The 72,089-nt window shown below is 43.5% G+C and overlaps 2 protein-coding genes across 2 annotated transcripts; one reads left to right on the top strand and one right to left on the bottom strand.

Annotated features, from left to right (window-relative positions):
• The first annotated feature begins 30,569 nt into the window (after window positions 1-30,569).
• On the top strand, window positions 30,570-32,657 carry LOC133910563 (heat stress transcription factor B-4d-like). The gene is made up of 2 exons (XM_062352915.1): window positions 30,570-30,973; window positions 32,040-32,657. The coding sequence occupies exons 1-2, from the start codon at window positions 30,710-30,712 to the stop codon at window positions 32,655-32,657; spliced, it is 882 nt and encodes a 293-aa protein (XP_062208899.1). The 5' UTR covers window positions 30,570-30,709.
• Window positions 32,658-39,599: 6,942 nt separating this feature from the next.
• On the bottom strand, window positions 39,600-50,863 carry LOC133912574 (calcium/calmodulin-dependent serine/threonine-protein kinase 1). The gene is made up of 11 exons (XM_062355390.1): window positions 49,742-50,863; window positions 48,020-48,150; window positions 42,424-42,465; window positions 42,214-42,322; window positions 41,897-41,975; window positions 41,506-41,802; window positions 41,318-41,430; window positions 40,733-40,840; window positions 40,598-40,660; window positions 40,343-40,510; window positions 39,600-40,272 (listed from the first exon to the last, which is right to left on the bottom strand). The coding sequence occupies exons 1-11, from the start codon at window positions 50,261-50,263 to the stop codon at window positions 40,135-40,137; spliced, it is 1,770 nt and encodes a 589-aa protein (XP_062211374.1). The 5' UTR covers window positions 50,264-50,863; the 3' UTR covers window positions 39,600-40,134.
• Window positions 50,864-72,089: the final 21,226 nt, after the last annotated feature.

The raw sequence follows: 72,089 nt of genomic DNA, 5'->3' as shown, positions 1-72,089 counted from the left end.
AACGCAACTGGTGGTTTTGTTGAAAACACGATAGATGTACTCATTTGATCCATAACCAAGAAGAAAACCTTCATCAACCTTTGGTGCAAACTTAGAGCTTTTGGGTTTCTTGTTAAGTATGATACACTTAATCCCCAAAACTCTAAAGTATGACACATTGGGTTTGTTACTGGTTAGAAACTCGTAAGGCGTCTTCTTCAAGATCTTGTGAAGGTAGAGGCGATTGATTGCATGACATGCCATGTTGACCGCTTCCGCCCAAAATTGATATGATGCCCTGTATTTATCAAGCATTGTCCTTGCTGCTTCAATGAGAGTTCGGTTCTTTCTCTCAACAGCACCATTTTGTTGAGAAGAGCATGGAGCCGAAAACTCATTCTTGATTCCTTCATCATCAAGAAGCTCTTCAATGTTTGCGTTATTGAACTCAGTCCCGTTGTCACTCCTCATTTTCTTGATCTTCACATCAAACTCATTTTGAGATCTTGCAAATTTCTTGAATATGCCTTGTACTTTACTTTTGTCATGCAAAAGGAATACCCAAGTGAAACGAGAATAGTCATCAATAATTACAAAATCGTATTTGTTACCGCCAATGCCTATATAAGCGACATGTCCGAAGAGGTCCATGTGAAGAGCTCCAATGGTCTTGTAGTTGTCATCATGTTCTTGGTGGGGTGTGGTACTCCAACTTGCTTCCTGGCTTGACATGCACTACAAACTCGATTTTTCTCAAAAAAACATTTGTTAGTCCTACGATGTGATCGCCCTTTTGAAGTTTGGCCAAGTTCCTCATCCTAACATGAGCTAGCTGGCGATGCCAAAGTCAACCCATGCTAGATTTTGCCATAAGACAAGTCTCAAGCTTTACTCTATCAGTTGTGAAATCAACAAGATAGAGCTTGCCCTTCAAATGACCTGTAATGCAACAGAGGAATTCTTCCTTCTAAAGACAGTCACACCCTCATTCGTAAAGAGACAATTGTAACCTATTTCACAAAGTTGTGCAATGGACAACAAGTTGTAACTCAACAAATGTACCGATAAAACATTTGAAATTGAATGATTGTTTGAGATAGCAATCTTACCAAGACCTAGTACCTCTCCCTTACCATTATCACCAACTACAATGCTTTCTTGAGAACCATGATTTGGTTGAAAGGAGGTGAACATATTCTTCTCCCCAGTTATGTGATTTGTGCATCCACTATTAATCACCCAACTTGATCCACCGGAGGAGTAGTCCTTCAAAACAAAGTTAAACTCTTATTTTAGGTACCCAAATGGATTTGAGTCCTTTAACGTTAGTCATTATAACTTTGGGAACCCACACATTCCTTTTGATCAAACTTTTCTTTGTGTGAGCCCCAACATACTTGGCAATCACTTTACCACGGTGATCCCAAGTCAACACGTAATCGGCCTTGAAATTGTCTTGAGATGCATGCCCCTTTGTTCTGTTTGCTTTGGATGCATTAGCTTTGGTTGGCTTCACTTGAGGCACCGTGCCCTTGGATGGCTTTACTTGATGCACCTTGTCCATCACTTCACCAATGGTCTCACCCTTGGTGAACTTAAGGCACTCTCACCCCTTGATGATGAACCTCTCATTGGTCATGGCCTTGTATGGATTAAGACCAAGTCCATGCTTGATCTTGGGATCTCTTCCATTCTCGTACCGCATCGTGGCCTTAGGCTTGAGCTCTCCTTCATACACATTCCTCACAATGCCACTAAGCCCCTTGATCTCTTTCTCCAAAGCTTGCACTTTTTCAAGGTTAGCAGAACACACATTTATATCAACTTTATGGCACCTAGCACAACCTTTTCTAGTGGAGGCACTAGAGGGATTGATTGCTTTAGAATTGGAGGGGGCGTTATTACAAAGAGCGTCAAATTGTACTTAAAGTGCCTTGTACTTTGTCATCTAAACATGAGAAATTCTCTTGAAGTATTTCATTGGAACCCTTTAAATTGGCAATACAGTCATTGGCCAAAGCAAGTTCTTTGGTCAATTTCTCAACCCTCTTCTTCTCTTCGGCTAGAGACTTCTCTAGAGCAAGGTTTCTCTCCTTTTCAAGGATGAGCAAGTCCTCTTTCTTCTCTAGAAGCTCATCCTTCCTATCTAATTTCTCCATTAGCCTCATTATCTTGGTGAAAGTATTTTTACCTAGCCCTTTTTTATGTTTTATTCAAGACTAGTCTCATAATCACTATCACTACTACTTTCACTATCACTAGGAGAAGGTTTGAATTTTGGGTTGTACCTTCTTCCCTTTTGCCACAAGGCAAGTAGGAGTGTAGTGGTCGTCGTCATCAGAGAGGTTGGTGAAGAGACATGGTTGTGAGGGTGCTTTGTGTACGGCGATGTTGGCAACACCCTCATCTTCGGATTCAGAGCTCTCCTCATTTGAATCCCACTCCTCACCAATGTGAGCTTGGCCGAATACTTCTTGTTGTAGTCCTTGCTCTTCTCTGTCTTGTAGTTCTTGTCCTTCTTATAGCTCTTTTCTTTCTTCTCATCCTTGTCCTTGCTATGCGGGCAATCAGCAATGAAATGACTAAATTCACCACAATTGCAACACGCCCTCTTGGACTTTCTTGTCTTGGACTTGTCTCTATTTACCTTCTTGTAGCTCTTCATCTTCATAAGCTTCTTGAAGTTTATCATGAACAAAGAAAACTCTTCATCATCTTTGGAGTTCTCTTCTTCACTTGATGATTTCTCAACCACTTCCTTGGCTTTGCTTGATTTGCTAGTTTTGCTTGAGTTGCTAGTCTTGAGAGCCATTCTTTTGTTGGTGCTTGTACCTTGAGGAACTTCTCCCAATGCTCTAAGTGCGTCCTGCTCCATGAGCTCATGATGAAGCAATCTACCAAGAACTTCATTTGGTGTGTACTTCTTGAAATCTTTCTTCTCCCGGATCATTGTAGCAAGTGTTATGTTCGAGAAAAGGCTCTAAGCAATATCGTCACCACTTTGTAATCATTCCAATCCTCACTACCTAGAGCTCTAATCTTATTGACAAGGATCATTAGTCTATCAAACTTCATTTGGTGTGTACCTCTTGAAATCTTTGTTCTCCCATATCATTGTAGCAAGTGTTATGTTCTTAGGAGAAAAGGCTCTAAGCAATCTCCTCACTACTTTGTGATCATTCCAATCCTCACTACGTAGAGCTCTAATCTTGTTGAAAAGGATCATTAGTCTATCAAACATCTCTTGAGTGGACTCTTCCTTGAGCATGACAAATCTTTCTAGCTCACCCTCCAATAACTCAATCTTCCCTTCTCTAACCTTGCTTGTGCCTTCATGAGATACTTGGAGCACATCCCAAATATCCTTAGCTACTTCAAGACCATCCACCTTATTGAATTCCTCGGGGCTCAAAGCACTAAGAAGCACACTTGCAGCTTGAGCATTGTGATGTATGGCTTGCTCTTGATCGGGTGTAAGCTCATCGTCCTCGGGAAAGTCAACACCTACACACACAGTTGTCCAAAGACTAGGGTGGAGTGAGATTATATGCATCTCTATTTGGTATGCCCACTTGGCATACTGCGTTCCATCAAAGAACGACACTTTGCCCATGTTCACCAGAATGAAGTGCGAATAAGAATGTATATGCTCATAATTGAAAGGAACTTTGTCAAACCGTCATTTTGAGCGGCGCTCAAAAAGCTTCTTGGATATCTTCTTTGATGCGACATTGGACTGTTCACCTTCCAAGCTTGAGCTATCGGAAGACACGGGTGTAGCCTTAGCTTCCTCGAACACATATTCTCCCTTGTCGTCCTTGGGCCGCCATGATCCTCTTGACATCCTATCTCCCAAGGTCGACATCTTGATTCTCCAAGTGGTTAAGCCAAATCATGGAGATTAGGAGGCTCTGATACTAATTAAAAAAGATCTGATGTCGCCTAGATGGGGGGTGAATAGGTGTAACCTGAAAATTATTACAAAATAAATGCAAGGGATCAGCAACATACGGACAATCGGCATATTTTTCCAGAACCTGTGGATACTTCGAAGTTTTCAGAGAAAAATCAGACTGATGCCTATGCAACTCAACGTGGATCAAATACATGAATTACCCAGTACCAGTGGATGTATTCCAACCTATTTGACCAAGTACTCTATTAGCTCCTTCTTTCTTGGTGACAAGGATGATATTTTGTAGAATTGAGCATGTTCAGATTATTGTTACATTGGCTGTGGAAAGCGTGGATCATTGCCATTAATTCTTGCTTGATAATGTCCCAGCATGATATGAAGAAAGACACTGTGAAGCTGTTTGGCCCCGGGACCTTGTCCTTAGGCATCTATTTGAGGGCAGCGAGGACCTCATGCTGTGTGAAGGGGTCAGCTAGGTGTGTCAGGTTCGTCGAGGGAATGTCAAGCATTTCCTAGCCGATGTCTAAATCTCTCTGTTGTGGGGCTTCTACTACCGAAGTTTTCTTGGACAAGTTCCATTTTCTCTTCATGAGAGGTCGCCCAACTATTTTATTTTTTAAGCTTTGTGATGAAGTTCTTTCTCCTCCTTGAGTTGATTTTTCAAGTGTTTTTTTATATTTGCATCCCCACCCTAAAGTTTGTTATGCGTGAAGCTTGCTATTTACGCACACACTCTAGAATGGCAAGACCTAGAACCCTATTCTTCAAGTTAGCTCTAAGTTCCATTTACTCATAAGTCAGTGTTCTACTCTCTTGAGCAATGTCGAGCCAGAGTATAATTTCTTGGGCCATGTGGAATTGAATCTTGGTTCTCAACACAAAAGTTTTGCTACATTCTCACAATTTCTTTGATGTGGTGATGAGCCTATGGTTCAACCTAACCCCATCCTTGAAACCCATCATACGTAGCAAGAAATTCTTAAACTTGAAGTGTTTCAGCCACGATCGGTTGCGTTGATTTGATAGGAGTAGAGGGCAGTGGTCAGAGAGTGATGAAGCAAGCGCATGTAGGATGTGTGAGTCAAAAGCAAGGTCCCATGTCTCATTGCCGAATACTCTATCTAGTCTCACCAGAGTTGGGTTCTCCCTCTTGTTAATCCAAGTAAACTTTCGATTTTGGAGATAGATCTCCTTCAGCCTACAATGGTTAAGCGTGTCATGAAACTGATTCATACTTCGATGGTCTAGGTTTGTGTTGTTCTTGTCATGTGCTCTATATATGAGGTTGAAGTGTCCCAGGATGAGCCACTTTTCCCCTATCGGCGACATTATGCTTCGAATTTCGTCAAGGAAGGCCGGCTTATCGCGATAGCGTGACAGGCCGTAGATTGTGGTTAGGATGAAGGATGTGTCAGTTTCTTTGACTATCGCTTTAGCTGAAATGGAGTTTTCTTTCCAGTAAATGTTTGAGATATCGATGTACCTATCATTCCGTAGTAGCAAAATTCCCCCACGCGTCCCATTGGCCGGTAGGAACGCAAAATTTTTCAGACGGAACCCCCCCCCCCACCATGTAGTATGCAAGCACTTGATCTATGTTACTCATTTTTGTTTCCTGGAGACATGCTATGTGGCAATTTATTGAGGCAAGGCACTCGTGCACTACATCTCTTCTTGCCTTCTTGTTGAGGTCCCTTACATTCCAGCAAATTATGTCTAGCTGCGGGCTTAACATGGAGAAAAGGTGATTAAACTGCATTTGGCTCCCCTATGGTGAGGGGCTCAGTTCGAGTGCTGAGGTGGTGAAGTTAGAGACCACTGCGAGCTCCATGTGACGGAAGGCCTCCTAGACCTACTGCACTGAAGGAGCCGCCGAAGAGTCCTTCCTCAGCCACACGTTGAGTGAAAGAGTCATAGTTCCCATGTTGACGAACTAGGTTTCATTCCTCTTGTAGGACAACAGAAGTGCAATAGCGATGAGAAGCCTGTTTTCCAGGTGACAGGCTTTGCCAATGTACTCATCCACGTCCTTTATCCATCGTAGCTTAGATTCCTGCATATCACTGAGCCAAGATTGCACAGGTAACATAGAGTCACACACTGAAGAATGGACTTGTTCACACAACATGTGTTGGAGGTTAGCTCGAAGAGCCGCAGCCTGGGTAGAGAGTAGTTGCTGCAGTTTGGCTAATTCCTTGGCCCTGAGCTCCACCATCGAAGGTAGCTTAAATCTGAAGTTCATCGGGAGTGTGTGCGTGGGTTCGACCATGACATCATGCTATTGGCGTAACCCATGGCAGCCCCCATTATGGTACCTTCTCCGTGGGGAGCATGTACACTCCCTGTGTGGCCTATTGTGACCACCTTCGCCATGGTGATTGTAGTGGTGCTCAGTTTGGCTGTCACTGCCAAAATGGCATCATCTGAGTCCTCACGGCAGCGTTGATGCCGGAGATGGCGCGTGTGGTCGTCCCCATTACCTTGCCCACCGTGTGCACGATCAACGCGTTCCTCGTGGTCACAACTCCCGTCTCGAGCCTCCCGTTCATCACGGGCAGTGTGGTCATCATCAAACTCATCGCGGGGAGGTGCAGGGTGTTTGTACACCTGGTCAGACCCCTACTCTCCATCTCGCTTGCCCCTAAACCAGGTAAAGGTATGTGGAGTGGGTGGGTGATGGAGGATCTCAGTGCCCTTGGAGGATCACGGTTGATGGAGGAGTTGGTGTAGTCCTCAAGTAGGTCCAAGTGCATGAGCACCTGGTACTTGGTGTTGTATTGCCACTCTCCGCCTGGACAACAGTGACCTAGACGAAGGAGGAAGGGTTGCCCAGCACCCTGTGTGTGAAAAGCAACCACATTATCTTGGGGGTGGCACTAGGGTTGGCCATCCATGCACACAGGTTGATGATGTTGGTATCGATGGGCTGGGTCATATTAGTCTTGATGTATTGCAGAGAGCAAGTGAGGCCGATGAGCTTCTCAACGATGTCTAGGGACCAAGCATGTATCAGGAACCCCTCCAAGCAGAGGCAGACCCTGAAGAACATTGTTGTGCCAAAAGCCTTGGCTAGGCTACTCCAATGTCGTAGTTGTAGCTCGACGCCATTCTACTTGATTCGTCATTGCCGAAACGCAGCCTCACAGTGCTTCTTCTTCTAGAACTTGATGAGGAAGGCGCCTGAGCTATGGGTGGAGATGGTGACCTCCCCACGGTGGAGGTGGAACTTGTTAAAGATTGCCTCCTCAACCAGGCCTGCGCCATTGCCTGGAGGGAGGCTGGACGCCCACAGAGCAAGGGTAGTTCCCTCCCACTCCTTGATCTCTTGCTCGATGTCGAAGGAGGTGGGGATGATGTAGGTGTCCTCGTCTGGTCACGTGTTGTGGTCACCGAGCACCATCATGGTTGGAGGAGTGCATTCGCTTGCCAAAGCTAAGGAGGTGCGCTAGGGCGGGGAGTGGTGAGCGTGGGCATGCCGAGCTTCCGTCGAGGGGCGCTAGAGCCATCCCTTGGTGTGATGTAGCACCGTAGGCTCTTGTTCCCTGTGAGAGGGACGATGAGCATGGGCGGGGTGGCCAGCGTTGATGGAGCGGTAGGCACAACTTTGTTCTCGATGCCACAAGCGATGACACTGAAAATACCGCATCGGGTCGTTGCAGGCGGCAGAATGATGGTCGGTAGGAAAGCACTTGAAGCAGCGCCCCCTTGTGCTCGTGGAAGAGGGAGAATGCGCTAGGATGGTGCCATTGCTGGGGACTTCAATGCGAGTGAGCGGCATGCCCTGGTCACCCATCGCGTCGAAGTGAAGAGCGGTGTAGCTCCCATCTTGAATGCACCCCTTCCACTACCAATAACGGTCTTTGACATGGATCCAACTCGGATTCTGCTTGGAGCTCGCCCTCCCACTAGCTAGGTGGTGTGGCAGCGCCTGGAACGAAACTGGGTCATGGCGATGTGACCGTGTGCCGTAGGATAGTCATGCATGACCATTGGAATAGTTAATGTGACTTCCTCTCAGTCGTTGGGGAGGAACAGTAATGACCTAGTGCATGCGAGGATGTTTAGGTTGGTGTGGGTGATTGAAAGCGGGAGGGAGATGTCGCTTGACCACATCGGTGTAGGAGGGGGCGGAGAAGCCATTGATTCAGGCGTGGGTGGGACCACGAGGTCATCCTCGAACTCCAGCGGACGTGTTTTGGGCGGTGGCTGTGGCAAGTCGACTGGGTAGGGGTGTGGTTCTGGAGAGGATTGGGTGGGTTGTAGCTGAAAAGATAATGATGTCACCTAGAGGGGTGAATAGGTGTTTTTACAAAAATTCATCTCCTTTTACCATTGGTCTAAACTTGCAGCAGAAAATAAACTAACGGATTTTTCACAAGTAAAAATCCTAAATATGCTAGGCTCAACTAGTGCACAATCACCTTAAATAAGTGTAAAAATTACAATCATAAGCATCAAGCACACGAGTTAGTCCATAAAACTTTATTGACAATGACATACATTTAGTTGATCTCGATAAGTAATTTAGCATTCACGTTTATCAACAATCTTATATGAGCTTTTCTTTAATCTTGATGCATATGTCTCCTTCATGCATCACCTATGGAACAATTTACTAACAAACTCAAAAATATTGTTAGTATATAGGTATTATCATTAATTACTAAAACCATACATAAGAACTAGATACACTTTTAGTAGCTCGGAAGGGCCTGAGAAGCGCTAGATCTGGGGGCTAGGGGAGGTCGTGGTTGGGGGCGGGCATTAGAGGAGCTTGAACCGGGGTTGTCCTGGTGACAGTGGGTGCAGGCGCAGGGGTGGGGGTGGGTTCGGCGGTGGGTCGCTCTTTCTTTCTCATTTTCTTACTCTGATTATCCCATCATTTATTGTTTCTTTACCCATAAGGCCATAACCTTGCTTAAGCGGTAAAGGTGACTGGATGATCAACCTCTGCTTGAATCTCCTCAATGAAACCATGCCTTTAAATGTTCCATTTGTTCTAGAAGTATCTAAGAGTAGGAGCATAATTAAACTTCAGTAGGATCTATCAACAGAAGATCACCTTTTAGAGTAATCTTCATGGTTCGGACCCTTTCTCTGTTATCTTTAATGCAATGACATATAATTCTCCCACATGTTCGAGAAAAAAAGTAATCTGCAGAGTTTAATGTGTCGTGTGAGTGTCAGGTGCTTGATTGAATTATAATTTTATATCAGTATTTTTTCCCTGTTACAGAGACACTGTAGCTTCTGTAGAAAAGAGGTCAATGCTGAAGCCTTAACATGATTGGTTTCAGGAAGAACTTGCACCACTTTATGCAGAGCCATCCGCAACTCCACGTTCCACACCACATATATAGGGCCAGTAAAAAGGAGAAAATAAATACTGGCGTACAGACCCGTATATATACTCGCTTAATATAAGGCGATGGAATTGGGTGGTTGTTCTGATGAAAACTTAGTTCTCTTCTGAAAGTATCATGTATGCTAATTGTGTGGCATGAAGGAACAGTTTAGCGTTTAATAATGTTACTTTTCTCTGAATGCTCTCTTCTCTGATCTCTAACTTGTAATGGATTTTAACGTTGACTTGCAGGCTTGCAGTAGGGCACTAGGGTTTCGAAGATATAATGTCTAGCTCAGTTGAGCTACAGCTGGCCGGTGAGCAACTTACAGTTACCTTTTGTTACTCCTTTCTAGGCTTGTACTTGCTAATTGCTATCCTAGGATCTTAGCATATTCAGTAGTCGGCTCAAACTTTGTTTCCATTATTTGTTTATAGAGAGAACTTTTTTTTTTCGGAGAGAGGCAATTCAGTTTCTCACTAGAAATGATGTATCTTCCGTTTAAGTGGTCTGACCTCGTTAATTGAATATGCATGATGATATAAAGCCTCAATATACTGATACAAGATGATTGTGTATCTGTGCTGATATGATTGAGGTGTCACTATTGGTTCATCTGCAAGGCTCCTGTCGTCACACATAATATGATGTCCTTTGTTTATTAAAGCAGAAACATCTAAATCTAGTGCTCAGACTCTCTCTCCCAGCATCAGAGAGAGAGCAGGTCATGCACATGTTGGGTGTGTAAGAGTTTGGAAAGGAGTAGTGGTGGTAAATTCACATCTTAACACCTCCTTTATGAGCACAGACTTTTTTTATCAGGTCTCCTTTTGAACCCTGACCCACGCCCGTCACTCAGAGGGAAAGATTGAAATATGAGCTACACGTTTTTCTGTTTTTTTTTCAAACTTCCTCTCCATGAAATATGATGCAAATGATATTATTTTTGAAAAAAAAAATTCACAAAAGGTCTTAGAATTGTTTCTAGTTTTTTTTAAATTTTTTTTTGTGATTTTGTTTAAATTGTTTTTGAATTTTGGAGGTGTTTTTGCAACAAAACCAAATCTTTTGGGGGGTTTTTGCAACAAAACAATTTTTAGGGAGGAAAGTCAAAATCCAAGTGACTTTGTAGGTGTTTTTTTGCATTTTTCCCTAAAATAAAAGAAAGTTACTACAAGATGAAAACAGGAAAAAACAACCGGAAAAAACTAAAGTGAGGACAATCTGTCGCTCTTGGGCTTCCTTCACCTCACCATTGATGCCATGTCGTCGCCGCCTATATGTGAGAAAAGCACTGTCAATCTCCTCTTTAGCTCTTAAGTCTACTTGCAACTGGTTTAAAATTTTCCCTGGAAAATTTTCTGAAAAGTTTTCCTTGGCTAAGCATCATCCTCACCTCTGAAACGCCTTTTCTCCGGCTTTTTTCCTGCATGAAAGCTATAAAGCTACTGATGATGAAAATGAATGTTTAACGAATTGTACGACAATTAAAAAAAAGACCAGACCTTATGCACGGATTTCCCTAAGCGGCAGAGTGACAGTAGATGCACATTTATATGTTGAAAATTATAAAGGTGAATCAGCTGTAAGCTGTTGTCTGAAATAACATGTTACTGTTACCAAATGGCTAATGATTATGAACTGCATTTACTCTCATAAAAGATGAGTTTTTTTAATAGTATTATTTTATTAAAAAATTACAGAAATAATAGTTAAATTCACAAAATTGCAATAATAGGTATTTGTCAGCACGCGGAGTATCGACAAAGGACCTATCGGTACTCCGAATGCTAACAACCTATGTGGCACTGGGCCCATGGGCCTATAGGCATGTGAAATCCATGTGCTGACAGGCCCGTAGGTAGACATTGATATGTGTGTCGATCTAGTTGCTAGCCGACAGGCCTGTCAGTACGTGGAATACCGACAAGAATGTCGGTGATTGGAATACCGACAGTCACCACGTGCTGACATGTTAGTCTCTTTTTATTTGGTATTTAATAATAATTTGTGAAATATCAATGAGATACCGCTAGAACTCAGTGTACACCCTATAGAAGAATTCATACTCTTTCAAAAATATCAACTACTACTACACAGAGCCTGAGGCAATAAGGCGCGCAGATGTTTCCTAATGAGGCTGAGGCTAATGGCATCACAAAGTGGTTTATTTTTTTCCATTTTTGGTTCGATGTGATTTTATCAACATTTCTTGATTTAGTTGATCTAAAATTGTGTGAGTAATTTTTGAGTGAAGTAACGTTGGGAGAATACAAAATATAATTTTACGAACAATAGTAGTTGGGAAGTATAATTATCATAGAACCCTGTACCAAAATTACATACGATGATAACTATAAAGAGATGATGACAACAAACGTTGGTATGTATGGTACGTATAAAGACTAACCTAATAGCGCGCCACTACTAATCCTAACATGCCTTAGAAAATAAAAATATATTGTGTTACATTATATGCTCTTTATCGAGTGAACCTCGGATATTTGCCCTTTCTCAGGGCATCGGGGTCCGCCACCTTAGCTTGATGGACCCTCTCCCGCTTTCTTTCCCTCTCTGCTTTTTGTGCTTCAGCTGCATATGGTCCTCTGCTGCATTCCTCATGTGCTCCTCCTCCTGATGCTTCAGCCTTAGTTCCTCATGCTATTGCTCATACTCTCCGTGTTCGTACGTTTCATTCCTCCATCGCATGCTCATGTCGACCCACCGTTTCTGGTGCTCATTTTGCTCCATGTCGAGCCATTTCATGAAGTCACATATAGGTGGAGGAGACTTGACAAATGAAAAAAGAGGGAAGATTAGTAAGACAGTGCATAAAATTGTATGAAAAATACCACATGAGTGATGTATGTCGCTATATCAGTGGGTACTCATATGGTCCATATCAAGGCTTGTCATATTGTTAGTTGGCACACATTAAGAAACGTAGGAGGTGTCCTGGGACTCGTGAAACCTACTAGGGTCGCCATGAAGCACATCGGTGGTTCGACCCCTTGGTGGATAAAAATTCCCCAATATTTCTTTGGTGGGCTTAGTGGAGCTGAGGAAGACATTGCAGTTGAGAGAGCTGAGAAAGGAGTGGTGTATCCATGGTTGAGGGTGGGATTCTTTATGGTTGTTGGAGGCTGATGAATGGACTGAGTGCAAGGGCATGACTGGGATATAGAGTATGGATTTCCTATGAAAGCTGGAAAAATTACGACATTGATGCTTGGTAGAGATTCTAGATGGATGATTGTGGGTTCCAGTATTGGATTGACCCATGCATAGAACCACACATTCAAGAATACATTCGTCACCTTCACGTCGTCATCGAGGAACTAAAGGAACAATTACGCTAAGAGAGAGCCAGAAACGTCAGAAGAAGCTATATCCCCCTCGCATGACAGGTTGGAGGAACAACTAGGAGTAATATCGATGTGTTCTAGCGGTTGGCAGAGGATTTGATTTTGTATTTGACGTGAGCTATTTTTCATTCCCTAATGCATGTTAGGTTAAGCACTGGTATGCCACTATGTGTATCGTATATGCCATCGTATGTTTGGTCGACATGCTTATTATGATTTTTATGAAATGGTCGTTGTACGAGTCAATCTCTGCACATGGAATGATGAAGAAAATAAGTTAGCATCGATAAACCGTGACATACGTAACGTTGTATTTTGTTTGCATGGTAATAGTGGTAGGGTTCGTAAAGCGAATGGTTTTGATGTGGAAAGTTGGAAGCCATTGATTTATTGCATGACAGGACGACACACAGATACGTTCAAAAGCGGATAAGATTGTACAATGCTACGCTTTAGGATGGAATGAAAACATGGGTAATAAAACCATGACGTACTGGTAACATAGTACGGCATAAACTTCCTACATGACATGCCAACCAGCTAATAGAAAGAACATAAACATGGCCATGGTCATGTTTATGACGTACGTGGTTGCTGGAGTATGTCAAGGGGTCATGCGAAGGGTGCCGAGGGAAGGCAGCATCTAGAGGGGTGGTAGGATTGGGCCGCATCGCCTACGTCGATAGAGATGCCCCCGCTATCTGTGATGGGCCCTCCTCGTTAACTGGCAACACCAACCAGTCGTCCGTGATGGACTGCAACAAGCCAAACATTGCGTCGAAGGAGCCTAGAACTGTTGCATGCTACAAGTATGTCAAATGCCATGCATCACATTATAGTTGATATGAAAGATACTATGTTGAGTGATAACATTGATAGTGATGAATCTGGAATTGAAGCACCCGAGCGGAAACCTGGAGTTGGCATGTATTGCACTGGTGCTGGTTGAGATGACGAGGCTACTTTCATGTGGAAGCATGGCGGTGTAGCCAGTGGGTGTAACGGTGACCTCGTTTGTGTGGTAGGCTCAACGACGTTTGGTTACCTCTGGCATGAAGCACGTCGAAGCCCGTCTAAGTAACACTATGACAACCGACGCAGATCGGCCATTAGCTCGCCCGGGTCAACCCGCTATGGGACTGACTCCCAACGGTCCACGAAGCCTAGTAGCTCCATGCTAATGTCCCTGCACGTGTCCTTCTGCAATGCCCGATAGAACACAATTAATAATAAGAATGAAAGTTAGTATAATCTAACAAGCGTCACGTACCATTGTGTGGTACGCCACAGCCAGTTGCATAACGAATGTGTCAGTGACCTCCAGCTCGTGCTGTTGTGGCTCCGGAGGCACTGGGATGCACCTAACTCGTGTCACCTCATGGAACTAGTGCAAGTACGTGTCCTCCGTCCTAAGGTCGTAAGGCCTGTTGGGGACGTGGACGTGTGCAGCTGCGTTCGCCCACTCGTCAACCCATGTTTGCATCTTACCCCTCCAAGTTACATCATACGTGATGCCCTGACCCTTCCTCGTCATCCTGTAAGACGAAGTTACGATTACAAAACTAAAAACATAATTAGTAAAGAACCTGTAATGACAAATACTTACAAGTGAGTGTTCTCCGTCGGTCGCCATGGCAAGGGGGAATCCTGGTGACACACGAACTGCCTGAACACTCTGTCTAGTTAGTAGGGCTCGACCATGACACCGAAGACAAGCTGCTAGCTCGTGAGCTAGAGGTCAAGGTCCCTGTGGCACAACTCAAAAAGGCCAAGAGGTGCCTACGTCGTGAGAGAGACATGGTCGTAAAGGGTCCAATGCACCTTGTCCCTCTGTAGCTAGTCAGATGCGGCAATGAACTAAGGGTACGAAGAGTGTGATATCGCCGTCGCCCATGTCGGCTGCATGATAAATAAAAGTGTTAGGCATATAAGAGTCATGAAAGAACTATACTGAAAGAAATATGTTAACTTGTATTACTTACGTCGTTCTTGCAGCTGAGCGAACCCATCACCGGGCCGTCCACTGTGTCGTTCAGGACAAACTCATTAGAGAAGAAGAAAGAATCATCGTACGAGCTCAGGTGTGGGCGTGCTATATCAAAGCGGTAGTAAGACCATAGAGTCAGGAGCAACGGACAACCTGTGATCCCCCCGGAGTCACTCCTGCTGTTGTAGGCCTCGCACAATGCCCAGTACATCTGTGCTAGTACCACGGAGCCCCAACTATACTGAGGGACCTGCTCCCGGGGGCCATCTGCAATCTGCTGCGCGAAGAAGACGAAGCGCTTGTTGATGATGTTCGCGTGAGTGCTGGTGAAGAGGACCCACCCGAACAGCCACAACAGGTACACCTCTAGGTGCCATCACACTCTCCAGTCCTCTAACTCTAGCGTTAGGCGGTCCGCCCGGAACTACAAGACCTAAGCCTTTGATGGACTGTGGGCGAGTCGAAGCCCACCTGCTCAGGCTACTAACCCTCAGGGATGACTCCGTTGAACCTAGCAAGGAGCTCGTCCCTCCACCCGACGTGCAAGTGGTCCCTCCACCTAGTCAGAGAAACACTTAACTCCCCTTCTACCCTTCCTTCTCCTGGTCACACTCTACGACTCAAGTGGTAAAGGTTCTAGGCCTTTGGGCTCCTCCTCCCTTGGTACAACTGGTTTCTTCAAAACTTCATCCACGTGCTTACCAGTTAGTTTATCCAGCTTTTCCTACAGTGCATCAAACTTCTTCCTTTGGTTTTGTTTGCATAGCTTTCTAAAAAGATCAATCAACCTAATGTTCTCCGAATTGTTTATAGAAGTTTGCTCCAAGATGTTGCATGCACTAACAGCTACGCAGATTTGGCCATGTCAATACCCCGTCTGCACGTTAGGACGATCATGGAGTACACACACGTTAGGTATGTTACCAACAACACCTCTCTTAAGCTACTACAAAAACCACAACCAACTATCTGTAGACTCATGTTCGACGAATGCAAAAGCCAAAGGCAAAACCTAGTTCTCACCATCTACCCTAATAGTTGTGCGTATATGTCCCTTCTATTTGCCTGTGAGGAATGTCCCGTCCATGCACATCACTGGCCAGCAGTGATAGAATGCCTCGATCACATAGCCGAATGACCAGAACGCCCACAGAAGGACTCGTTCTCCAACCTAATTGTTGAAATCGTGAGTAGCAATGCAAGTGCCTGGGTTTCTTTCCTGAATAACCTCTAGCAGTGAAGGTAAGTTGTGGTATGATTCCTTATATGTACCAAACCTGTTCTCTAACACCTTCTGTTTCACTCTCCATGGTATGCCATGTGAAATCTCGTACCCAAATCTGGTGTTGATAGCATGCATAACTCCAAATGGAGACACACTAGTCTTCTTCACAATCTCTCGGTACATCATATTTGCAACATAATCAGCGCTAATGTTCCTGCGTGCGCGCAGAGGTCAGCTCAAGTTGCAAGTATGCAGCTCAACAATAGACGCTAACCATACTGTGTCACACCTCGGCAAGAATCCATAAACTCGCCAAGAGCAACCTTCAGCGAAACATTTGACGTCGCATGTCCGAGGATTAGATATTACTACCTTGAACTTCATATTCTCCGAGAAACACCATCTCTTCACGACATGTTGCAGATGGTTCTTGTCATGAAATATCTAGAATTAGTTACTATGATGGAATCATACTCCCATGCCGACTCGTGTCCATCGTTCACCATCAACTTCTCCAATGCAAAATTCGTCCGTTCTTCGAGGATTCCTTCAACTGAGTCCACAGATGTGAGAAACTCGTCGTTATCTGCCTTCATCTGGTCCACTACTGCCTCATCCCTCTCTCCCTAATTAGCATGCATCATGGCTTGATTTCTTCCCCGTTGTTATGTTTTTCTCTTATAGTCTATATCTCAACCGGTGCACTAGTCTGCAGGGGTACCTGCGAAATCACACTCTCTTGCACTTCCTCATGAACAACATTTTCACCAACAGCTTCTACGGTGCTAGGTCCGGCTTCTGTTGATCCAACATCGCTCGTTTCTACAAGGATGCAATGGGAAAACCCCCCATTTCAACCCCACTGACACAAATTTTTGCTATTGCTTCGAACATGTAACCTCCAAGAGCTCCCACTGCCAGTCGGTTTCTCGACGCCATGGAATCAAAACCTTCATCATCAATCGCTGTTGTGTCGGACTAAGTTGCAGCAGATTATATGGCCAACCTAACACTTGGGACTGCCAAATCTCTCCTGGACTATGCATATTTGTGTCCACATACTGAAAGTTACTCAGATCCACCCCATTGTCACACTGCATGACATATCTAGGGCCGTAAAAAATCATAAACCCTACTATGGTTGACATACCTGATTCAACAACCATATTATACTCCTTCAGTTTAAATAATTATAATTAACATATAACAGCTACGACCACAAAATCTATTCAACATCATCACTTGTACTCTACACAACCATCAAATATCACCGCTAATATACTCTTTCTGTTCACATTATACTATTCTAAATGTATTGCTGTAAAAAAATTACTCCATTTCTATTCTAAATTTCCTACAACTATAAACTATTCATACTATATATTCATAACAATTCGATTTCAAACTAGTCTAGAATATTTAACTATTGCAAAATTCCTAACTATCCATGGTCTATGCTACATTATCTATTGTACACGTATCTACTATACTATATTGTCTACCTATAACTAATTTCTAAACTATACCTACTCTATTCTAAATTTTATATTCTTATTTTTCTAAATTATCTACTCTATTCAACATTTCTCTAATATTTTCTAACTATTTTCCTACTATTTTTCTAATTATTTCTAATTTTCCTAACTATTCCTAATTTCTAACTATTTTTTCTAAATCACCTATTGGTTTTCTAACTATTTCATATCCTACATTTTTTCTTAACCTCTAATTTTTCTAACTACTCCTACATTTCAAATTAGTCCTAACTATTTCTTTTAAAAAAAGAAAACAAAACTTACCGCCGCTGCTCGTCGGCCGTCGGCCCGGCCTACTCGTCTTCGCCGCCCACCACTGCCCGCTCGTTGCCACCTTCCGCTTGTCGCCACACGAATGCTTGCACGTGGGAGACAAATCAATGACCGTAGAATATATAAAGGTTTGTCGGTACGCGAGGACTAACTTGGCACATGCCAGCATTCTGCTTGCCAACAGGTCATGACGCGTCACCTGTCGGCACGAGGAATGCCGGCAAGCTACTACGCTCAACGAAAAGCCTACGTGGCACACCCGTTTAGCCGGGCCCATAACTTGTCGGTATATCGCATGCCGACAGGCCCCGGGACCAGTGCCACGTAGGCTGTGGGCATTCGGAGTACCGACAGGTCTCTTTTCGGTACTCAGCGTGCCGACAGATACCTATTCTTGCAATTTTGTGAATTTAGCTATTATTTTTTGCAATTTTCCAATAAAATAATATTATTTAAAAAAAATTCCATAAAAGACAATCATTGATAAATGCTTTAATATGTATGGAAAATGTAACAAAAGATGGAATTTGCTCGTGCAAAACATAACTTTGCACAGTTACAGGGTGCTGTGCGCCAAGATGGATTGATGGTGGTTCTAGTTGCTAACATCTTGCTGGTTTCTTAGCCTTTAGCCAAATATTGCTGCTGCATTCTTGTCACCACTTTCGCATCTCGTCCGAAGATATATTTCTGCAATGGTAAATATACATACATACAGGCCATATTGGGAATACTTTCTATCTTATTCGAGTTTAGCATAACTGAAGGACATCTTTGTAGCAGTGACGGAGCTTAACTAAAATTTCAAGAGGGGCTAAAGAACAAAGAAAATAGAAAACTATATAAGTGATAAATCATAATACTAACATATGGTATAATTATAGCCATCAAAGAGTAATACATTAAAATTTCCCATACTTGGATTGAAAATACATATTCCAATGATTTTAATAGAAATAACTCTAAAATTGGAGTAATATATATACCAGCATGGCTGCATATTCAGTGCTAATTTGTTTTTTGCCAAAATGTGTGTGTGAGGGGCGGGGCGGGGGGGGGGGGGCTACGGCCCCTGTTGGCCGACCTGAAGCTCCGTCACTGCTTTGTAGGGAGTAGGAACCGACGTTGTTTGCTGAGAAAATATGTCCCAGCTGGTGGGTACACAATAAAAGGACCTCTATTTAATCCAATTGTCACGAGGTTGCATGTACAAGAGTGGCAACAGTGCTAACATCCAACAGTACTTGCAGCTCTTGTCCATGCATGCGGTAACATGCATCAACAGTAGTGTATATTCACATGAGCTCAATTCTTGGTCTACCTAGCTAGTTTTTCATACTGTATTTGCGTAGGGCCTTATGCTATTCCTTGTATCTTTCTCATTCTAATGATCATCAATGGCTTGTCGTTTCTATCCAACCAGGGTTCCAAAAACAGCCACTTACCCGCAGTTTTTGTTACCTTGTAAAAGCCCCTCCGATTTCACCCACTAACCCCTCTATTCAAAATACCGTCTCTAGTTTATGCCCCCCAAACTTCAAATGTGCAAAAGAAAACATTTCAAAATATTCAAAATTCAAAAAGTCAGAAAAGGGGCAGTTTTTTCCCATAACAGTGGCCATGTTGTTGCTTTATATTATAAGAAGTTGCACGAAGCAAAGAATGCTTAGGTGATCTCATATACAAACCCTCTTCCAACAGAAAATCTGATGCAACTGAGTCCAATGATCTCGATGGAACCGACCATAGCTGTCAGATACTCTTGTCCAAAAAGCTGGGTTTTTTGTAATGTGGCATGCCTGATGACACCAGATTTTTTTTTTTTTGTCCTGATCGATACGTAAAAGAACAGATTATGCTTTCCCTTTTATCTCGTATGTAATACAATGATCTTCATCTCATCATTTTTTTTTTGTGTTTTTATATGATCGAGCTAGTCAAAGAGATCTGGACCTGCCCATTAGCCACAAATGCAGTGGGCCACATGTGGGATGGGGAAAGGTCATGTGATGTACTCATAAAATGTCTCTGCAAACACATCATGGAAGCAGCTTTGTCATATATGGTACTGAATCTTCCAAGATATTCAAATACCAAAGCCAATCACCACGTCACACAAAAGCAAATCGTTTAATTATTGCAAATATATGATTGTACGTTAAATCTGTCTCCGCCCACACTGCAGGCCATATCTCGTCTAGTTTCTGGCCCTCAAAAGCTAATTCTAATAAGCAGCTAGATAATGTAGGACATTAGCTGTTGGACTTAATCCTAGTCGTGGGTCTCTGGAACTCGATTGTAGTCTAGAAGTCCTAGTCGTAACTTGGAAGGTTCGTTCGTGCGGTGTGCACCGGAGTAGTTAGAGTTTGAGTCGGAGTCGGATCGCGCGATGACACGATTCAGTTTAGGATTTGAAGTTACCATGTCGCTATAAATATGAGTTGTAATATCTAGTTTCTATATGCAAGACACGTAGTCGTGCAAGTTGTAAGATAATAGAGTAAAAAAAAATTCTTTAGAGAAAGCTTTCGCTTGTGGTTGTTCTCGTCGAGTATTTGTCTTTGCGTTCTTACCGAGAGGCTCGCGTGGTCGAGCAAGGTGCTGGTCGTGAGACTGGTCGTTCTATCAAAGTAATCGTACTCGACTAGCTTCTCGTGCGATTTAGGCGTGTATACGGATTGGAGGCGTGATCGCTCTCTCGTACTCGCGGATCACCGGGACTACTCGTGGTTGGATTTTGCTGGTCGCTCGCGTGATAAACAATCATGGGCTGGTCGTCCGTGTGATCGTGCGCATGATCCTATGTGTCGGCGAGACCCAGCATCTGGTATCAGAGCCGAAAAGGCGCAACACTAACTCGTAAAGATATCGATCGTTCCTCAGGGCAAGGCGGCGCAGGAGAGCGGCGGTGGGCCGTTCCTATACCTATAGTTGACAGCAACAAACTACACGAGCTAGGTGATTCACGTGCAGGCGATGATGGAGGATCAAGGTGTTTGGGAGGCAGTCGAGCCAGCGGTCGGTGTGGCCATCGATGAGAAGAAGGACAAGAAGGCGAGGTCATATCTCTTCCAACCTCTCCTAGAGGATCTCCTGATGCAGGTGGCAAGGAAGAAAACTGCAAAGGAGGTTTGGGACTGTCTCAAGACAAGGTTCGTAGGCACGGATCACATCGAGAACGCAAGACTGCAGACGTTGAAGAGCAACTTCAATGCTATGCACATGCAGGAGGGAGAGATGCTGGACCAGTACACCAGAAAGCTCAACGCCATATCTATCAGATACGCCAATCTGGGGGAGATGCTCGACGACGCTGCATTGGTTAAAAAGTTGTTCGACACCGTGTCGGATCAATTACTGAGTGTGATCGCCGGGATCGAGCAGTTATATGACCTCAACAAGATGCAGCCGTGGGGCGGCTAAAGGCGTTTGAAGAATGTGCTTGCCCGCACGTATCCAGCAGCAATAGCACCAGCGATGGCCAGCTCCTTCAAACTCAGGCTGAGTGGAAGGTACGACAGAAGAAGGATGGCAGCGACTCCTCATCGAGCAACAAGGGAAAATCCCACCATGCTGCAGATAGCAGCAACCCCGGTCGAGGTGGTCATGGACGCGTTAGAGGTCGTGGCAGAGGTAGTCGTGGCGGTACGTCACACAATGACGAGGAGAGCGGCTCGAGCAGCGGTCGCTGCAACAAGAGCCACATCAAGTGCTACAACTGCTACAAGATGGGGCACTACGCGAACGAGTGCAAGGCACCAAAGAAGAAGGAGGAAGAGAAAGGCGAGACACATCTCACATGTACTGATGACATCGAGCTAGCCTTACTGCTCGCAGTGTCAGAGGAGTCAGTACCACGACTACAGCAGAGGCGGGATGCCGTGTTGCTGAATGAGGAGAAGTTGAAGCTAGAACTGCGCGACATAATGGAGTGAGGCTCCAGCTCTGAGGTCTGGTACCTGGACAATGGGGCTAGTAATCACATGACCGGTGACAAACAGAAGTTCAGAGAGCTGAACAAAGGTGTCACTAGCAAGGTGAAGTTCGGGGATGGCTCCATGGTACATATCATGAGGTTAGGGTCTATCGTGTTCAGCTGCAAGAATGGTAATAAATGGCAGTTGCAAGAGGTTTACTACATTCCAAGACTGTGCAGCAATATCTTCAGCCTTGGATAATTTACTGAAATTGGACACAAGGTGATAATGGATGCTGAACATCTACGAGTGTATGATAATAGTCCTGCACGGTTGCTGATGAAAGTGAGGCGAACTCCAAATCGCCTCTACAAGATCGAGTTGCATCAAGCAACACCGGTGTGTCTCTTAACCAGCCTTCAAGACCGGGCGTGGCTTTGGCATGCGAGGCCTGGACATGTCAACTTCGTAGCTATGAAGCTACTTGTTGACAAAGAGATGGCGGCGGGCGTGCTGCCGATCACACACCCGAATCAGTTATGTCAAGGGTGTTTGCTGGCACATGCTACATGCTAATCTTTGCGGGCCGATCACACCTTCGACTCTCGCCGGTAGCAGCTATTTCATGTTAATTGTTGATGACTTAACTCAGTGGATGTGGGTGTATGTGATCAAGTCAAAGGACCAAGCCTACTCTGTGTTTAGAAAATTCAAGTTGCAGGCCGAGAATATGAACGGGCAGCGCATCAAGACATTGAGGACTGATTACAATGGGGAATTTTTCTCTGCTAAGTTGACCCAGCTATGTGAGGAGGCCAGGATCAAGCGGCACCTCACCACGCCGTACACACCACAACAAAACGGCATGGTGGAGCGGAGGAATAGGACCGTGATGGCAATGGTGAGGTCCCTCCTCAAGAGCATGAGCGTGCTTGGAAGATTTTGGGGTGAGGTGGTGCGGCACGTGGTGTATCTGCTGAAGCACTTGCCGATGAAGATGCTAGATGATTGCACTCCGTTCAAGGCTTGGAACGAAAGGAAGACGCATTTGGCGCACCTTCATGTGTTCGGCTGCACTGCACACACGAAGGTAACAACGCCACACTTGAAGAAGCTCGACGACCGAAGCCAGCCGATGGTGTATATTGGTGTCGAGGACGGTTGCAAGGCGCATCATCTCTTTGATCCAAGGTACGAGAAAATTCATGTAAGTCATGATGTTAAATTTGATGAAAGCGTGGAGTGGAGCTGGTGTACAGGTGCAGGTGGCTGGGAGCCATCTGATTTTGATGTTGAGGAGGCGATTAGCACTGAGCCGGCAATGGGTGGCACTGTGCCATTTGCGGGTGGTCCAGCAAGTGTGCCTACGCCCGCAGCATATGGTGATCTAGCTCCTTCATTGACTCTGCTGGTCGGCGAGGTGACACTGAAAGGGCCAGCAACCAGGACACGTGCTGTGGCACGCATGATAGCCACCTCTCCAACAACCCCCACCACTCCAGTGGTGCTGTCGGCACTTGAATCGCTAGTGGATGATCGGGCCACACTGCTGTCGAGCGGGAGCAAGAACACAGATGAAAGGCATGTTCATTACAAGAACATTGATGACATCATGAGAGATGCTCCAAGTGTGAACCTTGATGAAGACTTGGAAGCAGAGGCCATGCTCGTGGAGACGGATGAGCCATCCTCCTACCACGAGGCTACTGGACTGTTGGTCTGGGAGGATGCCATGGCCAAGGAGACCGAGTCCGTAAAGAAGAATAACACATGGACTCTCATGGTGTTGCCAACTGGTCACAAACCAATTAGGCTCAAATGGGTTTACAAACTAAAAAAGAACTCAGATGGAGATATGATCAAGCACAAGGCAAGGTTGGTTGTGAAGGGATATATGCAGCGGCAATGAATTGATTTCAAAGAAGTGTTTGAGCCAATGGCTAGGCTGGACACCGTGCATGTCATCCTTGCTATTGTAGCCAACCGAGGTTGGCAGGTTCATCATCTTGATGTCAAGTCAGCGTTCTTAATGGAGAGCTCGAAGAAGAAGTATATGTGGCTCAGCTGGAGGGATTTATAGTGAAGAACAAAGAGCATCTTGTGCTCGAACTCAGCAAGGCATTGTATGGACTTCGGCAGGCGCCACGGGCATGAAATATATGACTTGACAGGAGCTTGAAACGAATTATTTTCAGCAAATGTACACATGATCATGCCGTATATACAAGAGGAACAGGTCAGGCTGGAATCATTGTCATAGTATATGTTGATGATCTCATTGTGATTGGCGAAAGTCCAGAAGATATCATAGGATTCATGCAGCAGATGATGAGTGAGTTCGAGATGATCGATCTCAGATTGCTTAATTACTATCTTGGGATTAAGGTAGTGCAAGAAGATGGGTGAATTTATTTTACTTTTGAACTTGAGTTTAGGAATACCGTACTATTAAGAGGGATGCATTTTGATAGTCTTGCTAGTGCCTCAGTGCTCAAAGTATCTTTTTAGAACCAAATTTGAGAGACGTAATCACTCACGGACACTGGGAAAAAAGGGAAGATTGTCTGAGCCCAGAGTCTCCGGGTTAGCCCGGATACTCCGGATTCTGTTAGTGTTCCGGAGTCTCCGAGTAAGACCCCGAAATAAGGTCTCTGTCTGGCTTAAAGTCTGAGCCCGGAGTCTCCGGGTTAGCTCGGATACTCCGGACTTTGTTCGTGTCCCGGAGTCTCCGAGTGAGACTCCGAGAGAGAGTCTCTCTCTTGCTTAAAAGCCTAAGCCCGGAGTTTCCGGGTTAGCCCGGATACTCCAGATGCTGTCAGTATCCCGAAGTCTCTGAGTGAGACTCCGAGAAAGAGTCTCTGTCTGTCGAAGGTGCTAAAGCCGGAGTCTCCGAGTTGGTCCGGAGTCTCCGAGTCCTGATGCTTCTGGACCCTCCGGGCATCCTCCAGACTGATTTGTTGGCTGTTTTCTCAAGTGTTACCCAGAGTCTCCGAGTGAACCCGGATACTCCGGGTCAGTCTAACGGCTAGTTTCTGATAGGGTAGGTGCGTGTGTTTCTGTGCTACCCGAAGTCTCCGGGTGAACCCGGATACTCCGGGTCTGTCTGAAAAGCACTGTAATGTCTAGTTTTTTAGGGAAGGGTATAAATACCTCTTCTCCCCCTCCATTCAATGCTGCTGAGCTACCTGCGAACAAACCTTCTTAAGAGCATTCAATAACCCTCCCAAACCCCTCTAGTGCTTGATCTTAGCAAGATTTGAGAGTTAGGGTTTGGGGAGTAAAATCTAGAGCAAGAGAGCAAAAAGCAAATCTTTGAGCATTTGAGTTCTTGCTAAGCTGTGATTTGCATTCTTTACTCTTGAAGCTTCGTGCTTCTAGACGGCAAGAAGTCACCCGTATCACCCAATCTTTGTGGAGTGCCACGGGAAGTTTGTATTATCCGTGATTTGAGTAAGAACTCTAGCTCGATCTTTGTGGTCGCTTGGGTGAGGATAGGGTTGAAAAAGACCTGACTCTTTGTGAGCTCCTCAACGGAGATGTAGGCACTTCTTTGTGAGGTGGTCGAACTTCGGGAACAAATCTTGTCTCCATTTACTTTCTTGCACTTTACTCGTTCAAATTGATATTTGGGGATTTGCCACAATATTGTTACTTGTGAGTATTTGAGTGCAGGTTGTTGTTGAAAAGGAGCTTATAGAGCCTATGGTAACTCATAGACCAAATTAGACTTGCTTAGATTTACTTTGATTTTGAGTTACTGTATAGTCCGGATAATCCAGATGAACTCGAATACTCCGAAACCTGAAGTATCTGGATTGAGCTAGAGTTTTCGGACACTGTCTGATCCGCTGCAAAGTTTTAATTTTCAGAAATGACTATTCACCCCCTCTAGTCAACATCAAGTACTTTCAAGATGATCAACCGCATTCTGAGGTACGTCAAAGGTACACTAGGTCATGGTCTGCAGGTCTCTTGAGTCTCCTCCCATGACCTCATCTTATACTCCCACGTCGACTGGGTCGGTTGCCCTGACACTCGCAAGTCTACATTCGGCTACTACATCTTCCTCAGTGACAATGTGATCTCATGGTCCTCCAAGCATCAGCACACTATCTCCTGCTCCAGTGCTATAACTGAGTACCACAGAGTCTCCAGCGCCATCGAGCGAAGCTTGCTGGTTACGCCAACTCCTCGCCAAGCTTCGTCGTTAGTTAACCAAGGCAACCGTTGTCTACTGTGACAACATCAGTACGGTGTACCTCTCCACGAACCCAGTCTAACATCAATGAACAAAACATGTGGAGATCGACCTGCAGTTTTTTCGTGAGTGGGTTGCACTGGATGACGTACGCATTCTACATGTTCCGACGACTCTCCAGTATGCAGACATCTTCACCAAGGGCCTGCCCACTGCGGTGTTCCAGGATTTTTGCTCCAGTCTCAACATCCGTGAGGCTCCCAGTTGACACTACAGGAGGGTGTTGGAATATATTGCGCCACATTAGCACTGGCTATGCCTCCTGATTTCTCTTCCCTCGTGGGTATTGTTGCCGGATTATGGTTGTTGGAGTCTGATTGTATAGCTTACAGATAAATTGATTTAAAATATAGATAAACTAGTTTATTTATATCTTAGAGATAGACTTGGAGTTAGAGATAAACTCCTTTTGTACATTGTACTATATATACCCCTAGTGCTACACATGCATAATCAAGCTCGAGATTATTCCCCTACTTTCAGTCTTTCAAAAAGGTTTGAAGAATAGGAATGCATAATCTCAAAATGTTGGTTCCTTTTAATTTGTTGTAGTTATTTATCTTGACATATTAGTGGCAACCAGCAAATCAACTATACTTATACAAACTTCTGATGAACTCGCACTACTATAGAATATGGCTACACTTCCGGTTCCAAAACGCCCGTTACTGTTGGTTTTGGAACCGGTAGTGGGCAAGTGGTAGTGATAGTCTGAGCACTATCACTGCCAGGTTTCCTACTAGCAGTGTCGCCCTTTTTGAGAAACAAAAAAAAATCTAAGGTGCCCGCTCGGCCTCCGCGCTAGCTCTGGCGTACCCCGCCCGACGGTTTCATCCATGATTCACATCATCGATAAGCACATCCATGAACACAACACAAGCACAGTAGTTTCATCCATGATTCACATCATCGATAAGCACATCCACAAACACGGTGAAAGCACTCATATCAGAACCAGATGAACTCAAACGTAAATACAAGACTGCGAAAGCACTAAGATTTGTCCACTTCAACTACATCACAGATCCATCACAGCTACTACATATGAACGATGCTAACAAACTCCTAAACTCGAAAGCCATTACGCAAAGAAGACAAGCAAGAAACCTTGCAAGTAGACAACTTTTCACCACCACTTCACTCCAAGGCATCGACGATGCGGCTGACGAGCGTGTCCAGGAGCTACCGTTGTGTGTCAAGGTGCCAGAGCGCCATCTCCATCCGCATCCTCTGTGTCTCCCTCGTGGCCTCCATCCTCCTCTCCACCGCCGAGGAGCTGGAGGATGCCCCTGTAGATGCACCCGAATCCTCCCTCGCCGACCACGAGCGCCATGGAGCTCCTGGAGCTCGAACTCGTGCAATCCATGCCCGCTCACCCCCCCCCCTCTGATTGAACAACTCCAGGATGCTACACACAGACGAGGCCGAGCCCGAACCCGAGGACCCGCTCGTGGCTAGCCTCGCACTCAAGGCCTCAGAGGAGCTCGTAGCGTAGGCCGATGACGTGCTCGAGGCGACGCCGACTGCCATAGACACGTTCGAGCGCGTGTCGATGGAGACGGTAGAGACCCAGATTGAGAGACTTGAGTGCAGAGAGACGAGTGGATGAGGAAGGAGATGGAGTGGATAAGAGACTTGAGTGCAGAGAGAAAATATCAGCCGGATGTACGTGAGTCAAAGCCTAGTTGAAACAAAATTTTGGGTCTATTCCTATCATCACTGCCGATAGTGATGACCCTTATCACTGCCGGTTTACAAGCTACAATCGCATTTTTTTACACAGCTTATGAACCGTCAGTGATGTCCCATCACTATGAGCCCATTAGAAACCGACAGTGATAGACCGGCATATAAAACCGATTTTGTAGTAGTGTAGTGTTAATTCCAACTAATATGTTTGATGCTGCTGATATGTAGTACTAATGATCTTAGACATGACATGCATGCTCAACTAAACTCTATTGGCTAGAGAGCACAAATGTACCATACTGGTATAGTTTGAATATCATCAAGATGGATTAATGGATATCGTAGTATTATAATTAAGAATGATTCATTACAGCAAAATAGATGTATGACGAGATATATACTTTTATGGACATTACGTGCAAACCAGTGAAATGTGAGTCTTGGAAATGAAATCAACAAGTTTGTTTGCAGCATGTCAATTGGAAATTCTTGTGAGAAGTTTTAGTTTAGTAAGGTATCCCAAAAAACATGTATATAGAAACCTATCTTTTTTTGGTCTCTTCATTGGTTAAAATTACTTCAGTAGGAAAACAAATTGATAGCTCATGCATTCTTGTGTGCTGAATTTTTTACTCACACTATGTTGTTTTGTACTTCTGTTTAAGCATAAGCATGGAGCTAACTCTGAAGCTATCTCTCAAAAAACTCCTGGAGCTGAGGGGGAGAGGTAATATCTTTATTATTAGCAACTTCTTTTATTTAAAGAAATAATAACAACATAGGCATGCAACATATTTATTGGTGAATTGATTGAAGTCGTGTTTAGAAATCTTAATAGCCCTGCACTACCCTAGCTAGCTATTAGAATTCAAAGAAAGCTATTGGAATTCGATCTGAGACTGTTGGTACGGTACGTCATATATATATATATATATCTAGAGCGCATGATGACAAGCGTCAGTTACCAATCAGGTCATCACCTTAAGTTATTGTTCATACCTACGTAGAAGAAGACATGTAATAAAAATGTTTGAACCATTAGTTCTAGTAGTATTAGTGTTGTCGTACTGTACTAGTGTTGTCCTGAACTGATAATCCATCTGTACGGTTATCGATAATTAATATGTTTTATATTCGTGCATGTATCCTGAAAAACTTCTCGATAGATCGACCCGGCCTGTATGTATCTCATCTCTGGATCGATCAATCCTGTTTGAAAACTTCTCGATCCATCGATCCATAGGGTCTTACAGGCGGCTACTTATGCATATTATACATGTTCATGTATCTTCGTGTCTATTTATCTAGTATGGTATAGTTCATATATATAGAAGCGGTTTAATAATATGATTTGATATTTATAGAGATTATTATAGTGATCGGTTCAATGGGATATTGTTGGATCTAGTTAAATGCATAAGAGTAATCGAACTGATCAGGTGCTCTCTGACCAGACAACTAGTGACCACAACCAACGACAAGTGATTAGTGACCATGACCAGTGACCACGATTAGCGACCAGTGACTAGTGACCAAGACCAGTGACTACGACCAGCGACCAACGATCACGGTGATCTCCGACCACTATATGTTTCAACAGTTGGTCTCTTGACGGATGTAAGAGCTGATCAGATTCAAGTACATGGATACATTGATCAATTAGTCGATAAGCAGGTAATCAGATCGAGAAGGTGGTATGCGAGCAGGATCAAGTATGAGCTGAATCCAAAAAGGTCGAACCATATTAAAGGATATTCGGGCAGATATATGGGAGTTTACATGATTAAATAGAAAATATGTATTAGTTATAGAAAGTTTCGATATCAGATGGCATACCCGAATCATATCTGTAGGTCTTGTTTGGTTTGAATTAGAAGTTCTAATCTCTTACAGCTAAGACATACCGCCCTTTAAATATGAGATGATCATAGTCGATTGAAAATAATGATCCAATCGATCAAATACAATTTACATTACCTTTCAAGTTTATTTCTTTTGCCTAGCTCCTATAGTCTCGTTTTCTTTTCTAATTTATATTGCTACTTGTTCTGATAAGTCACTAGTCATCCACGCTCCGATAAGATCCCTTGTAAATATAGGTGACGATAAGGATCTAACAATATAGGGTCACAATTAAAATATCCTAGATGCAGCTTATCAGATATTACACACGACTACTATTTGATGCAGCATCTTTTCGCATCAACCGCACGCTGGTGTTGTGCACATGCACAGATATCCATGCATATGCATGCATAATGATGAGAGAGAGAAAGGAGAAAGTGAGACAGACTAGCTTGAGATAGAAGAGGTCCAGACAGTTAGGGATGGAAACGGATCGGATACGCACGGAATCGAATTCGGATAGTACGATTTACCACATTTTAATCTGAATACGAATACGGATCCGGATATCTTCGAATACGAATACGAATCGGATAGTTCGAATACGAATCCGCATTCGGATATCTACTCGATCTTCGAAATTCAGGTTAGAAATTTAAATTTTTGAAAAAATTTGACTGAAATTTGATAAAATTCGAATGAAATTTGTTCTACTTTGATTGGGCCGGAATTTTACAAAATTTTGTTCAAAATTCATGTTGGAAATTTAAATTTTTGATCAAATTTAACTGAAATTTGATGAAATTTGACTGAAATTGTTCCAATTTGATTGAGTTGGAATTTCGTTCATATCTGAAATTTCTAAAACTTTAGTAAAATTTGGTTCCCTGGTTGGCGGATACGGATACGAATCGGATATATCTCGAATTCGGATATCCACATTTGAATCCGAATCTCGAAAACGAATTCGGATATATCCATTTTAGTATCCATTTCAGAAACGAATACGGATACGGATATCCATATTCGTATTTTAACGGATACGGAATCGGATAATTCGAATTTCCTTCCATCCATTTCCACCCCTACAGACAGTGACCCACACGAGAATATTTGAAGGGTGGTGGGGTGTGCTTTGTATGTACTGTGCGCGCGCGCTCCAGTCTGAGACAGATAGCTCTAGGGAAAGAGAGACTATAGTAGAGAGAGAGGGGCCTTCTCCTATCTCTAGCATAGCATTGCTATCTTGCTCCTTCCGTGGAGTGCTCTTCCCTCCTCTTCTCCTTATAAGCGGCAATCTTGAGCTTCGCTTGGAGTCTTAGACCAAGACACAGGTTGGCTGCTTGGGCATATCATCTCATACACACACAAAAAGATGGCATTCCTTGTGGAGAAGTGCAGTGGTGAGATGGTGGAGGCCATGGACATGGAGAGCTCGCATGCAAAGCCGGTGCCGGCCCCCTTCCTGACCAAGACCTACCAGCTCGTGGACGACCCCCGTACCGACAAAATTGTGTCGTGGGGTGAGGAAGGCTCCACCTTCGTCATCTGGTGGCCGCCGGAGTTCGCCAGGGACCTCCTCCCCAACTACTTCAAGCACAACAACTTCTCCAGCTTTATCAGGCAGCTCAACACCTATGTAAGTAATAGCCCCTTCGTAAACCGCATGTTTATGTTCACATTCATGAGCATGTCAATGCCTCTTCGTTTGTCTTACTGATATTGCTTGGTTTGATTTGGAGGTTCTGTTGTTTTCTGTGAAACTAATGGGGTTCTCCATTCTAAAGTTAGTTTTGGTTCTTTTTTCTTATGCTTTTAAGTTACAGCATTAACAAGATTTTATCACTTAATTGTTGGTAAAAGATGGGTGCGATATGCATGTTTGTATATTTAACTGTTGTGATGGTTAATAATGACATTTCATCCATTCCATTTCATGTTTCCTAGAATTTAACAGGCGATGGTTTTTGTTTCTGGGTGGTAGCAGTGGACTGGAGAGTGTTGATAGAGCCATCTACCATCTTGTTGCTAGATGTGAAGACACTGGTGTTCCAACTTGCCAATTTTCTTGTTTCCTGGTCTTCGAAAAATAAAAGCATGATTCTTAATTTACATTCCAGCTTTTGCCTTTTCTACCATCGAAGACTTTTTTTTCTAAGACGAGGAGAGTGCACAGTGTGTTGCGTATCTTCACCATGAGTTCATTGTGCATTCCTCTTCCTGATTTTCAGTTTGTCCACAGCTACTAGTACTCGCTTGGACTGCAGCCAAAACTCAGTTAAAAGTTCACAACAATGAGAGTAGCTACATTACATTTTACAAAATCTCTTTGCCCTCCCATCTACAGCTAGCACAACATGCATTCATAAATATCGTGCACCAACCAGTACATTTTTTGCAGCAATATTCACTCCCAATCATTGGCAGAGAAAAGACTGGCATTACATTACTTGCAAGCATAGGAGTACATGTACAGTAGAGTACTTGTACAGTACAGTACACGAACTCCGATGGCATTGTGTCTATCTGCTGGTATCGATTTCTACACTTTCTCATTATTGATTGGAGTACTGCCCAACACAATCTTCAGTTTTGAATCTTGATACATGAGATGAGAGTATGTGAGTATGTGGCAACTAAGCATTCAAATATATATGCATGCCTAGCCTACTCATTCTTGTTCTTCTTTGTTATGGTTCTTGCAGGGCTTCAGGAAGATAGTGGCTGACAGGTGGGAGTTTGCCAACGAGTTCTTCAAGAAGGGCGCCAAGCACCTCCTCTCGGAGATCCACCGGAAGAAGTCTTCGTGCTCGCAGCCACCGCCACCGCCACCGCCACCGCCGCAGGCGCTCCCTCTTTACCAGCCTTACCTCAGCCTCTTCTCGCCGCCACCTCCGCCGGTCTACCACGTCCAGGAAGACAACGGCGGGAAGGACTTCCTGGCGACTCTGTCGGAGGACAACCGGCAGCTCCGGCGGCGCAACTCGCTCCTGCTGTCGGAGCTGGCGCACTTGAGGAGGCTCTACAACGACATCATCTACTTCCTGCAGAACCACGTGGAACCGATGCCGCCGCCGGCCGCCAGTTGCAAGCTGGTGGAGCTCGTCTCCGCTGGCACCACGCCTCTGCCACTGCCGCCGCAGGGGCTGCGCGGCAACGACGAGGAGCCGGTGAAGCTTTTCGGCGTGCGGCTGAACGACGGCAATAAGAGGAGGGCGCAGGCCGTGCAGCTGGAAGAAGGCGATGGCGACCACGGTGATGGCCATGGTGATGACAAGGGAAGTGAGGTGTTGGTGACTGTAGCACGTAGATTAATCTTGTAGATAGTGAGAGGTACGTATGTCGCTGCAAGCTAGGTAGCTGGGCATCCATTTTATGTGACTTTATTAAAAGCCTTTTGTAGACCGACTTACAGGACCCTAGATTGAGAGGAATGAGTAGTAGTTGCTCTTTTTGCCTTTGTTTCAAAATAGTCTCGACTCTCGATATGCAAGGTGCGCTATGAAAACCGGAAAGCCGTGCAAGAACGGTAGAACACCATCGCCTCGTGCTCACCTAAACCAAACAACTTACAAATACTTGCTTCACGTTGAGTGGATCAGCCAAAACGCTACTGGATCATATAAAAAGGACAATTTTACACTATCTTAGAACAGATTATCACACACGGATGTTAAACCTAATTACAGACATATTTGAGTTTCGTCTCTGCAAAAGTATCTATGATATCGAGTTTGTCACATATAGGTAAAACTTCATATAATATAGCTACACACAGACGAGTTTGAATAAGACTTGCATCTGTAATAGCTACGCACATGTCAGTTTTACAAGTCTCACAGATGAACTTTGCTGAAAAACTGTCTGCTCATATGAAGTATTACAGATGGATTTTTCTTAAAAACCATCCAAGTGACTCTTTCCTCTAAGAATACATTTTGCTTTATGAATGCCCTCATTATATAGCATAACATGCACCACATGAAAATTAAGATAAGAACATCACATGCATACATCCTAGGCATCACATGCAAATTAATATAAGAATATGGCTCACAATATAAACCTACATATAACATCAAAATATTGTTCACAACATAAACATAGACACAACATGAATCCCTAGATCTTCGACGCATTCGAGGATTCATCTTCCGCAGCACGCATGCATTTCACCACAACCTCAGCAAACAAATAGTCTTCATACATCTTCTCGGTATCATCACAATCATGTATCATCCTGACTAACTCGTTCATACACCAGAACCAAATAATATTGGTTTCAAACCACTTGTCCTTGTTAGGTAAAATATGAGGGTTCAAATCAAACTTGTAGTTCATGAAAATATCTCTATAGTGACAAACACCAAGAGAAAATTTTCTATTAGGAATAAAAGACATAAGAACATGGTTCACAACATAAATTAGGTCCAAAGTGGTGCCCTTTATATCAGCAAAGAATACATGTTTCACAGGACTAAAATTGACGCCAAACATCCTAACAATGGAAGTATGCATAGGAACAAGATTATCCTCCCGATGCAGATAGCAGTGATCTAAGTCATTCTATTGCAGATATGGGGCACACAAACACAACTCAGTACAAAAAGCATAAAAACATATGCATTTTAAACTCACCTTAGTATAAGCCCAAAACCTTGATTCGCCGCTCAAATCTCGATCCTCCCTTGCAAAATCAAACCTTAATTTAACAAAGAGTAGAGCATCAAACAAACTTCGAAGAAATAAATGAATCACTCAACAATCCAAGTAGATAGAGTACACAACACAGAGTAAAATCACCGATAAGACCTTGAACTCACCGTTATGAAAGGGGATTAGATGGCTACAAGGGAGAAAAAAGATGGATGAACTTCATCACTTTAGTGAGGGAGACAAGTGGTTTGTAAAAAGGGAGAGTGGTCAAATTTAAAATAGTACCGGATCTTTAACTATAGATCAATATTTATAAAAAACCATATGTGTTCATCAACTAGACATAGACGGTTTTTATAAAAAACCATTAGCATCATAATTAAAGACAACTTTTAAGGAAACTCATCTGTGTACTCTGCCAGCCACACCCAAATGTAGGGGTGGGATCACTCAGGGTCATGGGTGTAAAGATGTACACCCAAATTTGTGTGCAAATTTTTTTCTATATATAGTATTATGTATGGTATTAGGTATTCAACTATCTAGCTAAGCCCACATGTCCAGATGTGGTCCAGCTGCCCACAACCACACCTCACCCCACCGACCCACAGTCTCATCTAATGTTGATGGCCCAAGGCCCATGTCGGCTCCCTAGTCCCCACACCTATGAGATGCATAGACTGAACACGATAGCGGCTTGGGGACTCCATATCTCGCTCTCCACGAAACCTAGAAGCCACTCGATATGGAGGGTGGAACCGGCGGGTGTGGGGGTGGCGTTGGTGCCAGCGCGAGTCAAGTGGAGGTGGGCCTGGTGCTGGCGGGGCATGGTGGCGGCGCAAGCGCTAGCAGGGCAACGCCAACGGAGGCGGGCCTGGTGTTGGTGGGGCATGGAGGTGGCGAGGGCGCCAATAGGTGGTAGAGATCTTGGCGCTAGCAGGGCAGGGTGATGGTGTGAGCGCCAGTAGCAACAGGGCGGTGGTGGACCTGGGTGCTGGCTGTACTGAGGCTGGGGCTGCTGGGCTCAAGCGTAGTACCATGGGGAGTGGCTGCGGCGGCAAAGGCGTTGGGCGCTCTGTCTCCAATGATGAGTGCGAGTGCCCCCATTCAGGATCTACAATTCAGTGACAGAGAATAATTGTTGTCTATATACTGAATGCACCCTTGACACATTGATTAGCTTTTGGTTAGTATAACATCTAGGACTAAGGTTGCCTCCTTTGATCCATGAGCTATTGAGCTAAGCCCTTGTTAATCATCCTGCCATTGTTAATTTGTAGACTTACTGACTATAGTTGTCCAATTTACCTGATGGTTTTGCATAACAATCACTACACATCGGAAGTTGGACCATGCCCAGATTAGAAACAAGTAGTACTATATTTTTTCATTTGATATTTCCTTTAGTGCTCAGCAAGAAAACTTAGAACTCAGATAATGTAAGCAGAGAAGTTTAAGAAAGTATACTTGATATTAACATAAGCTGTTATGTTTTTGTCTTCTGTGCTAATACGCATGTGATGCATGCAATCAATAGATGTTCCTAACAGTAAATGATATTCACAATTCATGATCCGTTAGTGTTCGTGCTTTCTTTTCTCATGTAGTGGTTCTACCATCATTGAACAGCTCAAGTTTGCAATATTTGTTACGAATCATGTAGTGCTTCCTGTAGTTCATTGTCGTTATTCTCATTGTTTGTGCTCATATGCTCACTCTTTTTTTCAATAGAGGGGACTATGAAGCTATGCGGGTAGCCTATCAAGAGAAAGACAACTGATTTGAAAACTATGTTGAGTAAAGCTGCAAAGTAAAAAAACAAAAGATATCAATTGAAATCAACTTATATTCTCTTTCCATTCAATTGCTTGTACCTGAGAATAAGATTGAGGTTGTTGCTAGCACAAAACCTGATATCCCAGTTCCATTGTCCCCAATTATTGAAAATGATGACAATGATGATGTAATTTATGAAGAGGCTGAAGAGAACAAAACGGCTCAAGTGGATGATAGTGATGATGGAATTTATGGTGTTGACTTGCTTCCGCGTGATCCTTAGGCAATGCTTTGCAAAATAGGGAATAAGATATTGTTAATGCTATTTCTCTTATTTATATAAAAAAGAATCATTGTAGTTATTGCGGGAAGACCATGGATGAGATACTTTTCTTGAAGGTGTAATTTCTTTATGTGTGAAGCATAAGATCAAAATTGCTGATATGGATGGTCGCCACAAGCTAGTTGGAAGACCTGTAAGGTTGAGAAACCAAATGGAGAAGTGTATTGATTTGCATGTGAAGAGGCATTGACAACAGTTGATGTGTCTTGATCTTAGTTAGCATGTGTTTGTGGATGTTTATTCTTGTTTATGTCTAACTTGAGTTGGTGGTATTTGGAATTGGTAAATTCTTCTCCGTACGCAGATAATTACACACACTAGAAGTTTCGGTATGAACATCAGATGTTTCGGTGTTTACCGAAAGTTCCGGTGTGGACAGTGTGTACTCACCGGACTATTTCTTGTGGAGTGCAATTTTTCGAGTGAAATTGGAGATCGATGCACCAGAAGGTTTGGTGAATGTGGTGGCTACATCGGAGGGTATCACCGGAGCATTTTCAATGCTGAAGCAGAAATAAAAGCAAATACCGAATAGTCCGGTGATGGACTTTAAGTGCGTTGGAGTATTTTCTGTAGAGAGGAGATTTTTTTTGGGTTAAGTCTGATTATGTACGCCGGATAGTCCAATGCTATAATTGTGAATACCAGATAATGCACCAGACCTTTTGTTGCAGAGAGGTTACAGGAGGGTGGTTTGGTGGATTGACACATATCAGATTATCTGGTGATGGACATGAGATCACCGGAAGCTTTCACGAGATATTTTCTTGTAGAGAGCAAAATTTTCTTAGAACAGATAATGTCACACTCACCGGATGGTCCGGTGTTCAGAGCAGAACACGCGAGAACATCCGGTGTTCATGTTTTCTATAGAATATGCTCTGAGTTGAAGTTTTTGATTTTATGCTAGCCTGGAGATGTTTTACAGTGTGGAAAAATATGTTTGTTTGTTTTATGGTGTGCAGGTAACGGATGCAACTTGGCGGTCGACGGCGGATGATCGGAGCTAAGCAGGTCCTTGGTGCTGGACGATTAAGGACGGTCGGACGGAGTCAAGGGTGATCCTAACTATATACATGAAGGTCAAGCAAAGCATGAAACAAAAGATGAAGATGGCGTATTGACAAAGTCAAGCGAAGAGGATGCCTGTGCAAGTGACAAGGTAGCATGAGGGATCGGGAGCAGGAGAGACTAGTATTGAGGCGAAGCTAAGTTGTAAAGGCGTCTAGCCGTCCGATAAATGGAGAAGAAAATGGACTAAAATGTCCTCAGTGGGTGGTAAGTAAAAATGTACTACAAGAGAGGTCTATTTTAGGAAAAAGCTAAGAAACATAAGGGTTAAATTTTCTAGGTCTATAAATAGAGGAGTAAGCCTATGGGAGAGGATAAACCAGCTATTTGAGCCTCTTGTGTCACCCATATGAGAGCATTGCGTTAGGGTTTTAGTAGAGAGAATGATAAGTGCTTAGCCTATGTAATAGGTGAGAGTTTTGAGAGGAAAATATTTGTAATCCGTCTAAAATAAGACTAATCTCTTTGAGTAATGAAGTTTATTTTGTATCATGTGCTTGAATTCCCCTCCTTCTAGTTTCTCTCTCTTTGTTCTCTTGCCTTGTGTGCAAGTTTTTCTTTTCTGGTTTTGATTTTCGTTTTTGTTTTTGAGATGAAATTTTAGCATCTTTTGAGATCATTCTTCTTATTGCTAGAGGCATAAAAATTCGTATACACACGCTTATGTGATGGGGTCTTGAATTTCTTTGCCTCTAGACAATCAATTTAGAGAGTTTCGTTGCTCGATATTCATCTTTTTTGTTTCTATGCTAGTTATGATCTTTCGAGTGTTAAGATACATAGATTGATCTTAAATGAAACATATGGTTCATATACCATCTGTGGAGTCGTGTTGCCTTAATTTTCTCTTGTTAAAACTTATCTTGGTTTTTGCTTTCGCTTGAGTTTTGAGATGCGTTGGGTGATCCAAATAGGAGAAAACCATCAATTTCACAACAAACTTATTGAGGCACCTATTCACTCTCCCTCTAGTCGCCAATCTGGTTCCTACAAAGGTTCTACGGTAAAGCCACAAATAAACACCGCCTTTTCATGTGGATATGCTTTTGGGTGTTATTGATAGGCAACTTCAAGAGCTTAATGACTGGTTTGATGAGGTGAACACATAATTACTTATTTGCATGGCATCATTCAATCATATTGATTCATTTGCTGCATTTGATAAGGAAAATTTGATTAAGCTTGCTCAACTTTATCCTAAGGATTTCACAAAGGATAAAATGTTGAAACTTTCCAATCAACTAAAAAACTATATCGCAGATGGACAATAGGTTTAAAGATATGAAAAATCTCACCGATCTTTCTATTAAGCTCGTTGAAATAAAGAAGATTGACACTTTTGAAGTTGTTTACAAACTTCTCAAATTGGTGATAATTCTTCCTATGGCGACAGCTAGTGTTGAGAGGGTGTTTTCTTTAATGACTTATGTGAAGAATAAGCTAAGGAATAAAATAGGAGCTAATACATAAATAATTGTTTGGTTACATTATTGAGCGGGACTTCTTTTTGCAAGTTAAGAATGATACCATCATAGCTGCGTTTTAAAGATGAGGAACCATAAAGTTGTATTGTAATTTTGATTTTTTAGTTCGATTATATTACCTTAGATGCTATTATTATTATAAGCAATTTTTACCTTAAATCCTAAGGTTGTTTAATATTTAAGGTTATCAAAAAAATATCAATTTTATATAATACCGTATGTACACCTAAGTTCAAAAGTCTGAACCCATCACTACTCAGATGATCAATCATGTTACAAACATGTCTATTTTAACTACTATCTTTTAATATTTTGTCAGCAACAAATCTAGAAAACATGTGTCTCCAATCACTTGATCATCAGGTCAATTGTAGGTATTCCCCTGCAACGAAAACACGCCCTTACAGTTGATCACGCTCTTACTGGAATGTAAAGAAAAATTCTACAAATCTGACAAAATTGGCAAGAATTTGGTAGTATTTTTACCAAAATAATAGTTCATATTGCCATCTCAGCTCATTGTTGCTCATCCTTCGCCGAATTTAGGCGATTGACTTTATGACCAAATGTTGGCACAAACTGGTAAGCCACAATTTGATGCGAACCGAACAGGCCCAATATCCCTGTAGATGATTGGTCCTTTACAACTCTGAATTCATCGAAGTACCCATGTCCATCGAGTAGAAAAGCAAACCTTCACATAAAAACAAGGGGTTGAAGCTAGCATATTTTGCACTTAGGAATCACATCGGAGGATCCAGTCTATTAATTGTTCTTGACGAAAATTTCAGATATCACAGCTCAATTTCTGTTCATGAAATCTGTTCTTTGAGATGTCCCGGACTTCCAGCTCCAAATGAGAAATAATTACAGGAATTACTAGAGATCAACACCTACAGATCTAGCTTTTCCTGATATCATTTGATTGGAAAGAGTTCCAAAGTTTCAAAGCTGCACATTACCTCTCATTAGAAGCATAAATGAACAATACAACAGTATAATGTGTAATTAGGGCATTAAGCAGCACAACACAAGGTCCCAATGCATTACTGAGACAGAGAGCACCGCACAACATTGACAACCACAAAAACCAGTCTCAAATGTTTAGCCCTTCTGTTCTTTCCCTAACCAAATCTGTACATTCCTCGAAACTTAAGCAGCACAACAAAAGGTACCAATGCATTACTGAGACGGAGAACACCGCACAACGTTGACAACCACAAAAACCAGCCTCAAATGTTTAGCCCTTCTGTTCTTTTCCTAACCAAATCTGTACATTCCTCGAAACATCTTGAGTACGAAGTCAATACCAGAGGAGCACAAATTATGGACCTAAAGAGAGCTTTTTACCTCTTACATTAAGGTGATCTGTTAATCTTTGTATTAGTTTCATGCAACTTCTACAACCATCCATGCACTGGCCAGAGATTAGCTATCACTTTTCTCCTTGGTTGATGTAAGAATGGTATCTTAGACTTTACGGATAGTGCACGAAGAAACTCCATGCAATAGTTTTATGAATCCAAGGAAACTGAGTTTTCCATCAGGATGTCTGATCCAATCTTGGAGAACAACATGAAGTGGAACCGAAGGACCAAGTCCAAGTTCCTGAAAGATGAATGATGTCATAAGTGACAATTCATCATGCAGAAACTATAAGGTTAAGATCAAAATTTACCGATGCAAGTTCTTCAATCACAATTGGCCGGTTGCCCTCCTTGTCAAACAATTCATATGCTTGCCGAGCATGTTGTTCCCAGGTCTCCAGACTTTCCATTTGATAAACACTAATAGCCGAAGCAGAGAACTCCTCAAAATCAAACTTTCTGTACTGAATATTGCATATCTAGCACAATGGATGGGAAAAGTAAGTAGTCATGCACTCATGTCACAAAATCAAAAGAAACCTAAAAAATGGACAGAGAAAGCTTACTGTGTTAACAAAGTCAAGAACCCTAGAATCGTTCATTGCACATGTGGAATTCTTCGTCAAGGCCTAGAAGTTCTATTAACATTTAGCAATTGCATGTCACGGATTAATTTTGACAAAGGCAAAAAAAAAACTAACCGTCTTCAAATTTTGCAAGGAGATATGACCACTCTTGTTTGGTCCTAACAATTCAAACTGCTCTCTTAGGTAGAAGAGTTGATCTGTCGTCAATGTCTTTGCAAGGGCCTGCAAAACATAAAGAGCTACTTAGCAAATCCAGAATAAAAGTTTCTTGGAGTGGTTCCTGGTCACAGTACTATGGCCAGCAAAGAATGGCATCTCAACATAAATGCAGTCATAGGAATGAGGGTTCATAGAATGGAAAAATATATACCCTCAGGATGAATGTATGATCATTGATTGTATTGTAATATATTATTCCTTCAATTTGAATTCTGGAGGATGCACTAAGATCACTAGAGAGTGTGGAGTACAATCATGGCCACAGGCATTCAGAGTATTATTTTTAGAAACAGAACAACTATTCGCCCGGTGATGCAGATTAATTATTACCAACAAAATACACTTTTCAAAAAGGGACATGATGTATATTGTCAGCATTGCTTACACTACAAAAAGGAAGACTTCAGCAATTATGTCATCAATTATGGACAAATACAATGATCATCTGCAGACTAGTAATACAACCTACAAAAGCATTACCCTCAAAGCAGACTTCCTTAGAGAAGATGAACTTGTGTAAGCCCTCATAAGCCTGTAAATTATCATGTCTAAATTAATCTTAACTTCTCGAGTGCTACGGATCCATGGATGGCCTGCGTCATGGTATAGAAAAGGTGTCACCCCCAAAGCTGGACAGCTGTGTAAACCAAGGCAAGAATGCTACTTACAGAGAGCTTGTGCAGCAGTCATCCTCTTGCGATAATCCTTACTGAGTAGTCTTCTTACGAAGTCTTTTGCTTCAGCAGAATGGGTAGGCCATGGGGCTTCATCAAAACTAGGCTCTGCTTTTAGGACAGCTCGAAATATTCCTGACTCAGTTCGTGCCCAGAAAGGGCGGCTTCCACAAAGCAAAATATATGCAATTACTCCAATGCTCCACATATCTGCCTCAGAGCCATAAGATCGATGGAGCACTTCAGGAGCAACATAATATGCGCTTCCAACAATGTCATTAAGTCTTTCATCTGCAGAATAAAAAGGTCACATATGACAATATTTAAAATTTCACTTATTAAACAATAAATAGCATGGATCCAAAGGAAAGTCTTTAAGACCAACCTGGCTTTACAAAGTCAGACAAACCGAAGTCTATGACTTTCAAGGCCGAATTCTCATCCTTTGACATGAAAAGGAAATTCTGAGAAATAAACGTGACAAATGCAAACCAACATTAGGATCATCACAAAAGGTCAAGGTTGTATAATCACCTCTACTTAAACAGTAGTAGTAGTAGTAGCATCAGCTAAGAATCTATGGAAATTACAGAGATAAAAGCATGCTAAAAGGTGGCATGCAGAAGAACTCTCATAACAGCTAACGACTAATGAGCTTCGTGGCACTAAACATTAGTTGTGAGTTGCTATATCAAATCTTACCTCTGGTTTCAGATCCCGATGGACAACACCCTGGAGATGGCAAAATGAAGCAACACTTAGAATTTGGTGCAGAATAACCTTAGCATCTTCTTCAGAATATTTTCCACCTCTACAGAGCAGTAGGCAGCTACTATCAGAATCCCGCTAGAGTCAATTTAAGGAATTAGTCAAAATGACTTCAATGTTAGAAATGGCAGGTCCTGTAAGTACCTGGCCAAAATCCTGTCCAGCAGTTCACCTCCTTTGCATAACCTGGATGGAAAAGAAAATCCTCCCGGTAAGCTGAGTGTAATAAAACAGTGGATGTTATTCAGGTACCAACACCTTATTTATGCATTAACAACCTTGGCATTCTACTTTGGGTGGAAAGGTTTGCAGATCTTAAAGATATAATATAATATAAGTACTTGGACTAACTAATAAGATTATGACATATATAAGAGGAAAAAATCTACATAACCCCCAGAACTATCGACTTGTGTATACTTAAAACCCCGAACTACAAAACCAGGTATTATGGACGTTAAACTTTGCAAAACCGTTTACTTAACCCCTAACCTGATTTCTGAGGTTGTTCTCGCCTCCTGGCACTGGTTTTGCCACGCTAGCACTGCTGCAGTGGGGAGGGACCCCACCTATTAGCCATTGTTCTTCCCATTCGGCTTGGACAGAGCGATCGTGCCGTGTGACCGTCGATGCCTAGGTGCCGCACATGTCGACCAATCGTGCATGGCGAGTTGAGCCACCTTATCCCCCCGGTCTCCCCTCTCTGCTCCCCATGCTTCCTCTCCTCTCTCACACTAGTGAAGAGAGCAAGCTGAGCTCCCTCCCCACTGCAGCAACACATTGCCGCCAAAAATCCAATGCCTCGAGCTCAAATCCACCCCAACCAAGTCCCTCGAAACACGGAGAAGGGTAGCCCAAGGTCATTCTTGTCGAATTGAGCCAGATTCCCATCAAATCCCCACCGGATCTATCGCACCGACCCCCTTCTTCCCCAACTCCGACCGACACCTCCGCCGCTCATCGTCGACCGACACAACCTAAGCCCCATCACGCCAAATCGCAGCACAGTGAGCCTCCCTAGGTCCTCTGAATGCTTATGCGCGCCTTGGATCCCTTGCAGCCCGACGTCGGCGCGGTCTGCGGCTGAGCTCCAAGAATCGTTGTGCTTTGTGCTTGCCGCCGATGATTTTCTGGCTGGCCCACCGTTCGAGAGCAACAAATAGGGATTCCTTGCATCGTGCTCTACCTATTGGTGCATTCTGTGCATTGAATGCTGACACCGTGTTCACCGTGCCCGTGGATGGATGAGGGGAGCTGCAGCAAGGCGTCGCGACGGTGTCGCGACGGTGAGGGCGGACAAAGCTCACCGGAACCGAGGAAGGCGACGACACGCTGCTTGAAACGGTGGAGAAGCACGTGCACACGCCCGAAGATGCTTCAAACAAACTCCTCCCGTGCTCCTAATGCTTCAACCTGGGCAGATCTTCTCTTGGTTCGTTGGAATCGAGCTTGGGCCCGAGGGATCTAGTGGCGGCGCGCTGCTCGGCTTGTGTGTGGCAAAACCAGTGCCGGTGTGGATGCCAACGAGGCGAAAACAGCCTTAGAAACCAGGTTAGGGGGTTAAGTAAACAGTTTTGCAAAGTTTAAGGTCCACAATACCTAGTTTTGTAGTTTGGGGTTTTAAGTATACTAGTCGATAGTTCAAGGGGTTAAGTAGACTTTTTTCTATATAAGAACAACTGTCACTAATCCAAGTCTCGTTGTTCCAACCAAACAATCTTAACTTATTGAGCAAGTTTTATCCAGTCTCTCCCACATGCGAATATTGTCACGTCCCAAAATCTGTAATGAGTGGTTGGCCCCACCTGCCCTCTCTCTCCCTCACTCCCCACGCCCCCACCCGTGCAGCACACAGCAGCTGCAGCTGCTGCCCCCTCTCACTCCCCTCTCAAGCTCTCTCACTCTCCCTTAGACTTCTCTCTCTAGGAGCAAGGTCAAGGTATGCATGTAGTACCATTGCATTCTCTAGCTCATGAGCTGCTCATCTATCTAATTCATTTTCGTTTTCGTGGAAGAATCGAGTAGCTCTTGAACTTCTTGAAGTTATTGAGCTTTTTGAGAAAAATGGAGTTTTGGACAAATTTGAGCTATAGAGTCGTGTTGCTAGTTGATGAGTGAGTTCCAGGACCTTTGGACTATCCCTAACATGTTCCCTTTAGGCTTGAAGAAGATCGCAACTCGAATCTACCAAAAATCCACTCGAGAGCAGCTTTTCTGGGCTGACTCGGATATTCTGGCCTCACCCGGATACTCCGGGTTCAGCAGAAATCTTCCGTCGAATTGTGTTCAAAATTGGTTAGGGTTTAGAATACAAGATGGGTTTAGAATCCTTTGGATAGGGCAGATACACGTTTGTATAGCACAGATTTATAAAGTGAGTCGAATCGACCGAGGGAAAATTTGTGGAAAAACCTAAGTCTGCCTCACCCGGATATTCTGGATTCACCCGGATACTCCGGGTAATTGCGTTAACGATTAACCGAGAGTCTCTCCTGGAGCCTCACTCGGAGTGTCCAGCACAGCCCAGATAGTCCGGACCAGCCCAGAGGTTCTGGATTAAGTTAGAATAGTGGCTAACTGAGCACTTTCACCGGAGGATGGCCCGGAAGCTCCGGAACCCGAATATTCCGGGTCAGACAAGCAAAAAGACAGTAATCGAGCGCCTCTTCCGGAGGTTCACCCGAAGAGTCTGGACCCGGATACCCTGGATGGCTGTTAGTTTCCAGATTTCGTTTAGATCGTTTAGTATTGCATTGATTCGCATGTCTTGTACTTCTAGCATGTTGTTAAACATTGTGGCATACCTTGTTGTATTCATTCATGCTCATCATTGCACGCGTTCTTGTTTAGTGAACAAGGAGCCGGAGCATGCCGCAATTGCAGTTGAAGACGACGCCCACCTCTCAGATTTCTGCAAGTGTTGCGTGGGTAATTGTAGGCAGCCACTTAAGCAGTAAGGCAAGCAACTAAGCATATTACACCCTTGTTCAATTGAATGAAGTTTAAAGTTGATAAATTATACTTATGTATATTGCATGATTAGCGAGTCAGTGTCGGGTATAAATGGGTAGATCCTATGTTGGTTGCATTAGCTCTACTTGAGATATTGTTTACCCGCATCCATGTAGCCTTGAGAGCATATTGTTATCTAAGTACAATTTCGACTTAAATGCTTAGCAATGCATAGATCACTGGTATAAGTCAAACGGTGAAATGTTCCACCATTCGCGAGCTATAGGCTTAATTGTTGTTCACAATAATTTTAACCTTGATGGGTTGTTCATGATGGTTGTACGAGCGATGAGTATGAGACGAGATGTGAGCGATGCTAGGAGGTGTTTATCATGCCCGGATGTGGAGTTCCCCTGGGTAGGTCGGAAGAGGAAACCGGACACCGTAGACCGCTTACATCGTTTAAGCACGATTGTCGGTGTAGTCGGCTTTAGCACTTACCGTACTCACCACATGCCGATCTAATGGTAAGACAAGCCGAATACCTTTGTAGCTGTGGTCATTTGGTGCCTGAACATCGACGGTGTGAGTGGACGGACTTGTAGTGGTACTAGTTTACTCCAGGAGTAGTTCTACTACTGCCGCGTCGAGCGATACATGTTTCAAATGATCGGGGCTTATTGGGAAAGGTTGACATGAGTACCCCTTGTATGGATCTGTGTGGTCATACAAGCCGTATGGTCCTCAAGTCGTGTGGGTCCAAGAGTATCCCCCTACAGGGTATAAAAATATTTCAAAATATTGCGTTCTCAGTCATGAGCATGCTTCTGTCAATTTGCATCGGTTGTAGAGTTTTCGCTTGTGGTTGATAGTTGGATATGTGGGAGATGGTTGAGTTGGTCTTTGTTACATGTATGTTTATAATAGTTTCAGTTATTTATGTTCAGTTGATTATGGTAGAATAGATTTATGTTGTTGTTGGTTAAGTTAGTTGCTCACATATATATGCCTAGATTGCTTACCGCTTATGTTTAACTAAACCATGTGGCTTTTCCTGGCTAATGGCTTAATGCATAATGCTTGGAGTCGAGCTATGTATATGTGCTTTATATTATTTAAGTCTTGTGAGTAGCTTCGTACTCATGCCTGATTTTTCAGGTGCTGCTGGTGAGAAAGAGCCGATGTTTGACTACTTTGTGCCTGCCGATCAGGGTGGCGGGCAAGAGTAGTGCATCCTACTCTCGGAGGTCGTGTTTTTAGGGTGGAGCCTAAGGGCATGTGACTCCACTCTCTTTTGTTGTATAGATTTATGTTTCCGTTGCGTAGTTGTTACCTTTTGTTGTAAATTGTTGGAAATAGTTGCATGCTTAAGAACTTATAATATAACATGAATTACCTGCTCTTTCTTAAGCTATGTTATGATGCTAAATGTTGGAAGGCATGTGTTCCGACCTTAAGCACAAAACACATGCCGGGTCTACCAGGATGATATTCTGTTTAATCATCGAGGTTATGATTATGAATAATGATCCTCCTGGTGATTAATTAGAATATTATTTAGACGGTTCCTCACAAATATCCACACCAAACACCAAAAAAGCCATACGCAAATCAAGTGACCTTAGGGTCGTTGCTGCTCAACGGCACGAACTACAAATCCTACATTGCAACACCACATTATTAAAGCCTACCCATATCCTGGTTTGGGCCTAGTCAAATATGAATTTGGGCATATAGGGCACGTTTGGATGGAGCATGTGCCAGCCCAGCCAATACATTGGCCCGCCAATATTTTGGCGGAGGATTTTGCCGCCACCGTTTCGCCAACACATGGGCGTGAAAATGAGTGTAAGAGCACATGCTAGCCCGGGCAAGCCAAAGTATTGGCGTCGATCCAAACACCTGCACACGCACTTGCTCCACGCAATTTTTTGGTAGGGTGGCTCTGGGCGTCCAGCCAAACATGCCCATAATTCCACCAACAAGATGCTAACTCCATAAAAAGGACTATAATATCCTTTACAACTATAGTTGTTAGTTTTGAACTCCATGTTGGTATGCTTTAATGTAAACTTTTGCATGGATGGGGAACTAAAGCATCGCTACTAACAATTAGTTTGATGAGCTCGTATCCTAAAGAGCTGCCTAAAATAAGAAAAAAAAAAAGGCATATTCACTCACACAAACATTAATCAAATTAGGAATATTGATTGCAATCATGCCTAATGAGTAAGTTACTTCACTAAGGAAGCTAGTCATATGGATCTATGGGTCAAATCCTTCTAATAGTAAACTATACAAAGTTAATGGATTTTGTACTTGGATTATCGTGTATATATTCCAAGCCTTTTCCAATATTAGAGTTAGCCAAATCAGTCATGCCAAATTCCTTTGTAGATTTGACAAAATGCATAGAGCACTTTGATAGGCGACAGAAATTGTTCATTGCCTTCTTGACTTGCTTGCTTACTGGTAAGCTGTCGGCGTATCACTTCCAGTTTTCTTCTTAAAAAAAGAATAATAACATATGGTCAACCAAAATAAGTGTCCTGCATGTCAAGTTTTGCGGAGGCCAGGTTTGGTCAGCAATAAGAGATATTTCAGCCTTGCTAATTAATGTACAGGAACCAACACATCATGCGTTACCTTTTCCGACAACGCATAAAGACAAAAGCTGAAATGGTTTGTCCTATTTATTTGGCATAACAGTACCTTAATCCCTAGTTAGAAGTTTCAGTAATCAGTAGTGTATACTGTATACTGGAAAATGGAATAAGTGTGAACTTACTCCATAACAACATATACATTTTCTTCATCTTCAAAAGCATCATAAAATTGCACGAGGTTGCTGTGGCCTGTCAAAGAACTCAATATTCTGACTTCCCTCCTGACATCTTCAATGGCAATAGCAGTTGTCATCTGTCCAAAGTAGTTTGCTTGTGTGAGACTATCAGACTAGTCAGCAGCATGTACTTCCTCTGATCCCAAATATAAGTCCAATATCGCAAGGTCTCCAACATTACACTTTGACTATATTATGAAAGTATTTTTCATGATGAATCTATTAACATCAATCTTATGTTGCCAATCTATATGTTTCTAAAAAGAAATTGATGGTCAGCGATAAAAAAGTTTGACTTAGGACAACCCTAAATGGACTTATATTTGGAATCAGAGGAAGTATCTTGTATTTTTAGTGGATAGGTAATAAGGAAACAGTGGACACAACATCCAAGTTTACTAAAATTTCAGTATACAGCTATACTATATAAGTGATTTCAGCATAATTAATCGATGAACCATGCAATAATTGGAATCATAAGATTATGAATATCTCACATAGCAGTATAAACTGTCATATATAAGGATATTCACCATAATACATTGTTAGTATGATGAACATAACAGATATAAGAGGGTCTATGTTTATGTTGGAGGCCGAAATTTAATCTTAAAAATAGCAAAGCCTTCAGACCCTCCTTAGCTTAGATCATAACTGCATTCGGAAACTGCAAGATGATCATCGCATAAAATAAATCAATCAATTAGGTCCAAACTACAAACACAACTGCATGTTATGCTATTATATTTGGGTACTGCCCAGGAAGTACGAATACCAGTAACCTCAAGCAGACCTCTACGTGCAAGTGATGATCCTAATTCAACAGCCAGCAATTTTTCTGGTTTAAACTGTACAACCTAGCATGAGACAGACAAGTCACAAAACACGAATTATAGGTACCCATGATGACGACTTGATAATTTATGTACAAAGGCCAGGAGCCTCAAACCTGTACAGAAGTATTTATTGAAAAGCTTTCATTAACAGAACTGGAAGACCACATAATGGGTCAAACTGAGAATGTTTCAACCGAACTAACATTAGGGTGTGCTAGTGCCACAACTGTTAACAATACAGACTGGAATAACGTAGCACCATACAACTTGCTGCCTTTGACACATGAGATATAATGATCACAATAGTGTTTTCCACACAGCAACTGATGAAATGTGAGATAGGATGACATCACCAATTGGGCTTGGAGGGCCAATGATACCATTATGATCACATGGCACCAATTTAATGAGAAAACTCTCAGACATCCAGATGGAAGAGGTCACAAGCTTCGTTGGCGCAACATGGTACCTCACTCCCTCTCCCAACTAACAACCAGGGAACAGCCCAATAACACAAGAAATCAAATTCAGTGCAAAGGTGCTCACCCCCCCCCCCCCCGCCCTCCTTCAATCTGTCTTTGCAAGGTAATCGAGCAACAGACTAACAAAATGATAATTGTATACGGTTCCAAAATGAAGTCCCCCTGGAAGTACAGAGTACACCTATTTCATGATTCCTGACTCTGCAGAATAGCATCGCTCCACAAAGAAGTCAAGCATGAAGCAATGCAAACAGCCATGATCCAATCAAGCACAGAACTAAGCAATGCAAACAGGCCAAGCACTACTGAACGGAAGAAATTATACCAGGGAAGGAGGAGAAGGTTTGCACCTTGGCCTTGGTGATGACCTTGACGGCGACGTCCTCGCCCTTGAGCTCGCCTTTCTTAGCCTTGGCGGCGCAGGTGTACCCGAAGTGGCCGCGCCCCACCTCCCGGCCGAGCTCGTACTTGGCTGAGAAGTGCTTCGAGTAGCCGAAGCTCTTGTCCAGCCCCAGCTCCGGCTGGCCGCCCTCGGGGATAGACGCCTCGTTCGGCTTCACCGAACCATGCCGCCGCGCCAGGAGCGCCCGGATGTGCTTCGCGGGCGACGGAGGCGGGAACGGCCGCCTGAACCCGCCGCGCGCCGGCGTGGACGGCACGCTCGAGTTCGCCGGCGAGCCCTTGTAGCTCGACGGCGGGAGCGGGCTCGGCAGGTAGAACGAGAACTTGGGCTGCTTCGGCGTTCGGGGCTTCGCCGGCGACGCAGCCCCGTCGCGACCCGCGGCGGGGGTCACCGCACCGTTGGCTACATGTGGTTCCTCCACCGCCGTCGGCTCCATGGCCGCCGCCGACTTGCCATGGCAGAGACCCATGGCGCGCGGTGGATCGAGAACCGGGGGATTTCAGCTCAAAATTCGAGAAATCCGAAGGAAATTCCGCCGCAATCGCCCAAGAAACAGGCAGACAAGGGCTGGTCAAAGATTCACCTCGGCTTCAAGAACCCATCATTGCATCTGGGTTTCCTCGCAGGACGCCATCAAACCACCCCAAATTCTTCGCCTCTAAAGGGGCCCTTCCCAAACCAAGAACCGAGCCTTCCAAATCAAGAAACGGGAACAAAGCTCCGGAACCCAAAGCGAAACAACCCACCGAAAGGCGTCCCCAAGAAATGGAGCTGGAATTCAGCTCCTACGGGAGGACAAAAACCGCAGCAGCAGCAATACCACAACAAAATCCGTTCTTGTCTTGAAGGGGCCGGACCAGGGACGCCAAGGAGACGGGAAAGGTTGGAGCTTTGGGGGTGCAGAGACGACAGGATGGATCGAAGGAACAAGAGGGGAGGAAACGGAGAGATTAAAGAGCGCGAGTCCTGTGTGAAATGGTGGCCATTGGCGGAAAAGGAGAGGCAGAGGCTCGCTTGGCTTGGCGGAATAGAGTTCTGGTTGGGGTTTTTTTTTCTTTTCGAAAGATTCTGATCGTTAAAGCTGGATAATTACGTCATGCTTATCGGTGCGAGACCTATTACTATAGACATGATATTGACATGATCCGATATGTCTTATTAGATCATGGCTGTTGTGCCGGCACAGCGTGACCTAGGTATGCTACCTACCCTATCCTATCATATCGTAGGTCGCCCTTAAGTAGGTCGTGCTTAGGCTAAGGCTAAGCACCTAAGCTGGTATGGTATGATCCGTTTGGCTAACAGGTCTAACCGGATTATGCTAAATAGGCCCGTACCTAAAAGGGTCTAGGTTATACCGTGCTGGACGGCCCATTTAATCAGATCTATTGGTTGTGGATAAATCCTGCTATAAGGTATGATTATATCTATATCTCTATAAAATAAACGAGTTATGGTGGAACTAAACAATCTATTCTATCCATCTGAGTTAATTAAATCGTCACCGTGCAAAGATTCTCTCTGTTCATCCTCCAAAAATAAATTTAATCATATATTAATTACCTTCTATATTAAGATATTCAATATTTATCTTTCATACATTCAAAAATATATTCAATATCTTATTATTTATTTTCTATAGCTAAACATCTAATATTTACTTTTCCTAAATTGTTGTATCTAAATTGGTTTCACGTTTGTAAATAAGTGCTCAGTTGCTAGTATGATAGGCATTCTGCTTTGTCTATTTCATTTTTTGAACATAAAAGAAATTGATTTTAGAGCTGGATGGTGCTATTAGCACCCGAAAAGCAAAAAATACAACATAATGTAAGCAAGCAAAAATATTATCGTAGGGTTCATCTTGCTAACAACTAGCATTACTGGATAATTGGTCTGATCGTCCCGTTACTTCTGTTAATAGGGCTCGAAACAAGTCGAGTCGAGCTCAAAGCTCATTAAAATGATAAGTCAGCTTGACTTGGTTTGGTTTGCAAACCGAGCTAAAATGCTACCTCAGTTTGGCTCGGTTGATGACTTGAGCGGGCTCGCGAGCTTGCCAACATGGACACCACGGGACTTAGGACGGCGTGGATGACAACAGTGTAGCGAAAATGACTCTATTAAGATATGATTGTGATTTTTTTATTAATGACAACATAGTCAATGGAACTAATATATTTGTCAAGAATACATGTTAGTAGGTCTCGTGAATGCAATACATAAAGAAGCCACTGCAATCGGGATAAAGTTGGACTGAATTATAGAAGTCACAGGAAGATTTGCCTCATCGGATGGTCTGGTGCTCTAGGTGTTGAACTCACTGGAGCTTTGATTGTTTATCAAGACAGAAATAGGATAAGTTCACCGAATGCTCTAATGTATAAGTTGATGAAATCACTGGATGAATTATTGGGTGACACGTGGCCAAAATTGTTAGAAATGTTACAACGGATGGTCTGGTGTTAATGTTGAAAGTGCACTGAAGCATATTTGGCAAAAGGGGAGAGAGGCCTGAAGACCTTATCGGAAGGTCCGGTGATCAGAGAAGATACATATCAGAGCGTTTTGTCTAGAGAAGGTTGTATCTATTGAAGTTGAAGATCAAAGCACCGGATGGTCCGGTGATTAATGTGTTCCACACATCGGACAATGAACAGTACAAAGAGGCAGAACGAAGTTCAACGCATCGGATGGTCCAGTGATGAAGGTTGTACACACTGGAGCATTATTTACAGAGAGGGTTGTATTGGCTCGGTTGGCTAAAGTCAACTCACTGCATAATCCAGTGATGAAATGATGTGCACCAGATATCTTCACCGAAGCAATTTACATAGAGAAGAAAGAAAGGCTCAGATAGCACAAGATAACTCACCGGATTGTCCAGTGATAGAAATGAAGTATACACCGGTGTGTCCGGTGTTCACATAGGCTTGAGTAGAGTTCCAACGACTAGTTTGTTAGAGTGTACTCACCGGATAATCCGGTGTTAGCACTATTATTCTCACCGGATCATTCGGTGTTAACAACTTTTCTGAGTCGTTGGATTAACGGCTAGTGCGCGGGTTTGAGAATATAAATACCACTCCACTCAGTCATTTGATATTGTGGCGTGCTTCTGGAATCTAGAGAAGTTCATGTACACCTGAGAAGACATCCAAGCCACCAAAGTATTTAAAGTGATTATCTAAGGTGATTAAGCACAAGATTAGTGAGTGATTAGTGCTTATATGCCTAGAGAAAATGTTGCTAGGTGATTGCTACCTAGAGAGTGGATCAAAGAGTGATTCAACCTTATACCAAGTGATACGTCGGCACCTTAGAGTCTTGGTGACTCATCGGCAAGCTTTTTGACCTTTCGACTTGGTTTGGAGCGGCGGCAAGGTGATTATGCAGGGACGCGGAGACCCTTGTATTGGTGGCTCAAGCTTCGAAGTGATCATGTGGCAAGGAACTAGAAGAAAGACTAGTGGTGAGACTTTGACTTGGTGGCTTAGTGGCTTATTCGGGTGGATGCCTTATCTTTGTGACTTGGTGGCTCAAGAGCCGTGACTGGGTGCTGACCGGGAGCATACCTTTTGTGAAGCTACAACATGAACTAGGGATGACATTCATGCCATCAATACCACGAGAAAAAGCCTTATGCCAAGTTTGCTCTCTCTACCTTATTTATATTTTCGTATTTACATTCTTACAATTTACCTTCTTAGATAAGTTACAAGTGCTTTGATTGGTAGAGTAGACACACTAGATAAAACTAGAACAAATTTTGATACAAATTGATTTAAGTTTACCTTGTGTTGTTTTTGGAGCCAAAATAATTCTAAGTGTTCTAATTCACCCTCTCTTATGACGTCACTGATCCTTTCAGTTGGTATCAGAGCTAGGGCTCACATCTATCTCCACAATTTGTGTTAGAGCTTCACACATTTCACAAGTTTTCGCCAATTCAAGTGGCATTTGAGCTTTAGTCTCATTGTGATTAGTTAGGCTTTATTGTCTAGGATTGGGATGGATTCCCATAGTGCTCCATTTTTTGATGGCACAAACTTCTCCCGGCAGAAAATTCTAATGACTTATTTTTTGCAAACCCGAGGGTTGGATATTTGGAGAGTCACCGGGGAAGGGATGAGACCTCGTATCACCAACAAGGAGAGTTAATTAGATGTATTAACCAAGAGTATTATTTTACCATCTATATGTGTTGATGTATTTAATTGTGTTTATTCTCTCACCAATACACATGATATTTGGACTAGTCTCATTGAAATACATGAAGACATAAAGGATATGTGCAATAAAAAATATCATATGCTTGTTACTAAGCTCAATGGCATCAAGCAATTATCCCATAAAAAGTGCTAATGACATGTATTCACGTTTAAATATTCTTATCAATGAGATTAATAGGTTAGGTTTGACACAAATTGAAGATGATCAAGTGGTGAGAAGAATACTTCAAGCTCTTCTTCTGAAGTACAAGTTGATAGTCTCCATTATCTATGACAATAATGACATCAAGAAGATGACTCCAAGTCAAGTGTTTAGCAAGATCACCGCTCATGAGATGACAATAAACATGGGGGTGAAAGCTTCTTTCTCATCCGACGCCAAAAATCTTGCTCTCACAAGCAAGCAAGCTCAATGCCAACATATGAAGGCAAGGATGAGGAGACAAGAGTAAGAGTCAAGCTCAAGTGAAAATAATGATGATCAAGATGAAGAGAGCTATGAACAGGATGATCAAAGCACATGAAGTGAATGAAATTGATCCTAAGATGGCCAAGCTCTTCTCAAAGTTAAAGAAGAACATGAAGAGGATCAATGCCAAGATTGATCATCCTATCTCCATTGAAAACTTGATCCACACAATTGATCACATTAAGAAGAAGAAGACTAAGATCAAGAAGAGGGAGGCAAGGGGAAGATACAAGGCATTCAAAAGCATAGGGAGATGGGTGAGCGATGATGAAAAGTCAAGCTTAAGTGATAAAAACTTCACCATCCTCCCCTCTAAGAAAAGCTCTTTCTCAAGGTCGTCATCACATAAGTCGTCATCGTGCAAGTCATCGCACAAGTGCCTTATGACCAAAGGTATGGATAACGATGTAAGTGATGATGAATCCGATGAGGATTCTCCTTTCTATGATAAACTTCTTCATTTGATCAATAAGCAACAAAGGGCCCTTAAGAAACAATCAAAAAAGCTTAAAATTTTAATGCACTTAATGACATTCATGCTACCTTTGTCTCTAATTATCAATAATTATTAAGCAAATTCAATTTGCTAAACAAGGAGCATGATGAGCTTAAGGCTAAATTTGAGTGTATTGAATCTCAAACTAAGGTCCCTTTTAAATAATCTACCTCTCTATTTAATTTCAATCCTAAGGCAGATGCTTCTATTTCTTGTGATGATTTAATTGATATATCGTGCTCACCCATTTACTATGAGAAATGTATTGAGAATGTTTTTATAGAACCATCTAATGATCTCATTGCACAAGAGAATAATGAGCTTAAGCAAGAAGTGGAGAAACTCAAGGAGAACTTGGCGAGTTTAAAGGGCAAATGACATGTCTAATCTCCTCAAGATAACCATGCTTTCATGCTGAAGAAGCTTGCAGATGGGTCCACTATGACATGCTTCAAATATCATCAAGAAGGTCACAAGTCCTTCCAATGCAAACAAGTGAAGAAGAAGACCAAGTAGAAGAAGATAGCAAACCTCTCCAACAAGACCTTCAACCTCTACACCAACCCTAACTATAAGATCAAGACTAAGAGCAACCACTATAAACTCAAGAAAAAGGACAATGACAAGGTGGTTGCACACATGGTTGGAGGAAATGATCGGAGATGAAACCAACCCATTTGGATGCCCAATAAAGTCATCACCAACATGAAAGGGCACCAATTAATTTGGGTTCTAAAGAAGACTTGAAGCACAAGTCGGCTTAAGGATTTGGAGGTTTGGCTTACAAAATAAAGTGAAGATTTAAGCAAAGAAGTCAAGTATACAAGATAGGTGTATTGATGAAGATCATGATCATTATGTACCTAAATCTCCATCCAAAGGAAAAATAGGTAAGTGTAGGTAGACTTATGATCATGCATTTTGTTGTTTCACTTCTAGCTTATTTGCCTCGTCTAAGTTTGCATATGCTTAATTCAATTTATTGCAATGCCTAGTGTAGGTTTTTATATAGTAGGTTTCTTGAGTTTATCTCTAATCCATGAGCAACCTACATGGTTTATTAATTGTAGGTTCTTTACATGGCACTGGTTTTTACAGTTGGTATTTTTCATGTGCCATAATCCAATCTATAGGATAAATTCCCATTATTATCAATAACAAATGTATATATATATCTCACAAGTATTCAACACTTGCATACATATATTTAGGAGGAGTATATCATATAGGTTGTGATTTTGAGACTAACATGTGTTTCTAGTGACATATTTTTAGTCTCATGGAGCAATAAACATATCCCCAGACGTACGCAATGCTTCCATTGATATCATTATCAAATCTTTTATTTATTTAAGCTATCTTCATGCATAATATAGGTTAAACTTCATATCTTGATATATTATCTAGTTGTGCATATATTTCTTTCTCATCATATATATGTACACATATATGGGGAGTTTAAACTATATTATGTGAGTTTCATAAATTATGATCCATGTACTTTCATAGCCTACAATTGATATCACTCTTTTATAGTGATATCCATACAATTGATATTCTTTTATTGGATCATAATTTGTGAAGCTCTCTCCCGTGTGCTCTAATATTTTTATCTTGAGTTCAACATATATTTATAGTCTTTTTTGGGAGATTATTGACAAAGGAGGAGAAGTTTGATGACCAAAGCAAGATGAAAGCAAGATGAACAATACGAGAAGATTGTAACAACAAGCAAGAAATCTAGGAATACTGAAGTTGACAATGGAGGAGAAGTAAAGATGCTAGGCACCTAGATTGATAAAAAAAAACTCTTGCATGAGTCGTTCAAGGGAGATAGTGTTAATGGAGAAAGAAAGGACTACAACAAATGAGGATTAAGTGGTAAGAACATGCATCCAAGCAATGTGGTAAGACTTTGTGCTTGCTTATAATCTTTACATTTGGTATCATTTATTATTTACCACTTGCTTTGGTTGTGTTGTCATCAATCATAAAAGGAGGAGATTGTAGCAAAAATGACCCTATTAGATCATGATTGTGATTTTGGTGATTAATGACAACATAGTCAATGTGACTAACATGTTTTTTCAAGATTATATGTTAGTAGGTCTCATGGATGCAATACATGAAGAAGCCACCGCAGTCAGGACAAAGTTGGACTGAATTAGAGAAGTCCTAGGAAGATTTGCCTCACCGGATGGTCCGGTGCTCTGGGTGTTGAACTCATTGGAGCTTTGATTGCTTATCAAGACAGAAATATGATAAGTTCACCGGATGCTCCGATGTATAAGTTGATGAAATCACCAAATGAATTCTTGGGTGACACATGACCAAAATTGTTAGAAGTGTTACAACGGATGGTCTGGTGGTAGTGTTGAAAGTGCACCAAAGCATATTTGGCAAATGGGGAGAGAGGCCTGAAGACCTCACCGGAAAGTCTGGTGATCAGAGAAGATACACACCAGAGTATTTTGTGCAGAGAAGGCTGCAGCCATTAAAGTTGAAGATCAAAGCACCGGATGGTCCGGTGATCAATGTGTTGCACACAGCAGACAATAAAATATTGTAAAGAGGCATAATGAAGTTCAACGCATCGGATGGTTCGGTGATGAAGGTTGTGTATACCGGAGCATTATTTCCAGAGAGTGTTGCATTGGCTCGGTTGGCTGGAGTCAACTCACCGCAAAGTCCGGTGATGAAGTGATGTGCACCGGATGTCTTCACCAGAGCAATTTACACAGAGAAGAAGGAAAGGCTCGGATGGCTTAGGATAACTCACCAGATAGTCCGGTGATGGAGATGAAATATACACCGGTGTGTCCAGTGTTCACAGAGGCTTGGGTGGGGTTCCAACGGCTAGTTTGTGAGAGTGTACTCACCGAATGATTTGATATTAGTACTATTGTTCTCACAGGATCATCCGGTGTTAACTACTTTTCTGAGCTATTAGGTTAACAGCTAGTGCGCGAGTTTGAGGCTATAGATACCCCTCCACTCAGTCATTTGATGTTGTGGTGTGCTGCTGGAGTACAAAGAAGTTCATGTACACCTGAGAAGACATCTAAGCCACCAAAATGCTTAAAGTGATTATCCAAGGCAATTAAGCACAAGATTAGAGAGTGTTTAGTGCTTATAGGCCTAGAGTGAGTTGCTAGATGATTGATGCCTAGAGAGTGAATTAAGGAGTGATCCAACCATGTACCAAGTGGTACGTCGGCACCTTGAAGTCTTGGTGACTTGCTAGCAAGCTTGTTAACCCTTGGACTTGGTTTGAAGCGGTGGTAAGGCTACTGTGCGATGACGCGAAGACTCTTGCCTTGGTGGCTGAAGCTTCGAAGTGATTACGACAGTAAGGAACCGGAAGAAAGGCTAGTGGTGAGGCCTTGCCTTGGTGACTTGATGGCTCATCCGGGTGGAGGCCTTATCTTTGTGACTTGGTGGCTCAAGAGCCGTGACCAGGTGCCGACCGAAAGCATATCCTTTGTGGAGCTCTAATATAGACTAGGGTAGTATTCATGCTATCGATACCATGAAAATAAAATCCTTGTGTCGAGTTTGCTCTTTCAACCTTATTTATATTTCTAAATTTACATTCTTGTAATTTACCTTCTTAGATATGTTGCTAGTGATTTGATCGGTAGAGTAGACACACTAGATAAATCTATAGCACATTTAGATAGAAATTGATATAGGTTTATCTTGTGTTGTTTTTGGAGCCGAAATAATTCTAAGTATCCTAATTCACTCCTCTCTTAGGACGTCACCGATCCTTTCAAACGGCCTCCACTGTGTGAACGGCGGTGTCCTACACGATGCGGTGACGACGGGCTATATGATACGGGAGATGGTGGTGTGGCATGGGGTTAGGAACTTTGATAGGAAAGAGGAGCTGTGGTGCATCAGCGTGAGGGGCGGAGGTGCAACTTGAAAGTGCATCTAGGCCTCCTAAGTGGGCTTTGGCTTATTGATGACAAAACGATTAAGGAACTAATATGTTTATCTAAGTTATGAACATGTTTAAGTATTAGTTGAGAAGACATATGACGTTTGACGCCCATCGAAACGAAAGGAGAAGCAACTAAGAATACTCAATAGGATTTAAATTCTTTTATTTTTGAAATTGAGTATAGGATAGCCGCTCTATTAAGAGGGTTGCATTTGATTGCTTGGTTAGTGTCTCAATGCTCAAGATATCCTTTAGAACCAACAAGTTGAGAGACACACTCACCCACGGACACCGGGTTAGTTCTGCAAAAGTTCATTGAGTCCGGATACTCCGGTGTTCACCGAATACTCCGGTACTCAGTGTGAGGTAGACTCCGGCAAAGAGTCTCGGTTTCGATTTATTTTTTGGTTGAAAAAGATCGGAGTCTCTGGATACTCCGGTAGTTTATGGGTTTTGAGGCCAAAGTCTCCGAGGGAGACTCCGCCAGAGAGTCTCGGTTAAGTCTTTATTTTTATTGAAAAAGACCAGAGTCTCCGGTGTTCACCGGATACTCCGGTAGGAGAAAAAGTTTTAACCGGAGTTTCCGAGAGAGGCTCCGGCAGGGGTGTCTCAGTTAGCATTTAATCTTTTTGATAAAAGACCGGAGTCTCCGGTGTTCACGGATACTCCGATACCTGGAGAGGCCGGAGGGTCTGGCAAGTCTCCGGACTTAGTCTTTTTGAAAGCCCTGTCAGGACCGGAGACTTCGGTGTTCACCGGAGACTCCTGTAACTTAACAGAATTGTAACGGCTAGTTCTAACACGTTCTGTGACTGTTCTGACGCCGTTTTTAGATTTGGGGCCGGATACTCCGGTGTTCACCGGATACTCCGGTCAGGTCTGACAGAACAGTAACGGTTAGTTTTTGAGAGAGGGCTATAAATACTCCCACACCCCATGGCATTTAAGGCTTGCTATTGCTGGTAAACTCTAGACTCTTTGAGCACTTTAAGAGCATTCAAAGTCCCTCCAACCACCTCTAGTGCAATGTTTGCAAAATTTAGTGAGTTTGTGTTTGGAGAGGGTTTAAGCCACTTGAGCATTGAGTTCTTCCTCGAGCATTCGCTGTGATCATTACTCTTGAAGCTTTGTGCTTCTAGACGGCAAGGCGTCACCCGTAGAGCACCCAAACTTTGTGGAGTGGCACGGGAAGTTTGTAATCATCTTCGAATTGAGTAAGGAAATTCTAGCTTGATCTTTGTGGTCGCTAGAAGAGGATAGGGTTGGAAAAAACCCGGCTCTTTGTGAGCTCCTCAACGGAGACGTAGGCACTTCTTTGTGAGGTGGTCGAACTCCGGGATAATCTCTTGCGTTCTTATTTGTGCACTTTGCTTAATCGTGTGAATTTGTGATTCTTCATAGAAATTGCCCTAGTGATCATCTTACTAGTATTAATTGTTATTTTAGGTCTGTGATATCTAGTAGACCTAGCTTCAACTATAGATTCTAGCTACTTGCTTTAATTCATAGTTGTTCTTGATTTCCTGTATACACCGGAGACTCCGGACTAGACCGGATACTCCGGACCAGACCGGAGTATCCGACCTTCACCGGAGGATCCGGCAGATTTAATCCGCTGTTTTAGTTTTAATTTTCAAAAAAGCCTATTTCCCCCCCCCCCCTCTAGGCACTTTCAATTGGTATCAGAGCCTAACCTCCTACAAGGCTTCACCGCTTGGAGAAAATTATAATGTCGACATCCAGAAGTCCGAGGGGTTTTAAAGATGATCCATCAAAGAGTGATGACGGTAATGGTAAAGGAAAGGGAAGTGAAATTCCTTTCAATTATGATCGTTTAAATTCTTCAAGCAACTATATCTCCGTGCCTTCCAGGCGTGCACCATTCTTCGATGGTACACATTATGCCGCTTGGAGGGCACAAAATGAAAATACATTTAATCTCTCTTCATCCTAGTATTTGGAAGGTTGTTTGCACAGGATTTGAGTTGCCGGAGGAAGATCAAGAGCTCACCTCAAGTGAAGAACAAAATATGCATCACAATGCTCAAACCACAAGTGTGTTGCTTAGTGCTTTGAGTCCGGAAGAATTCAATAAAGTGGATGGACTTGAAGAAGCCAAGCAAATTTGGGATACTCTTCAAGTTACCCATGAAGGGACAACAAGTGTAAGAGAATCCAAGATAGAGCTGCTTGAGGGCAAGCTAGGAAGATTTGTGATGGAAGATCATGAAACTCCTCAAGCCATGTATGATCGGATGATGGTGCTTGTGAACAAGCTAAGAGGGCTCGGGAGTAAGGACATTGATGATCACAAAGTGGTAAAGAGATTGCTTAGAGCATTTGCTTCTAGAAAACCCCACTTTGGTGACACTCCTTCGAGAGAGAAGGGACTACAAGAGGTTTACACCAAGCGATGTGCTTGGAAGGATTCTTACTCATGAGCTCATGGAAGAAGAAGCAAATGAAGTGAAGATTCATGCAAAACAAAGCTCAACCTCAAAGAAAATGAGGTTGCATTCAAGGCAAGCAAAAGAAAACAAGCTCAAGAATCAAATACAAGTGAAGAGGAAAGCTCCGAAGATGAAGAAACGGCCTTCTTTGTAAAAAGATTCAAAAAATTCATGAAAAAGGGAGGCTATTCAAAATACAAGAGAGACATGCCCAAGAAGAGAATATCAAGGAGGGTATGCTATGAATATGGCAAAGTTGGTCACTTCATAGCTGATTGTCCGAACAAGAAGAAAAGAAAGGACAAAGAAGACAGCAAAATCAAGCCATATAAGAAGGACAAGAACAAGATATACAAGAAGAAGTATTCGGGCCAAGCACACATTGGAGAAGAGTGGGATTCAAACTCCGACTCCGACTCCGATGATGAAGGAGTCGCCACCATTGCCATTCACGAGCCAACACCAAGAAAATTACTCTTAATGAGTGATGATGATGACGACTCCCCAAAGTGCTTCATGGCTAAAAGCCGCAAGGTAAAAACTCAATCCAAGCTTTTAGATAGTGATAGTGAATATGATAGTGATTGTGATAACTTGTTTAAAGGTTTGAATAAAAATGGCATGACTAAAATAAAGGAGCTAATGGATACAATAGATAGTCATGAAGAGACCCTCGAGAGACAAGAAGACTTGCTCATCCTTGAAAATGAGAGAAACCTTGAACTCGAGGAGCTCTTTGCTAAAGAGAAGGAAAAAGTTGAGAAATTGTCGAATGATTATGATTTGGCAAATTCCTCAATTGCCGACCTTAAGAGTAACAATTTCTTACTTCAAGAGAAATTATCTTGTTTAGATGAAAATTGTAAAACTCTTGAAATACAAATTGATATCCTTAAGAAAAGCTCATCCAACTCTAGTGAAGCTAATTTACTATCTAATGCATCTATTAGCAATGGATGCTCTCATTGTTTCAACTTTGATATAAATACTTGTACAACTAATGTTGAATCCTTGCAAGCGTTACAAAAGGAGAATGAGAGGCTAAATGCCTTGGTCAAATACGGTGATGATGAGGGGAGCACATGGCAAAGAAAGGCAATGAACCTCCCGACGACACTTCTTCTGTCTCCTTGCTAGTCGGGCTAGGTAGATCTAGCTCAGGCACAAAGGATTTCGCACAAGAGCACGCTGAGCAGAGCTCGGTGGTGCTATGATGGGGAGAAATGGAGAGGGGAGTGAGTGAGAGAGCTCGGGAGGGAGAAGATGAGGTGAGGCCTGGGTGGAAGTGCTGTTTTCTGTGGGGAGTAGTGATTAGGGACGGGAAGAGAGATGAGAACATAGACATAGAAGAGCACATGCTCGTTAGACTCACGAGCTGACTCAGCTCGATTAAAAAAGAGCTAGCAAGATGTCTTGGGCTTAAGTTGATTTGGACATCGAGTTTGGAGTTTTTGTCCAGTCCTATCTATTAATACCTAGCAAGGTACTCTGTGCTGTTGAATCTGTAGTTTTATGGCAATTGGGTTGCTCAAAACACGCCATGAATGTTAGTTGCGCTCTAGTTGTTTCGTGCTTCCTCTGAAAAGAAGTTGCACATTCCAACCTTGGGTTCATCGTGCTTCTCAAATTGATCGCGGGGCCGGTCATAGTCTTTTAATTGGTCCACAGGGCACACACACTCTGTCTCCATCAGGCCCATCAGGCCATCCTTTCTTGGGCCAGCAAACCAGTCCCCTGCCCAGACTATGCTACAGATTTACAGTCCGCCATATGCCAGTGCCTCGTTCGCTCCGTCTTGTTCGTGCGACCTGCTACGCGTGCCGCTCGACGTCTCTTGGTGCATCGCCACGCGCCCACGGACCACATCGGCGCCCAAAACCAATTGCCACACGTGTAAACATGTTTAAATAGATCATGTCTACTAAATTGCCTTGTAGTACGATGCTGTAAGTATGGTTCAGACACGACACGGCACGAGGTTATGGGTCATACCTGAGCTGAACATGCAGCACGGCGTGCTGGTACGGTCGGCATAAGCCCTACCTAACCCGGGCCGGTACGGGCCCGGCCTAGGTCCGGCACGCATGGACTCGATTATTTTCTATTTTCTATATTTTTTAATTTTGTAGCTATTTTTTATCCAATTTTTATACTTTTTATCTATTTTCTCTATATTTTTTAATTTTGTATCTATTTTTTATTTTATCGGGTTGGCTGTGCAAACGGGTCGCCTTTGTACCGTTGGACCGCTTGTGCCTGTCAGGCCCATCGGGCCGGTTGTGCTGCTGGGTCGCAATTGTGATCGGGCTAACCCGACACGGCAGGGTGACCGACGGGCTGTGCTGTGGGCCAAGGGGAGGCACGCGGGCTGGCACAGTACGGCCCATTACAGTAGCCGACCGTACCGAGCTGGGCCCGTGCTGAGCCGACCCGAGTGACTCATTTGACCATCTATACACATAAGACACCGCTCCTTGCCACGACCTGGAGGAAGGCACTACACGTTGCAGCTGTCAGGGTCATTAGCAACTGCACATGTATTTTACATATATAAAATAAATTTAAGATATAGTAATTTAAATAAAAAATGAAAAATATAATATAACAAAAGAGATCTACATACATATAATTCATAACATGATTATATAATTTTAGAAGGAAGGGGAATGGTAAGTACATAGATAGAAGGGTGGAGAGTATCGTATTGTCCATAGTTGACTTTTTGTAGATACGTTATGAGAAGGATCACGATGATGACCAATTTGTTAGGATGAAAATAATTCTCATATAGTATCTTGGTGTAAACATAGACGGAGACAACATCTGTAATAGATGGCGGTGGAGATGACGTGCAGGTTGCAGCGTACCCTCTCCAGAAAGTCAACGCTATAGGTGAAATGCGAGAGACGACGTATCCTCTGAAAAAACTCGATGGTAAATATATAGAAGATAAATATTATACGTCTATGTATGGAAGTTAAATAATAAGAAATTGATTGTATTTTTGAAATATATAAAAGATAAATATTTTGGTGTTTAGGTATGAAAGTTAAATAATGAGAGATTAAATATATTTTTAGAAGAAACATGTTTAACTTTGCATGATGACTATTTAATCAATTTAGATGGAATGTAAAGATTAATATAATTTATATATTCTATAAGAGTATAAAAGTATATACATTGATGATACGCAGCCCTCAAGCATTCTCTTCCCCATGGCTCTGAGAACCAAGTGCACCAACACCTGGATAAAATCCCCGAAATTCATCAGCACCGTAGCCATCCAAATTGATTTTGACATATTCATCCACTCTCCTTGCAATTACATCCATCGAGTCACCGACTCCCCGTCAGAGTCAAGTTGCACTGCCACTTCCATCCTCACGCTGGTCGATCTAAGATCATCTTCAACCATATTTTCTTCATTTCATTCCCTTCCTGATTCCTTTTCTCGTTCCTATTTCCTTTATTTTCTTTTATCTCCAACAGCTTCCCTTTGATGGGATTCGTGAAGGAAAAAGAAAGATAATCCCGTTTTGAAAAGAATGACTTTAGGAATCCCTTCGTGATGGGAACCGTGAAGGGAAACTATCGGAGCGCTGAAGGGAACGAAAACCCTTCGTGAAGAGATTTTAGACCCTAACGGGAAACGGTTGGAGATAGTCTAACACACTTTGAGCCTCCTCTCCCCAAAGAAAGTAGAGAACACGAGTTGCACACATGTCGGAGACGGAGGAGGATGGATTCAAAGAAAGTGGTGAGGAGGATGGCTCGAAGAAAGTGGTGACGTGGGTAGCAGATGGCGGTGGTTGGGCATAGGATAGCCAATCGGTGTGTGCTGAGAGGGGCCGAGGAGGTGGCGGCGCTCGGTGTGGGCGGACGGCATGCAGCAAGAGGGGCTGAGGAGGAGGATGCGGCGGTGGGCAAGCTCAGCGTGGGGTGGCTGGTGTGCAGCAAGAGGGGACGAGGAGGAAGAGTTAACGCGAAGATGCAGAGCCAATGGTGGACGGGGAGGAGGAGGTATCATCATGCGGTAGCAAATAGATGGTGAAGAAGGTGGTGGCGAAGTGGCCAGGTGCAGCAGCGGGCCGAAGCGCGTGTGGAGCTAACAAGCGCAACATCTAGCGCAGGGGGCGGACGAACCCGACGATTAGCTGGAGCGCGCGCGAGCTGGCAGGCGGAAAGACTATTTTGTCGGCGAGTCGAGGCATGCACGTGGGCGAAGGCCTTCCTCCTGCACGACATTGTTGTGCCCCATACTGTAGCAGTCCCATTGTCTACACCACCATCACATCCAATGTACGTGCATGCGTCTTCCTCTGCACGGGGAGGGCCACACGTCGGTCATCTTGGAGCACGCCACTGTCATAGGGGCAGTGGCAAAGTTAGAGCGAAATGGAGGGGGTGCAAGATCTTACACACCCACAGTCTTACGCTCGATATCAGCCTGTGCGGCCTGCTGTGGGTGCAGGAGTTTGAATCGTGGGGGGTGCGATAAAGGTAAAATTTTGAGGGTTAGCATTGATTTTCAATTTTTGTGTGGGTGCATCCGCACCCCCTGCTCTCCATGTACCTTTGCCCCTGCACAGGGGCACCTGGTTATACTCGTCAGCCCCGCCATAACGGTAGCTAGCCATTGTTGACCCGCTCGATCGGCAACCCTTCGTAGTCACATGTCAATGTCGGCTCCTGCCTAAGGATCATTCGCACGACTGACCACGATTAGTACGTGTACAATTAATTCATGCTCGATCATGATTAGCTTATGCCTAACTACTCGACCACGTAAGCGATCAGCAGTGCATGCTCGATCACATAATCTCTCGTTCGACCACGTAGGCGCTCGAGCATGCGACCACCAAGTACGTGCTCGTGTAGCTACACACGAGTCGCGACCTACCTGGCGAGATGCAAAGACAGATTGAACATGCATAACTCGAACTCAACGAGAACGTATTCCTGCAATCTTGTCGAGAACAAGCAAGACTCATGAGCAAATTGAAACTTCTCTGCAGGAAAATTTAGACTCTATTAACTCACTTCAATCCAAGGGTTACAACTCAATGTTTAAAGTGACTGCTAACCAAACTCTAAACTGAATCAATTCTAACTCAAACTCTAACTATATGTACTCTTGCACACATACGACATTCGATACGTATTTGAACCATATACGAACTAAAGTTTCTGACTTGAACATGGCTCCTTGCTTCCACACCACGTGAAATGAGTCCCTGAGGCTCAAGCTGGGATTAGTCCAATATACTCCCCCCTAATCCTGATGTGGGCTGAGATCACGAATTTCCAGTAGATGTCGTATGACCTCCAGCTTCACCGTCGGCAATGTCTTTCTCAAAGCATCGGCTCGCTGCTCCTCTGTGCAGATAAACTCCACTTCAATCTGGCCTCCTTCAACTCACTCACAATGAAATGAAACTTGGTGTCAATGTGTTTGCTATGGCTGTAAAACACTTGATTCTTCATCAAAGCAATTGCTAATTTGTTGTCAACAAACAATTTCACTACTTTTGACTCTTCTCTTGTTAGCTCCTCCAACATACTTCTAAGCCACAAAGCTTGAAATACCACCATCGTTGCTGCCATGAATTTAGTCTCGCACGAAGATAGATCCATTGTTTTCTGCTTCTGCGAGTTCCATGACACCAAGCTATTATTGATATAGAAGGCCATACCTCTGGTACTCTTCCTGTCATTCATGTGACCGGCTAGATCACTATCAGTGTACCCGGTGATTACTTCTTCTCTTTCTCCTCTCGAATACACAAGCCCATAATGAACGGTGCCCTTAAAATACCGAAGAATCTACTTCAATGACTTGTGTTGCATCACCGTGGGCTTCTCCATGAATCTGCTTGCCGCCCCGACAACAAATGAAAGCTCAGGTCTTGTATGGAGTAAATACCTTAGATAACCAATGATACAACGATATTTAGTTGCATCCACCAGCTGCCCATCTAGATCCTTATGTAGTTCTCCGTTCCATGGGAAATTTTATGGGATTACAATCCAGCATACCGAATTGACCAAGGACCTTCTTCGTATATACTGTTTACTTTATTGTAATTCTCCAATCTTCTTGCGCTACCTCTATCTTGAGATAGTAATTAAGCAATCCGAGATCGGTCATCTTGAACTCGCTCATCATCTGCTGCTTGAATCCCATAATCTCCTCTGGACTTTTTCCTGTCATAATGAGATCATCAACATATACTCTGACTATTACACCTGCATGACTTGATCCTCTTGTGTATACGACATGCTTTTGTGAACATCTGCTGAAACCAATCTATTTCAAGCTCCTATCAAGCTGAATATTCTATGCTTGTGGCGCCTGCTAGAGTCCATACAAGGCCTTGATGAGTTTGAGCACGAGGTGCTCTTTGTTCTTCACTGCAAATCTCTCTAGCTGGGCCACATATACTTTCTCTTCGAGCTCACCATTTAAGAATGCTGACTTGGCACCAAGGTGATGAACCTGCCAACCTCGATTGGCTGCAATAGCAAGGATGACGCGCATGGTGTCCAGCATAGCCATCAATGCAAACACTTCTTCGAAATCGATTCCTTGATGTTGCACATATCCTTTCGCGACCAGCCTCGCCTTGTGCTTGATCACGTCTCCTTATGTGTTCTTCTTCAGTTTATAAACCTATTTGAGTCCAATCAGCTTATGACCAGCAGGCAGTGCCGAGAGAGTCCATGTGTCATTCTTCCCTATGAACTCGATCTCCTTAGCCATGGCATCCTCCTAGACCTGCTGCCCAGCAGCCCCGCGGTAGCAAGACGACTCCTCCATCTCCACGAGCATGGCCTCTTCTTTCATGCCCTCCTCATCAAGGTCCACCCTTCGAGAATCTCTCATGATGTCGTCAATGTGCCTGTAACAAACATGCCCTTTGTCTGTACTGCTGCTGCCACTCGACAATGTGTAGCCTGATCATCGGCTGGTGATTCAGGGGTCAGCGTCACGATCTTTGTGGCAGGCGATGTCAGAGGGGCTAGTGTTGTGCGTGCTGTAGCCCGCACCCTGGTAACTGGTCCTCCTGGCGTCACCTCACCGACCAGTGGAGTCGATGAAGGAGCTTGATCGACTTGTGCCACGGGCGCTGGCACGCCTATCGAGCCACACCCGTGAGGCGCAGAGCTACCCATTGCTGGCTCGGTGCTGAACTCCACCTCGACGGTAAAATTTGATGGATCCCCGCCACCTACGCTTATACTCCAACTCCACTCCATGTTTTCTTCAAATTTGACATCACGACTTACATGAATTTTCCCATGTCGTGGATCAAAGAGACAGTGTGCCTTGCAGCCGTCCTCGACGCCAAGATACAACATCGGCTGGCTTCGGTCATCGAGCTTCTTCAAGCGTGGCATTGTCACTTTCGCGTGCACCGTGTAGCCGAACACACGAAGGTGTACTAGATGCGGCTTCCTTCCATTTCAAATCTCGAATGGTGTGCTATCATCCAGTGCTTTCGTCGGCAAGCGGTTCAGCAAGTGCATTGCGTGCTGCACTTTCTCCCCCTAAAATCTTCCAGGAACATTCATGCTCTTGAGAAGGGACCTCACCATCGCCATCACGGTCCTGTTCCTCCACTCCACCATGCCGTTTTATTGTGGCGTGTATGGCAAGGTGAGGTGTCACTCGATCCCGGCCTCCACGCATAGCCGGGTGAAGTCGGTAGAGAGAAACTCCCCACTGCGATCAGTCCTCAACGTCTTAACACACTGCCCGCTCGTGTTCTCGGCCTGCAGCTTGAACCTTCTGAACATGTAGCAGACTTGGTCCTTTGACTTGATCATGTACACCCACATCCACCATGAGTAATCATCAATAATTAACATAAAGTAACTGTTACCAGTGAGAGTCGAAGGTGTGATCGGCCCGCAAAGGTCAGCATGTAGTAGCTTGAGTGGCTTCTTCACCTTGAAATTTGCCACTACTAGGAACGGTTGCCTTGCCTGCTTCGCCACCAAATACCTTGACATAGCTATTTTGGGTATGTGATCGGCGGCACTCCTACCACCCTTTCCTTGTGAACGTGCAGCTTCATAGCAGCGAAGTTGATGTGACCGAACCTCGTACGCCATAGCCATGCTGGGTCTTCAAGGCTGGCTAAGAGACACACTGGTGTCGCTTGATGCAGCTCAATCTTGTAGAGGCAATTTGGAGTTCACCTCACTTTCATCAGCAATCGTGCAAGACTACTATAATATATGCGTAGATGTTTAGCATCCATGATCACCTTGTGTCTAACCTCGGTAAGTTGTCCTAGACTAGTGGTGTTTTTGCATGATCTTGGAATGTAGTAGACCTCCTGCAACAGCGACTGATCTCCATTCTTGCAGTTGAAGAGGACAGATCCTAAGCCCATGATCTGTATCGTGGAGCCATCACCGAACTTCACCTTGCCAGTGACACTTTCATCCAATACACTGAACTTCTCTTTGTCATCAGTCATGTGATTACTAGCTCCATTATCCAGGTACCAGACCTCAGAGCTGGAACCAACCTCCATGGTGTCATGTAGCTCCAGCTTCAACTTCCCCTCATTCAGAAACATGACATCCGACCTTTGCTACAGTCCTGGTACCGTCTCCTTAGACACTGCGAGTAGTAAGGTTGGCTCGGTGTCATCAGTTTGTGTGAGATATGTCTCGCCTTTCTCTTCCTCCTTCCTCTTTGTTGCATTGTATTCATTCATGTCATGCCCCATCTTGTAGCAATTGTAGCACTTGATGCGACTCTTGTTGCGATGATCGCCGCCTGAGCCACTCTCCTCAACATTAAGCGACGTACAGCCATGACCACCTCTGCCATGGCCTCTACAGCGTGCACAACCACCCCGGCCGCAGTTGCTATCTATAGGAGGGTGGTATCTACCATGGCCTCTACCACGTCCACAATCACTACCGTCCTTCTTCTGTCATGCCTACCACTCAACCTAAGTGAGCAGAAGTTGGCCGTCACCAGTGTTGTTGCTGCCGGATGCACGCGGGTGAGCACATTCTTCAAAATCCTTCAGCCGCCCCATAGCTTCCTCGAACGACATCTTGTCGAGGACCTAGAACTACTAGATCCCAGCGATCACACTTAGAAATCAATCTGGTACAGTGCTGAACAGCTTCTTGACCAACACAGCATCATCGAGCGTCTCCCCCAGATTGGCATACCTCACGAACATGGTGTTGAGATTTCCGATGTACTAGTCCAGTGTCTCTTCGTCCTGCATGCGCATGGCATTGAAGTCACCCTTCAACGTATGCAGCCACACGTTCCTAATGTGATCCGCACCAATTAACCTTGTCTTGAGATAGTCCTAGACCTCCCTTGCAGTTTCCTTCCTTGCCACTTGCATAAGGAGATCCTCCGGGAGCGCTTGGAAAAGATGCAACCTTGCCATCTTGTCCTTCCTCTCGTCGACGACCGCTCTGACCACCGACTCGAATGCATCCCAGACGGCTTGATCTTCCATCATCACCAGCACCCGAATTTCCTAGCTCATGTAATTCATCGCCCTTAGCTGCGGGTACAGGAACGGCCCACCTCCGCTCTCCCGTGCCGCCTCGCCCTGAGGAACGATCGACAACTTCATGAGTTAGTGCCAGATTTGTTTCAGGCTCTGATACCATATGTTGGCTCCTGCCTCAGGATAATGCACACGCCTGACCATGATTAGTACATGTGCGATTAGTTCATGCCTAACCATGACCAGCTTAAGCCCGACCAGTAGTGTGTGCTTGACCATGTGAGCGACTAGCAGTGTGTGCTCAACCTTGTAATCTCTCAACCATACAGGCGTTCGACCATGCGGATGCTCGAGCACGCGACCACCGAGTATGTGCTCGTGTAGCTACACATGAGTCGCGACCTACCCGGTGAGATGCAAAGACAGATTGAACATGTGCAACTCAAACTCAATGAGAATGTATTCCTGCAATCTTGTCGAGAACAAGCAAGACCTAGAAGCATATCGAAACTTCTCTAGAGGAAAATTTAGACTCTATTAACTCGCTTCAATCCAGGGGTTACAACTCAATATTCAAAGTGACTGCTAACCAAACTCTAAATTGAATCAATTTCAACTCGAACTCTAACTATATGTCAGTGATTGTGTGAGGAGGATGCGACAGGAGGCAGGGGCACAAGGATGGGGCGGTGGTAGGGGAGGCGGAGGTAGGGAGGTGGTGGCCATTGGTAGGCATTGGTGGGAGACACAGATGCGTAAGTCTCAATGCATTGGGTATGGATTTGCTTATACGAGTCATGACTTGATTTAATAGGTTCATGTCTTTCTAGTCATGTGTAGCTTATAGCCATCATGGCAATATACAATTGATTCAAGCAAGTAGCGGGAGGAGATGGTTAGCTATGGAAATAGAAGAAATGTATCAAAAATATAGACAAGTGGTAGGGCAGGAGGCCAAGAAAGTGGTTGGCACCACAATGGTGTCGATCGCCAAGCAACCGTCCTAAAAGAGGACACGAAGAAGTAGCTAGAGGGAAAAGGTAGTGTTTGGGGTCACCATTAAGGACCTCTGATGCCTCCTTAGCTCCACCAATCTAGCCCCAATGATCGTCAGGCTCAGGACCTCTTCGGAACCTCATGGCTCTGGAGGTGTCCCGGAAGCCATGCCTCCGGACCCCTCCTAACCCCCAGAGCCACCGACGCTT

Source organism: Phragmites australis, chromosome 3 (genome assembly GCF_958298935.1).
Source record: "Phragmites australis chromosome 3, lpPhrAust1.1, whole genome shotgun sequence".
In the NCBI taxonomy this organism is placed as follows: Eukaryota; Viridiplantae; Streptophyta; class Magnoliopsida; order Poales; family Poaceae; genus Phragmites; species Phragmites australis.
The sequence above is the reverse complement of the archived record's forward strand: the minus strand, read 5'-3'. Positions and strand labels throughout refer to the sequence as shown.

Excerpts from the sequence above, each read along its gene's own strand:
- LOC133910563 (XM_062352915.1), top strand. The coding sequence starts at position 30,710 with ATGGCATTCCTTGTGGAGAAGTGCAGTGGTGAGATGGTGGAGGCCATG. Across the intron at positions 30,974-32,039 it reads TCAGGCAGCTCAACACCTAT|GGCTTCAGGAAGATAGTGGC; the intron begins GTAAGTAATAGC and ends TGGTTCTTGCAG.
- LOC133912574 (XM_062355390.1), bottom strand. The coding sequence starts at position 50,263 with ATGGGTCTCTGCCATGGCAAGTCGGCGGCGGCCATGGAGCCGACGGCG. Across the intron at positions 40,661-40,732 it reads CCTTGCAAAATTTGAAGACG|GCCTTGACGAAGAATTCCAC; the intron begins GTTAGTTTTTTT and ends TAGAACTTCTAG. Across the intron at positions 40,511-40,597 it reads TTCTTGACTTTGTTAACACA|ATATGCAATATTCAGTACAG; the intron begins GTAAGCTTTCTC and ends CCATTGTGCTAG.